General features: G+C 49.3%; 1 protein-coding gene and 2 long non-coding RNA genes across 6 annotated transcripts; all 3 read left to right on the forward strand.

Moving 5' to 3' along the window:
• The first annotated feature begins 2,483 nt into the window (after positions 1-2,483).
• LOC139595691 (uncharacterized) lies at positions 2,484-7,668 on the forward strand. Its single transcript, XR_011681092.1, has 3 exons — positions 2,484-3,051; positions 3,130-3,270; positions 7,357-7,668. It is a non-coding gene; the product is annotated as an uncharacterized lncRNA (long non-coding RNA).
• Positions 7,669-14,049: 6,381 nt separating this feature from the next.
• LOC139595973 (uncharacterized) lies at positions 14,050-27,319 on the forward strand. Of its 4 annotated transcripts, none has more exons than XR_011681193.1 (5): positions 14,050-14,378; positions 15,307-16,448; positions 18,800-21,380; positions 21,578-21,724; positions 25,598-27,319. It is a non-coding gene; the product is annotated as an uncharacterized lncRNA (long non-coding RNA). The 4 variants fall into 4 exon arrangements; XR_011681192.1 differs by having other exon boundaries at positions 18,800-20,607; positions 21,258-21,380; positions 21,578-27,319; XR_011681194.1 differs by having other exon boundaries at positions 18,800-18,893; positions 19,371-21,380; positions 21,578-27,319.
• A 516-nt stretch (positions 27,320-27,835) lies between these two features.
• DUSP7 (dual specificity phosphatase 7) lies at positions 27,836-36,119 on the forward strand. Its single transcript, XM_071439853.1, has 3 exons — positions 27,836-28,527; positions 30,804-31,232; positions 33,726-36,119. Exons 1-3 carry the CDS (start codon positions 28,116-28,118, stop codon positions 34,031-34,033), a joined length of 1,149 nt encoding a protein of 382 aa, XP_071295954.1. The 5' UTR covers positions 27,836-28,115; the 3' UTR covers positions 34,034-36,119.
• The last annotated feature ends 33,538 nt before the right edge of the window (positions 36,120-69,657 follow it).

The following is a 69,657-nucleotide window of genomic DNA, read 5'->3' on the forward strand; positions in this document are numbered from 1 at the left end:
GGCTGTTTGTGCAATGCTGGAAATGCTAATGAAGATTGAGTGAAGTTTCTGGGATTTTTTTTTTTTTGCTCTGCCAAGCAGATTTCATGCACACATGTAGTAGGAGCTATATTTAAGGGGTGATTGTCCAGAAAGGGCTACAGAACAGGTCTCTGAAGCCTGCTTGTCCCACAGGGTAATAACATGGGCTGTGTATTTTCTCAGAAGTGGCTTTAATGCTGTGGGATTCAGTCTCAGCTTGGAGCCTGCTGCTGTTTGTCACGGGCTGAATGCCAACAGCCAGGCTGTGGGGAGAGCTCACACACAGCCCTTGAATTTAATCTGTGAAGAGCAGGAGCTGGGCAGGACTCTCTGCTTGGCCAGTGATGAAGGTGGTCTCCTCTGGAGATGTGGTGTAGTCCAAGGGGGTCCATTTGGTACTTCTGGAAGTCTCTTCCACATGAGGCCATGACAGGACTGTTGGTAGGTCACTGGTGCTGGTGGATGATGTTGGGGCTGTTGGTTGGTTGCTCTCCAGCACTGTCAGCACTGTGGCTGAGTTTGCAGGGATCTGAAATGATGAGTCCTTTGACCCCAGCACTGCAGTTGCAGCACTTTGGTTAAAAAAGCAGGAACCCTTTTAATGTGGTCAAACCTGCCTTTCCCTGTCCAGTTCAACTACAACTAGTAAAGTGAAATTCCTGGGTGGGCTTAGGAGTGTCATTTCTGCTTCAGTATGGAGCCATACACAGGACCAACAGGATTTGGGCACCACGTGGGTTTTGGAGCACCAGGCATCTGAGCTGTGCTCAGATGGGGATCCTCATCTGCACTGGGGATGCTGGTGTGGGAAGGACACCAAGGAACCTTGCTGCATTCTCAGAGTGCCAGATGTATCTTGGTGAGGTTTCTGTGGTGGCTCCTCGCTCAGTCTCATGGGGTAACATCAAAGGAGTCTGCCAGGGGAAACAGAGACCAAGGTAATGCCTCATCATGGGAGAGCTTTGAAAGCCCTGGCCAAGGGAAACCTGCCTGATTGGCTCCAGTGGGGCTGGCAAAACTGGCTCTTCCCAGCTCAGTGTGTGGGGCTGTGTGACAACTGTGCATGGATGGGACTGTTGGACACTGCCCTGGTGGCTGCTTACAACAGAAAATAGGGTAGTGCTGGGGCAGGTATTGCAGCCTGAGGAAGCTCCCAGAAGGTTCTAGGGAGGGGTTTGGTTGTGGTTAAAAAAGGTCAGGCCCCAGGTGCTGTCACAGAGGTTCAGTACCACAAACATCCTGTGGTTTTGTGTTTCCCCTTCCCATCCCAGCCACGGCCTCTGCTGTGGCCCCCAAGATGTGGCTGTGAGCTGACAGTGTGTTCTGGAGGTGGCACCCGGGTGGCACCCACTGACTCAGCCAGTGGGTGTGAAAACCAGGGGCTGGCTTTAGCACCAGCCCTGCCAGAGGGATCTCAGCAGTTTCAAAGCATCCTCGCTGCTCAGCCCGGCTTGGCTCCCTTTCAGCAGCCTCTTGCTTGAGCACCAAATTCCTCCTCGGGAAGTGCAATATTCATGAAGGAGACACGTTAATTAGCAAGCTGTCTGCTCCCTGCTTTGGCATGTGAGTAGGTGGTGTTACCTCTGGAATTAGGTTGAAATCCGTTTGGTATTTAGGTGCATTTGATTTGCAAGAGCTTGTAGGCCCCTTAAAGAGCACCTCTAAAGCACGTTGAGCTACACACAACTTTCATGTGATATGTTTTCTTTCTCTCACTCTGGGACATGCAAGGACACCTCATTGCCAAGCTGGTGTCCCCTGGCCATCTGAACAAACTGTGGGCAGCTGACTGCCAGCATTCAGGACAGATCCACTCGTCCCTGAGTGCCTCCCCTCTTGCTGGCAGAGCAGCCAGCAGGTCACGAGATCTGTGATTATCTCAGACTTGGTCATGGAAGTTGCTCAGAGGAAGCTGATTCTCAAATTGCACTGTGTTTGGAAGTCAAATGAGCAAACCCCAGCTATGCAGCTTCACAGCAGCTGTGTGTGGCTTTGCTGTCCCCAGCCTGGAGAAATGTTACTGTCTCTGGCTGACAGCTTTGAGCCCCAAAGGGGTTGTGTTGCAGCCTCTCATTGAACCCCAATGGCATGGAAGGGAACACAAAGTGGTAAAAACACCATCAAACCCAATTAATTTCAAATCAATTCCTGGCTACTGCCACCACCATCACTGCTCCAGTGCTAGTATGTTGTCTTCAAGTATCAGTAAATTTTGGCAACTTCTCCTGGGCATGAGAAGCCAGAATCTGTGGAATTGAGCTTTTTTTTCCTGAATCTTTTTAAGATATCTCCCTCTTCTGCTGAATTCCAGGAGTAAGAAGGTAGAAAGTGAAGATGCTAAAAAAGACTGAAAATCTTGCTTGTGTTGTAGTTGAGAAATGATATGTTCTTTCCTTTTGTAAATGATTTTCTGTGGTTTCAATATTCTCTTTTGCTTTCTGTCATAGCAAAAAAATGGAGGAAGTCATGAAAAGACCAAATGTTTTTAATTTTCTGGTCAATCTCTTAAGAACTTTAAAGAAATGGCTCGTGCTAGTTTTTGGAAAAAGGCAGAGAAATTCCAGTTTCTGCCTGTCATTTTTTCCTCCCCACTTGAAATAATTCATCCAGCCCTAAATTAAACCATTTGATTTGGAAACTGGGGCAGAAGGTGAGTGTTTGTGGGTGTGTTGGCAGGGGCATCCTGAGCAGAGAAAAGCTTTTGGAAGGGCAGGATGCAGCCCCAGCACTGCAGGGTGAGCTATACTGGGACTGTCTTTGGGTAAAACCACGGCGGGTGCTGCTGGGGTGGACGAGGAGGTGAAGACGCCAGCCCAGAAAATCTTTAAATACTTCCAGCACAGGAGCTCAGCCCCCACTCCTGTTAATTTGGGAGCTACTCCCAGCTGCTCTCTCTGGCTCTGAGGGATGCCCTGCTCCCAGGGTCAGCAGCCTGGCACCCAGCACCCCCCAGGACAGCTCCCTGCCCTCTCTGCCTGGCTGTTGTGCTGAACACAGAGAATGGAGGAGAAACCCTTGCTGCAGTGAGGGGTGAGTGCCTCCTTTCCTATTGGAGCCCCTCTGGAAGATAATCATCACTAATGCCTTGCTTCTCTGATTTAAATGAAGGTTTCTGCATCCACTTGCATTCCTGCTCTGCACCACACGGGTCTCTGCTCCACACTCTTGTTCTTGGGGTAGGCAGAGGCTTTGCTGAGCCCATGGACTCCTGGTTATCCACAGCATCAGGCTCAAGACAGACTGAGCTGGGTGAGTTGTTTCCTTCCTGCTTTCCCTGAGCCCTTTCCCAGCAGTGTCACCCAGCTGACTGAACAGGAGTCCTGGGGGCTGCTGCTCCATGCCCTCGTTTGGGTGCACCCTGCTGCACTCTGTGAGCAGCCAGGATTCCTTGTGGGTGCCTCTGGAAGCACAGCCTGCAGCAGGACACTGCTGCTGTGCCCCCTGAGGATGGCAGGGAGGAGAAGGCTCTTGGGACAGAATGACTTCACAGAGGCACTCTGGGACTGGTCACCCCTCCCACAGCAAGGGCTGCTGGAAGGGAGCCCAGGAGAGCCCTGCCAAGGATGTCTTCATCCTCATACCCCAATGCAGGCAGTGTTTGCAAATGCTGAAGTGATGCTGCTCCACCAGGGGCCAGCCAGGGATGATAATGTAGCTTTGGGTGGCTCTGCTCAAAGGCCCAAGAGCCTCAAGGTGTGTTTTGGCTTGTGGGGCACAGTGGGGGTTTGGATGGCCCTGGAGGAGGTGACAGGAGGGCATTGACTATTTGGCTATGAACCCAGGGTGGCTGAGCCCCACAGTCCTGAGAGGTGAGGATTTCCCCATTTACAGTCACAGTGATGTTCTCCAGCTGTATCTGAAGTACAAGGGGGGGACCTCCCAATGCAGCACAACTTTTATGGGCTGAATTGATTGCTGGTGAAAAACCCAAGCCTCAGTATGCTGTGAGATATCCCTGCATCCCACCATCACCTCAGAAGAGCACTGCAGAAACACCCCAGTCCTGGTGCAAGGGCTGCATGTGGCCAGAGCCCATCCACTGTGTATTGTCAAGGAAGGACTCTTTTTGCTTTGGCAAGAGTGAGAAGCAGGTTCATTGAAAAGATCTCCACTGGAATACCAAAAATGCTTTAAAATGGTCTGTTTTGCATTGAGAAGGTGTAGAAATGCAGAATGGATGGTTCTTGTAAGCTGCCCCACCTGAAACACCAAAGGATGGAAGTAATTAGTGAATTAATTTCACTGTCCCCATTGGAAAGGTGCTGGCCACAGCCCTGGGAAGCAGTTGATGGGGATGTGGAAGGCAGCTGCCTCCCTTGCTTTGATCCAAACCAGTGTGAGCACCTGTCCAGAAATGTGGGGTCATGCTGGCATCTTGCAGTGCCAGAGCCTGAGATGAGACATGGCTTCTCTTTGAAGTCAGGAACAACAATCTCTGAAAATAATATTAATTAAACAAAAGCAAAACAAAAAGCAGGACCTACTCCTCTCCACTCCCTTACTGGGAAGATATGACAAAGCCTTTCCTGTGTTAGGGTTGGTGCTCTAAAAAGAGGAGGGAAGATTTCTAGCAGCCTATCTCCTTGGTACTGGGCCCATTTCAATGCTGTGGTTAATTACATTAAATAATTATGGTATTTAGCTCACTTACCCTGTGCCTTTTCACACCCTGGGTGACTGTGGGATGGCAAGTACCAGACAGAGCAGTGAGGGGAGGTGGAGTCCATGCCCAGCCTCAGCTCTCTGTGCCAGCCCCTCTCCCAGTGCTGGTGAGTTCAGAGGTGCCCAGGCTCACGTGGGGAGCACCTGGAGCAGGGGGTGAGGCAGGGGGAGCACCCAGAGCACTCTGGAAGCTCTGGTGCACAGGGCCAGGAGCTGTTCCTTCTTGCTGTGTAATGAGACACTGCCACACCTGTGCAAATTTCCCCATAGCCTGGGGCTTGGGTGGAAACCTGTGGGATCATTAAATCAAGCTGCTTAGGAGCTACTTGAAGATGGAAGGTATGAAATCCCCATATGAAATGGTGGTCATGTCTAGGCCATCCCCTGAGCTCCTGACCAGTGCCTCTGGCTGCTCTTGGCCCATGCCCCTGAGGGACAGGCAGAGCTGGCTGATGCAGAAAGCCCAGCTGAGCTTCTGCTCCATGGTGCAGAATATTTGGGGCTTGCCTGGCAAGGCCAGGATGTCCCCTGGCATGAGGAGCCAGCAGCAAGCTCAGGTGGTGCCTGTAAGGACAGGACCTAAGGGAGATGGAGGAAGGGGTGTGTGGGTCTGGGATGCAGAGCTGGTCCTGATTTGTTTGGGGCGTGGTTCATGCCACTTTCACAAAGGTTCTGCTGAACTCCTCTGCATTTGTGCTTCCTCCTTCCCCTGGACTGGGATCCCAAGGAATTGGGAAGGAAGCTGGGAGGAAGAAAAAGGCTTTTGGTTTGCAAGGCCTTGTGTGTTTGGGAGCTTCCTTAGTGCTTTGCTGCAGGCACCTCAGAAGGGAGGTCCAAGCAGCTCCCTGCTTATGTGGGTCCCCAGGAATTCTGTCTTGCTCCCCCACCTTCCCTTCCCAGGGCATTAATTCCTGGGAGCTGGGGCTGTGCTCTGGAGTCTAATAATGTAATATCTGTTCCTTTGGTAGTCAAGACTGCAGGGTAGCAAGCTGATCCCACAGCACATCTTCATTCTACAGCTCAGTGATGCATCTCACCTCTGGACAAGGGAGTGGATCAGAACATGGAAGCCACATTTTTCCCTTGGAGGCTTGTGCAGAGCTGGAGCAGCTCCAAGCACAGCTCCCAGGCTTGCTGCCTGCTCCATGCCAGGCTGCAGTGCTACAGGGGCTGACAGGGATCCAGCTTTAACTGGAGGAGCAGCAGTTCTGGTGTGAGCAAAGAAGATGCAGGCAAGTTGTTTTCCTCCTGTTCCACTGCATGTTGCCTTCCACACATGTGCAGTGTGAGGGGTGTTTTCCCCTGCCCTTTGCATGGCACCAGGTTGGTCTGTAAATCCCTGTGAGTCCTCTGCATGGGGACAAATGCAAATGCTCCATCAGCCATGGCCTCCCCAGGTGACATTCAGCACGTGCTTCCCTGTGCTCTGACTGCCTCCCTGCAGCCTCAGCTCAGAAGCACCACTCAGGCTTTAGCATCTGCTCTCTTGAGCTTTGCAGCCCTGAAATGCAAATTATCTTCATCACATGTTATGTGCTGCTGACTGTGGGATGTGCCCAAATATTGAGTAACTTCCCAAGCTGAGCCTAACTGCAGCCAATGGGATCTAGGGCTGTTTCTTTCCATTTGGGTCATGAAGAGAATTTGGATAGGTAATTAAAAGAGGTGCTGCCCTCCCCAAACAGCTGGTGGGAGAGGCAACTGCCAGGAGAGAGCTGGGTTGGAGGTTTGCTTGAAGAAAGATAAAGTGAAATTCTACTGGAGATGTCACATTGGGTCTGCAGATACCTTAATTATTTTGGAGAGGACCAAGACTGATGCTAGACAGTAATAAATTGCTATCAGAGGAGACACTTAGGAACCAAAACTCCAACTCTAGAGCCTGATTTTGGGTTCCTCTTTCTTGCACGTGGGACCTGCCTCTCCCAGCAGTATGAATAATACACCTGCTGTATCCCCCTTCCCAAAGCAGCCTTGGGCAGCTCCCATGAGATCCCTTTAAACCCAGCCCTGCTTGACCTTTGTGTCCAGTTGAACAGCATGACCCAATCCTTGCCCATGGGGAAGCCTTGTTTGATTGTGGAGGTAATAAGCTGATTGGAACACAAGAGCTGATAGTTTCAAGTAACTGAAACTTAACCTCGCTGCATAAAGCGTCATTGTCCTGCCACAGAAATCCTCTGTCCGGGAGAGCACAGCTGCAGGGGAAATAAATGCTCTTCTTTTTTTCCTTTTTCTTTCTCTTTTTGCTGTTTGTTTGTTTAAACCCAGAGCCCTTGGGTCAGTTTGCTCTGGTTGGCTGCAGCACAGTGCTGGTGGGATGTGGGTGCTGAGCTCTGCCCAGGGGGCTGGGGCTCCCTGAGTGACTGTGGGGCAAATTCCCTTTAATCCAGGGAATTAAACCCCAAGCAAAGCCATTGATGGTCATGGGTTTAGTTGAGATCCAGGCCAAATCCTGTTTCCATTGAAGCTAAATGGGAGCTTTAGCTGCTGGTTTCAGAGGGATCAGGGCTAGGACCTGCTGCCAGGTGTTGAGCACATCTGCCCTACTGACCTCAGCAGGATGGGCTGCCCTGTCCAGGGATGGGTTCTGGCTTCCTGTGTGCTGCAATGATCTCAGAGTACTTAGGGTGGCAGTGGATGCTCAAGCTGTGCTTTGCCTCCCCTGTACAGGTCCTGACACCAAAACAACCTTGACAGGTTGACAGGGTCCTGACAACCTTGCTCTATTTGAGCCATCACCAGGCACCAGCTGCTGATTCATCATTTGCCTTCTCCAAACCATCTCCTGATATGGAAACAGTTCATCACTGCCTGTAACCAGCAGGAACACCAGATCCTGCAGCATCTGTTTTGGACATCAAGGCAAGTGGGCCTGGGACAGCTTTATCTGGGGTAGAACATTTCTACTGGTGTTGTACTAGAGCTGCTGCTTGCCTGCTGCTGCCAGGAGAAGCACTCCCAGACAGGCTCACCTTCCAAGGTGTGTTATAAATGGAGAGAAAATCTAGGTATTTTTGAATACATGTATATGAGTGGTTATTTTGGACAGAAACTGCTGGTTCTGGGTGCTGGGAGCTGCAGGAGCCACCACCTCCATCAGTGCTGCATCTCCAGCCCTGAGCTGGAGAGAGCTGGCTCATGGCTGTGTTGCCCAACACACAGAACCATGTTGTTCTTCCAGCAGTTCAGACTGTGTGAAGGTGAGAGGCAGAGGGGTTATTTTGTTTACTTAGTTTTATTTTTTAAAAGCTTCCTATATTTTTTAAATTCCTCGCCCACACAAATCCATGGGGTGAACAAACAAGGTCATAGTCCAGCTGGTTTTGGGTGCACTTAGAAATCCCCACGGGGATTTTTATCTGGCAGGGCTGGGATCCTCTCTTCCCGGTCACAGCTAGCATAAAAACATTTCTACTGATTAGTTGCACTTATTTATTTGTCCAAACACACAGCAGCCCAAGCCTGTGTTTGTGTGTGTACTCAAATGTCTTCCAAAAGCCACTCCTACCACCCCTGCAAAATAGTTGGAGGGTGACACAAGAGTGATAAACATCTGGCCATGGGAATGCTCTGGAGTGAATGGAGTTGTGAATGGGGACCAGTGGCACTGAAATGGTGGTGATTTCACTCCACATGGGACCAGAATAACCCAGGCTTAGATGCCCCTGTGTCCCGAGGGACAGACCGTGACTCTGAGCCTCCAGCTCAGGAAAGTCCCTCGCTCAAGGAAGAAGCTTCAGTAGATGCTTCTTCCAAACTTTTCTGCTGGCATGGATCAAGGCTGGATTTGTGATTTCAGTGTTCACACTGAAATCTTTGCTTAGTGTTGACTCACAGAGGGAAGCAGAGGTTTGTGATCTGTGGCAGGAATCAGCTGTCTTGTTCGTCAAAGCTTCCAGCTTGATGACGGGGTATTTGTTGGAAGATGTAAGAAATTCTACTGCTTGGGATTGAAATAACGTCACTTAATTGCTAAGACACTGGGAAAGCCTCAGAGATTGAATCCATACCAACTGCTGGTTCACAGGCTGGTGAAATCCTGCTGTTGTAAGTACATTCTTAGACAAATGTGATTTTTGTGCTCTGTAAAAGCAAAGTTTTATTAGTTTTTATTATTTTTCAAACATTGCCTCTACAAGCTACTCACACTTCTCTAAGAAAATATCTTTGCCATTACTACTAAGTAGGTGCTTTTTAGAAACTTTGGAAAAATGAGCTCTGAAATGAAATCCAGAAACAATTAAATCACACAGTTCTGAAACCTTTTTAACCATAAGTTATTTTCTCTGGTTTATGGGTGTCTTCCCCATTCTCTTCTGGAATGCTTGGTTTTGCTTAAAAACATTGCAGTAGTGGGAAATGGTTTTGACAGAAGATCCAGCCCTTTTTTTTTCCATGTCCTCAGCACAGAGGCAGCAACTATTAGAAGAAAACCCCAAATATTTTCTGCCTGACGTGTTTCTCATCTGCCACTCTTGTGGGCACTGGGAAATGCAGGAACGCTCTGCCCAGCTGCTGGCAGTGCCCTGAACCTGCCACTTGCTCTTCTTTCCCAGGGCAGCACAAACTGACCCTCCAAGCTCAACAGAAGTTTCATGATCCAGCTTTTTAGGCCCACACATGCCACAACCAACACTGCAAAGAGCCCAGCTTGGCTCTGAGCCCTTGGAGGGGCTGACGGGGGGGCTCCATGCACCACCTGGTCCTCTACCTTGTGTCTCTCCTAGCCCTCATCCACGGGACATGTGCAGATCTCTTAGGAATTGCTGGAGTCCCAGCACCCCACCACTTTTTGACCTGAGTCTCTAGCCCTTCTGTGCTTCCCTTCTTCTCTCTGCTGCCCATAATTAGGGCAGATCTGGGATAACAGGAGCAAGTAGGGGGGAAATGTTGATGTGGCTGAGGCTGGCTAAGGAGGAGCTCAGTGATGAAGAACCTGGACAGCAAGGACTGGGGTGGCTGTGATCTCCCTGAAGACTTCCCCTTCTGCGCCTGGGGTTGTACCAGGCTCAGATCCCAAGAAGTTCTAAACCATGTGTGGCTTGGCCTGCTCATCTCAGGCTGGAGGTTCCTGATGAGGCTCCTGTTACCTTCCACCATGGCCCAGAGCAGGGACCTGGCTCTGCTTGCATCTCCTTGGGCAGAGGTATTTCCACCTGCCAGCATAACTTCACTGTTCTCCTCCAGCACAGATGCACGAGCAGGGAAGCTCTGTCAAATCATAGGGGCTTTGGTCCTTGAGAAATCTATTTCTCTTCCTTTTTTTGGTGACCTGAGAGCCTTATCCCAGCTGGTAAAGAGCTGGTTTATGATTCATGGCTGGAAAGAGAGGCTGGATCAGAGAGTTTTGGCAGCAGCCAGGCTGAAGGTGGGGTTTGAGGATGGCACTGGCTGCAGGAGCTGTGAAGGATCAAGCAGCCCCCCAGGAGGGTCCCCAGCTGTTCCCAAGCCACCTGCACCTCTCCTAGAGACAACCCCTTGCTGGCATTGAGATTTCTCTGCACGGTGCCTTGGTCCTAGGAGGGCTTTTTTTCTCACAGGGAGGTTTGCATGGAAATAACCTGATGTGGGAATCTTCTCTTTGCACTGAGGGGTTAAAGTCTGCTCCCTCCTTCCAGGCTGACCGTGGAAAATGCTGCTCATGCCAGGGACTGTGCAGGACAGAAAGGAGGGCTCCTAGGATACAGTGATACAAATAACACAACTTGTTCCACGAGCTGCGGAAGCCAGCAAAGCCTGGTTTCCGATGGGTTTGTGTTGGGGAGTAAAGGATGTGCAGGAGCTCTCACTGGCCAGTAAAAGCCAAACACACACCATCACCTCCTCATCAGCCACCCACCTTCACAAAATGCACATTCCCACAATAACTGGGAGTCCCTTGTGGCTGAAAGTGTCCGAAAAGCAGGAGAGTAGGAGAGGAGGGGTGCAGGGGTGCTGTGGCTGTGGGAACCTTGTTTCTGTAGAAAATCAGGTTGTAAAAATGAGGATTCAGGCAGACAAACTCTGGGCTAGTTTAATGATGTTTCCATCATTTTCTACCTCAAACTGTGCATCTGCTTTGTGATGATGATCATTTTGCCAGGGCCAAAGGCACTCAAAGGCAGAGGTTTTCCATGACAATGTAACATGGTGTGACATGGGGTACTTTAAACCCACTGGGAGAAGTGTCATTCTGTTTGGCAGTCCGGCTTTTGGCCTTCAAACTGGACAAACTTGTGTCCCATTTCAGCCCAGACCTGGCATTTTTGCTTTGATTGCCCCTGCATCTCAGACCTTGGGATATCTGGTGGTCAATGTGTGCTAAAAGCAGAGCCCTGCCCCTGTCCTCTGCACCAGGTGTGAGTGACCCCTGAGCTGTATCTGACATTGGGAAGATGCAGCTGTCACATATCCAGCTGCTGGTGACCACTAAAAGAAACCAGCAGTTAGTTTTCTTCTTTTTTCCTGCTGGGATCACATCACATTTGATTTCTAGGAGACAATACACCTGTGATGGAGATGTTCAGCAGATGCATGCTGGAGCCTCACAGGAGCCAGACCTGGCCCTGTTTGTCACAAGCCTCTTCTTAGGAGCAGCACCAGCTCATGTCACCGTTTGAGGGATAGAGGAGCAGTGGAGATGAGGAAGAGGTTTCTAACTAAACCTGACAAAGCTGTGTTTGATGATTTCTGTCAGGATATGGTGAAGGCTCCTGGGTGACGCACTAGTGGGGAGGAGGGGGAGTTACTGTGTCATTTTCATGAGGGTGGCAGTGGGGCCACTGGTGTCCCTTGAGTCTGAGCCACCCACCCCGGGGAGAGGCCCCAGCAGAACTTGGTGTCCTGTGAGTGAGGGGGGCTGGGAGAGCCCTGCTCCTGTTCCCACTCACCTGGGTAGGAAGCAGCGTGGTCCATACCCTGCCCCACCCTCCTGAGCCAGCCATGGGAGTCATGACTGTGGTGTGCTCCTTGACAATTCGTCCCTGGGTTTGAGGGATGAGCATAAAAGCTGTGCCCAGCCAGGTGGGGTGGCAGGAGGCTGGGAGCACAGCCCGGGGCGGTGGCGTTGGCAGGAGGTGACACAGCTGAGGTGACTCGTTACTGCCAGCACACAAGGCACTGCTGGGTGCTCATTAACAGGGGGAGGAGAGGGTCTCGAGGTAAACAGAGCAAGGCTGGCAGATGACTGTGCCATCTCTGCACAACCTCGTCTAAGCCTATTTATATAAATCATGTGAAACCCAAATTAGAATTTTATCCATCTGCTGTGCTGCAAGTTGCTCTTCCACCAGCACAGCAAGCCAAGAAAATGCTCTTAACTCCCTAAGATCTGCCTCGAGTGTGAGCAAGTTTTGAACACAAGGCCCATGGCTGGTGTGGGGGTGCTGTGCTGCACACCCTGCGAGGCTGCAGGCCAGGCTGGCACCAGGCCCTCCAGCAGACTGCAGTGTCTTGACATCAAAGGTGAGCCAGACAGAGGTGTGGATGTTCAGAGAGAAGTCTCCAAGGCTCCTGACTGTGTGTGGGAGGACAAGGGCTCACCTCTGCCTCATGTGTGACACAACCATGGCTGAAAGCGTGGAGCAAGACCACCTCTGCCTGGCTCCTGTGCCAGTGCTGAGGCCAAACACTGGGGTGAACTTGCCATGGTTTGGCACAATGAGGAAGGTCAGGAGATGCTCTCTGCTCTTTCCCATGTGTCCTACTTGTAACAAAGCTGTACTTTCAGCCTTTCCCTCAGGGAGGCTGTTACCCCTTTTCTTTGCAGATGCCCAGTGCTCTGCACGGGGCAGCTCCTTGGAGGAGTCACACCCAGGTAACCCCAGTGTGGCCACAGCTCTGTGCCTGCCTTCATGTGTGGTCACTGAACCTGCCACTCCTGTGGGAGCATCCCAGGGCCACTCCTGTGGGAGCACACACTTGTGGGAGCACCCCAGGGCCACTCCTGTGGGAGCACACACTTGTGGGAGCACCCCAGGGCCACTCATTTCTAGGAAGCACCTCTGCCTCCTCACACTGGAGGTCCCTGATGGAGATGATGACTCACCAAGGGATCTTTTGACCTCTTTACCCACTACAGTTACGATCTGCCTTTCTGGGCATTTAGTGCTTTTCCTGTCATTAAAAAGAAAACTTTTTTAAAAATTATTATCATTATTATTTTCCCCTCACTGAATTGAAGATTTCAGTGAACAGTTTGGGGGTAAACAAGCAGAGATGACACTGTGGAGGAACAGTTGGTCAAGTTTGTGAGAGATGGAGCCAGATCTAAATATGGCACAGCCTCGCTGGTATGGAGCAGAAGGAAGGAGGCATATGTGTCTGAGCAGTTGGATTGCTGCACGCTCTGTTAGATTTCCTTAACATCAAGTGCGTATCTTCCTCTTTTCTTTCCTTTTTAGTATAAAAAAAGGAGTAGAAGCTCACCAGAAATGTCTTTGTGTGGACATAGGGAAGGGCTAAGAGGAGGTAATGGGCCCTCTCCATCCCCACTGGCTCAGTTCATGGCTGCAGGCAGATGTGTCTGCATGAGATGCTCCTCCACAAGAACCAAACCAGGAAGTCAACCCCAAAATTTGGCCTGGCCAAGGCCTTCTCCCAGGTGACCTCCATGCTGCTTGGCATTGATGGAATACCTCTGTGGGATACTTTGGGCCATGTATCCCACAGAATCCAAGACCTGCAGGAGGGAGAAGGTCACCAGAAGGTTCACCTGGAGATGCTGCCCTCTCTCAGCCTCTCAGCTGGGCCTCTGCCCACCAGGGGCAAGATGGACCAGGGCTGTGCCCTCAACCTGGGTGTCTCCTACAAAGTCCCAGGCCACTGTGTTGACAACTGAAAACCCAATTCCCTCTAGCAGTTAGCTCCTCCTGGGAAGTACATATTCACACCCACTGGCTGCATCAGCTCTTGAGCCCCTTTGTCTGCTGACAAAAAGCCTGCAGAGAAATCAATGACTTAGAGTGTCTCCACTGCTGGAAAGAGCTGCACAAGGATTTCACTCTGCCTCTGTGGCTGACTGTGGAGACAACCAGAGGCCAGGTTATGCCAGAGAGACAGCGTGCTGCTGACTGCACACTGCCACTCCTCATGTGGCTCCTGCTGTCCTGGTGGGTGGGTGGGTGGGTGTCCTCACAACCCCTGGGCTGGGGGACTGAGGCTTTCTTGTCTGTGGGATGCTCTTGCTGCATTTTCCCACAGCCAGGGAAAGGCAGGGAGCTGGAGAGGAGAAGCCAAAGGTGAGACTGTTGCAAGCAGCTTTAGTCAGGGCTGTGCAGAACATGACCTGCACTAAAAAGTTACTTGCCAGCAAATTACGTATGTTTTTATTTTTGTTTAATTGCCTCTGTTTCCCTAATTGCATTTTAGATGGGAGACCCCAAAATCCTCAGCACAGGAGAAAGAGCTACAGAGAGAGAATGGAGCAAGGCAGGCCCCAGAGCACTGGTTGTGCTGCCTGGTGTGTCCCAGAGGTGTCAGCTGCCTTGGAGCAGCACCTCAGCTACTTCTCCTGCCCTCTGAAGACTTGTGTGAAAATGACCAAGATACAAAGGGCCAGGGCTGCTCCTGGAAGAGGAAAAGCTTGTTGGTGTTGCTTGAATGAAGGGGCTGAGGACAGTGCCTGAGCATCTGCATTCACATGCTTGGAAAGCAATTGGAGATTGATCCTGGTTTGGTCACCCACTGATGAGCTAATTTTTAACACCAACCATGTGAGTATAAAAAGGATTAACCCTAAGTTTTAGAGCTTTGATGACATAAAAAAACGTGGTCAAAGCATTTGTGTAAGGAGATGTTTCAAATGCCCTTTTGTGAATGCAGAGGTTCATCTTATTTGAAGAGGTAGAAACAGGAATACAGAAACAATCTTCTGCAATGTAACAGTGCTGCTTGTTTCACAATTTTGTTTAATTCATTTTTATGAACAGGCTCTTAATTCGAGTCTCTTTTTTTCCCCTGCTCCCCCTGCGCAATGCAATCCCATTTGTGTCTAGGTTACTGGCAACCAGTATATCAAGCTCTAGCCAAGCATGTATTAAAATAAAGCTGCAATCTGCTGAAAAACAGGTTTTAAGATGGAAACAAATAATTAGGAACACACCAATTAGTGTCTGTCTGACAACAGGTTGAGCTCTGCACGGATTTAAACAAAGCTGTAATGGCAGGATGTGAGCGATGTAAACTGGAGGCAGTGGCTGAGTGTTGATTTTAATGGGTCAGCTGGAAAAGATGTGGGGAAGGAGCAAACCTGGTTGGTTTTGGCTGGGGCTGAGCACCCAGAACTGTGAGATAAAAGAGAAACACATGGGGGCCTTGTAAGGACTAAGGCCTGAGGTGGAGCAGGAGCTTTGGCCGATGTCAGAGTGCAGCTGCTGGGTCCTGCCCCTCTGCAGGTGCCTGCATGGTGTGTGTTTGCTGGGCACTGCTGACACGCCAGCCAAAGGTGTGGAAGCATTTTCTATGGTTTTGTACCTTTGCTGTGGGTGTTTTTGTGCCTGCAGACTCTGGCAATGCCCTGGGGCAGGGCAGAGAGCCCTGCCTGTGCCCCCTGGCCAGGCAATGGACAGCAGTGCCTGTGGGGAGCTTTCCAGCAGCCGCGGAGGGCAATTCAGTCAAATACTCCTTTTCTCTCATTGACAGGAACATCTCCCCACTGGAATTGCGGTGTGCCCGGTCCTCAGCAAGCGTGTGAGAGAGCAAATCGCTCCAGCAGCGTGGATCGTTCTTCTGCACCCATTGTTATGGAAATCGCCTTAGAGACTGTTGCTCCAGCAAGCTTTTTTAGAAGCACGAGTGAGTTGCGCAACAGGAAAAGTGCTCGGAGGTGAGGAAAACCCCGCTGGAGGCTCTCAGCACTGCCCCTTCCCCCAGCGGCTCTCCGGGTGGGGATGGGATTTAGGGTGGGGATGGGATTTAGGGTGTTCCTTTGCCTGGTAAGGCAGGGAGAAAGTGCTGCTTGTGGAGGAGAAGCCCCTCGTGCGTCAGTCTCCAAGGAAACCCTTGGTGCTGCGTGGCTCAGCCTTCCTTGCACGCCTGGGCACTGGCTCACACATCCCAGGCTTGTGCCTGAATCACACATCCACACTTTGATCTGCCAGTGCCGTTTTATGGGTGCAAATTTTAGGTGAATTGTGGAGTTTTCCTACCCCTAGATGCCACTTTATCTCCGAGAGCCTCATGGTTGGCTTTGGTGTGCAGCACAAGTGAAACCAGCCCTATCTCTGTTTCGAGTGCACATTCCTCACTGTTGAGTCTGGAAGGAGAAGCCTTCTAATGCTCCCACACCTCCCAGCTTCTCCAGAGCAAGCCTGGTGGTTACAGGGAGGCTTGGCCAGCAGGTGCTTCCACGTGTGCTGCCACCAGCCTGGGTGCAGTGCCTGAGCCAGGGCAAGTCACCCGTCTGCCCCCTGCCTGGTGACAAGCAGGAGGGGTAGAGGAGAGCAAGTCACTGCCCCAGAAGCTTCCAAACCCCCACAGGTTAGGGCTGCCCACCCACAGGGCAGTTTCACTGCTCACCCCCCATTTGTGCTCAAATGCCCAGCCCTGAATTTTAATAAAAAAAAAATCATCTCTTCTTGTCTCAATTAACTACAAACAATTGTTTCTCTTGAGTTTGCTTCTCATGCTCCTCATCGCTGCCTGCTCTGGAGCAGGACCAGCTCTCCAGCCTGTGCCCAGGAGCTTCCTGCAGCCTCAGTTGATGGAAGGGGAAAGCACAGATCCAGTGACCTTTGTTTGCCTCACTGCTGCTCACAGTCCCTGCCTGACATTTGAGGAGTGCTGTGAGTGCTGGAGGGGCCATGGGGATGGGGTATTGGGCAAAGCACGTGAACCTCATCCTTGCTGGAAGAATACAGGCTGAGCCGTGACCCTTCTTTTCCCTCTCTGGAAGTCACAGTTGCCTTTCATGGTGGTGTCTCACCAGGAACCAGGAACAGGACACTTCCTCCAGCTCCCTGCTGGCCAGGCAGAGGGACTGACCACAGTTTGTCTGTTCCCAGACTGTTTTACTGCCCACAGCAGTGGAGCTGGAGCAGGGTGGGATGTCTGGCTCTGTGGGATGTTGTGTTGCTCACTGCCAGTGCCATGGGATAGGACAAGAGGGGGCTGATAGGCTGGATCTAGGAGGGGACCTTGTCCTCCCAGGGGAGATGCTGGGGATCATGAGGTGGTGGCAAGGTGCCACTGAACAGCCTGGCTGTTAAACACTGACCTGTCAGGTCCCCAGCTTCAGCCTGGCTGCTCCCTGGCATCCCCCAGCACTGCCTGGGGTGGGGAAGGACAGCTCCATCCCATCCTATGCCTGCCTCCTTTGGCTTTTCCAAGCTGGCTGGTCTGAATCTCTCCAGGCCCTTCCTGCAGGACCACAGTGCTGGGTGCTGCAGATGTGCTTGAAGGCACTGAACACCCTGACCCTTGTGCTGGTAAATTGTCCAGCTTTGCAGCCAGTGCAGCTGAAAGGGTATTTTTCTCCCTGAACCTGGCAAACTCTTTATCCCAAGGATCGTTGGTGGTGTTAACCCCCAAACCTCAATCTCAACAGCCAGAAGCATGAGATTAGCATAAAGCCCCCAGCTTTCTTTCGATAAAGAAAATTTGGGGGGAGGGTGAGAAAGGATAATTCTTTGGATTTTGCATTCTGAGCCACTTGTGCTTATTTTACCTCCCTTGGTACTTTATCTGCTGCACTTGTGCAGGCTGGAAGCTCCCTTTTATTTTGTTTTGTTTGCTTTTAATGTGAAAACTGAGCTTTTTAGGGCAAGTAGCTGAAGCTTGGCCACAGGAACTGAGCCATGGGCCATGCCTGACTATGAAAGTCAGATGCCTTTGCTGGACATCTGGCTGCCTTAGTGCCAGATAGCAGGGAAGAGCACTTTAATATTTATCCTGAGCTAAAAAAACAAGTAGAATGGAGAAAAATATACAAAGTAGGCCATGAAAACAGGGTTTGTGAACATCTGAGATCCGCTCCTAATTAATAGCAGTTCCCATCCCAGAAATCATACCATTCAGCAAAAGTTAATCATCTTTGCTCATACATACAATACCCTTCAAGAGAGAATGAGTCACCCTCATTGAAATGTCTGATGTTATGAAATCCAGTGTGACTGATGTAACAGACCCAGCTAAGCTCTCCAAATTGGCCGGCAGCACCGCGGCGAAGCTGCTGTGTGTGAGCTGACTTCATTGAGCTCTGCTTGCTTGCACCCAGGATGGATTTTCCCTTTAGTTCCTGGAACAGACTCACAGCAAAGGGCCCAGGAAGGCTGTGGGAGGGCAGGTGAGTGTGGCAGGAGGGGTTGGCATGACCAAGCCCCCTGGTCCTCACTTCCCAGCATGAAATTGCTTGTCCCCACCTCTAGGAGCCCACAAAACTACGGCAGCCCTGATCCTGAAAATATTTGGGCACCCATATAATTCACAGCTCTTTGGGGTGTCTGGGACCAGCACTTCAATCACACCACTCTACATCTTTAACCATTTTCTGGCCTGGGTCTTTATTCTTCCCTGCTTGGTTGAGAGAGAAATGTAGGTTGAATTCAGCATTAAGATTCTGCCTTGATATCAGCTGTTCCCTTTTAAATTAAATATTATTACCTGCAAACATTTCCTTTTAGCACTGGGAGCCGTTTGCTTGGTGTACTTTGTTTAAATGTCACCATATGAATTACTGAAAGTAATTTAAATATTTAAAGACATATACTGCAAGTCTAATTTTATTTTGAAATCCTGAGCCAGGCTCGCAGCTGATGCAGCAGATAACAGCTCAGCCTGGCACCCCTGGTTCCTGGCCCAGTTCTTTAAATTAATGATTTGCATTTCCAACACCTTTCACCCAACAAGTCTGGGCTCTGAGATTTTTTTTCCAGCCAGATTTTCTTCTCTCTTTGAGGCACTGCAGCCCCTCTAGGATGGGTGTGAGTCCCTTGGCAGCTTCTCTCCCATCCACCCGTCCACCTTGGCTGCCCTTCTGGGGCATCTGCTCCATAGGGCAAACCCTTGGAGCAGTAAGATCAGAAATGCCAGGGCCCCAGCAGAAGAGACAGCAGTGCTCTTGTATTTCGTGCTTTCCAACTAGAGAAGATCCCCCTCCTGACACAACCTTTTCATCTCTTGTTATCTTTATGAACAGCTTAAAAAAAAGTACCATTTCTGGCACACTGGCCCTGCTGCTGAAGAGCTGTTCTTCTTCCACCTCCTTCACCTGCTGGGATTAAAAGCTACAGGTAATGCTGGGGAGTAAATGAAAGGCTCTCCACAAGGAAATAAGCTAAAACAGTAAACAAAAGGCTGATTCTTAGAAGCAAAACAACTGAAGGTGTCACCAGGAAAACATGGTGATGAATCTCTCTTGTCCTCGGAAGTTGCCTTACATGTGTTGGAAATTACCTTCTGACTCAACCAGCTCAGTGTGTCTGGTGCCACTGTGCTAAAAGCTTTTAGCTGACCTGAAGGTTTTCAAGGAAATAATATTTCCCAAGAGAAATGTCACCACCAGAGCCAAGCCTTTCCTGAGAAAAGCCTGGCTTAGGTGGGTGATTTCTCCTGCTCTGGGAGCAGCCTCCCTGAGGAGCTGAGCTCCCACTGCTGTGTCCCCATGGGCAGCAGCTGCTCTGTGGGCTCACCCAGAGCTCTGCTCTCACTCCTCTGGCAGGGGGGTCTCCGATGCAAGGTCCAAGTAAAAGCCTTTAATCATCCTGCAGCCATCTCCTGGGAGTGTTCCTCTTTCCTGCTGCCCTTCTCCCTCCAGAGCCTGGCTTCTTTCGCAGAGCCAGTGACTCATTCCCTGCGATGTCTTTACTGAATTTGCCCGGTCACCTCCTTCCCTGAGTGCTGCTTCCTCGCTTGTCAGATGGTGAGTGAAGGAGCACAGGCACAGTGTGTGCTGGGATGGCACCAGCTGCTGGCAGGATCCCCCTTTCCTCGTGCCCTGGGTGTCCCTAGGCTGGTGCCCCCCTCTGTTGTGGGCAGAAGGGAAGGGATGTGTGTCTCCAACTCCATCCTTTTCTCCAAGATCCACCACCTGAGCTATGGAATGCTGTGAGCTCTCCCTGCTCCCCTGGCTTTGCACTTTCCAGGGTGCCATTCACAAGGACCTCAATGTGCAAAGAGGAGCTTTGTGAAGTCCAGCAAAGGGAGTAGGAGCTCCTGCCCCCAAGGAGGAATGACCCCACTCACCAGTACAATGACCCAGTACAAACTGGGGACCAGCTGGCTGGAAAACAGCTTTGCAGGTAAAGACCTGGGAGGTCCTGGTGGATAACGAGCTGACCATGAGCCAGTGGTGCTTTCTCACAATCAGCTTGATCAAGCACTGCTGCCAGAAACTGGATTGGCACCTTTTGAGCGTTTCAGATACTTCTTGCCAACTCTGAGGTCCAGCAGAGTCCTGCATGAAGGATCTTAAACCCCAGTTCAAGGCTTGGAAAACAGGACACAGTCAGAGGGAAGGGACCTGCCCAGCATCACACAATAGAGCCAGTGGTGGGTTGGGAAGGGACTGGACTCTTCCCTGAGACCTGTTTCAGTTCCCTCTATGCTGGGTCCTGTTCTTGTAGGTCGTATATGTGTATTCAAAAGTTGTGAATGTACCCAAGAGTCTCAGGCTGGCCAAAGAGATGCTTTGTGTTCAAAATAAAGTCCTGTTTCCTGGAAACTAAACTTTTTTGGGGGAAAAAAGAGCAGGGCTCAGCTGAACATTGCTAATGCTGTGAGGAAAATAGAAGTTGTTTTTTGATGCTCTGAAAGAGGAACCAGCCCCTTGCTCCTGAAATGCTTCATGGAAATGGATTCTTGGTTGTTGTTTAGTTTTATTTTAACTGCAGTGAGAGGTTGCAAAACCAGAGAATTTGATGCAAGGAAAAAACCTCTGGAGCCAGAGCATCTTCACAGATGTCCAGCAGAACTTCTTCATGGGAGAGCAGTGCTGCCACAGCACAGGTGAGAGCTCAGTGCAGGGCACGAGTCTGGGCTGCCTCTCCATCCATAGCCACAAAACACACTCAAACCAGAACAACTGCCTGAATGAAAAGCAGCATTGAAGGGAACATGCACTGTCTGGGAGACCTGCACAGCTCATTGGAGTAAAAGGATATAAGCAATAATTGACTTTAACACCACCCATGGTGAGAAGCAGCAGCACAGTGCAACTTGCTGCCCCAGGGTCTGTGTTGGCTGAGGGTTTAACTGGTACATTTTGGGGTTTCACTGATAGCCAGGGCTGTGGGGCACTGCCATGGTGCTGGGACTGCCTCTGGGCTCTGGTGTAAATGCCAGGCAGTGCTGCCACAGCCACTGGGACTGCCCTGGCTCCACCACAGCAGAGCTGAGCTGGGCTGCCCCTCTCTTGCAGCAGTGGGAGAAGCCCTGGCAGGGTTTGCATTTCAGAGGAGCACCCAGGTGCCTCCCAGAACCAGGCTGAGGAGCAGTGGCACCCAGCTCTGTGTGGGGAGAAGCCTGTCCTGGTAGCTGGTGGCCATGCTTGAAATCAGACCAGCAGAATAGTGAGGAGGGAAAATGCAAAGGCTGGAGAGCCAAAGTAAGGTGAAGTCTTTATGTCTCCTCTCAGTTTCTCCCACATCTTCTCCCAGCAGAGGGACAGGCCATGCAGAATCTTCCCTGGAAGGCTCTGCACTGCCTGCACCCCATCCAGATCTTCACCATCTGTCCACTTCCCCTGCCACAAGTCAGCATCCCAGCAGCAGCTTGGGGAGGTGAGTGAGGGTCACAAACTCAGCCCCTGGGCATGCACTGGGAAGCTGGGCTGGGCACACAGAGTGGGGTGCAGCCTGCTCAGTGACAGCCCTTCCTGGTGGGTGGTGAAGCTGTTCTCACAATGGTTTCCCATGAAAAGCCTGCACCAGGAAGTCCCCACTTAGGCTCCTTGGAAAAAAAAAATCTTCCTCTGCAGGAAATTGCTTCTTGAAAACAGCCTGGCTGTCTGGAGGAGCTGCCGAGGAACTGACGTGTGCGGGGCGGGCGCCGTGCTGGATCTGCAGAGCCAGGGAGGGATGGAGCCCAGCAGAGCCAAGGGCCGGGGCTCAGACAGCACCAACAGGTCCTGCATTCCATGTCTTGGACCATTTCTCTCTTGCTTCACTCTTTTCTAGGGAGGAAGGGTTTTTCTGGCATGCAAAAGGAGGAATAAATGGGATATGGAGGTCTGTATTCAACTCCAGGCTGTGCAGGCTGTGTCCAACACATGCCCGAGCCAGGGGAGATGTTATTGGCTTCTTAAGTCCCATAAGTGTCCTGTCCTATTCCATCATTGCAGTGACAGACTCTGGAGGGTCTCATGCCAAAGGAGCACTGGAGCTTTCCCCTCCTCTGGTCCTCTGCAGGGGAGAATTTTCTAAGGAGCAGCTTCCAGACCTCCTCATTTAAAACTCACTGCTAAAAGGATAAATAATCTTAAATATTCTCCAGTTCTTCCTCTGGAAGGAGCCTGGAGCTCAGGAAGTGAAGCAGGGAAGAAGGGGAATGGTGATGCTTAAGGATGTTTTCTCAGTTTAATTAGATTGGAGCTGCCCTCCCTTGCTGGGGGAGCCTCTGGGCTCTTGGCTCCAGCTTAAACATAAGCCCCCTTTCTCTCCTGGGTTTCATAGAAAACACACCCATTTCCTGAAAAATTCAGGGCTTTCCTCAAACCCTAAACATGGAGCCAGACTTTTCCTGGGTGGCCAGTGAGGGCAACAGGAACAAATTGAAGCATGGGACATGTCAGTTCCCTTTTTCACTGTGAGGATGGTGAAATACTGCACCACCTTCCTTGCCCAGAGAAGGTGTGGAGCCTCCATCCTTGGAGATATTGGCATACCCAATAGTAGGGGCAATACTTGCCCTAAGAGAAGCTGCAGTGAGACAGGAGCTGGACTGGACACTCCTCAGAGGGACCTCCAGCCTCAGCCCCTCTGGGCTGCTGTGAGATGGTAATGGCCCCACTGCACAGGAGGGGATGGTTTGCTGCTTCTGCAGGAACCTGCCAGAGAGCAATTTTGTTGTCTTTGGAGCAGAGTTCATTGACACATTGACATGAAAGTCTCCAGCTGTGCAGGAAAAGGGCATCTCAGAGAGCCAAATGTTATGTCCATTTAATAGAAGGAAAATGGCATTATCCCAGGGCCTGGCAATGCCAGTTCCACATGCTTGTGGCTGCCTTGTGTTTCAGGAGATGCTCCAACAAAGGTTTCTCCTTGTGGTGCTTCTTCCCCAGCCTCCATCCATCTGCCTTGCCATGTGGAAGATGCTTCCAGGGCTCAGCATCCCCACGGGATGGAGCCCAACATCGGAGACTTTGCCCCGAGGCAGGGCTGTGTTAGGAAGCGTGAATCTGTTCCCATGGCTGAGTTGGATGCCTGCAGTGCCAGAGCTGATGCTCCACGGGGATTGTTTGCTGCAGACAGGAGACTTGGACCCTCCTGCTGAGTGTTTGTGGGTGAAAGGCTTCGCCAGGCCAAAGTCATCTGACATTTTTCTCGGGGGCGGGTGAAGTTAATGAGTCCAGATTAGGCAGTGCGGAGGCTGGGGAGCTGGATTTCTGCTGAATATATATGAAGACAAATGTAAATTCTAAACTTTCTAGGGAGTATTTTTACCCTGGCTCAGTGCTAACATTGATAAAAATAGTCACAAATTAGTGCAAGAGTAGAAAGTAAAATTGGGGATTTTTTTTTCCCCTGTTAAAACCATGCATCTGCTACCATAACTACCAGGAGTTAACCTCTTCCGTGCATTAATGAAACATGGGGTAAACCATCAACAAGTGCCCTCTCCTGACAAAATAACTCCTACTACATTAAGTAATTAGGAAGGGAAGCTGAAGTTAAATAAAAAGTCTTTTTTAAAAATTTATTTTTAAAGATAGAAAAAAGTGATTCAGTCCTAGAAATTCAGCACTGCAAGAGGATGTTAACATCACACCAGCCCACCTGCCTGGTTCCTTAGCACCCAAACTCTTGCAAAGGTGATGGGAGGTATCAGCCCCATTCTACACATGGGAAGTACACAAAACTGTGGATTCACTCAACGTCACAGAGCAAACCAGAAGCCGGCCTGAGGGCCCAGGTTACCTGAGCAAATTCCCAGCTGAAATCTTGCTCACAAAACACAGCTTTGAGCTGCCAGTCCAGCATTAAGCTGCCAGGAAGGTGCTTCCTGTCTTGGTACTGATGGATATTCGATCACAGGCACCTGAGCCAGGTGAAACTCCTTCTAGAAGAGTTCAGTAGCTTTATGGGCTGGTATCTGGGCCACCAATCATACCTGATACCTCTTCTTAGATGTAGCAAACAGCTGATGAGTGGTGAGAACGTAAGTCCTATGAAGGTTCAGCTGCTACAGCCCAGGTTTGTTGCGGGAGAGGCTGGAAGGAAAATCCTTTGGTGGTGAAGTGTTGTGGAGAAAGTGCAGGTTACAAAAAAAAAAGCTTTTCAGAGGTTCATTTTTAAGAAGAAAATATATATTAACTTCTGACCAGCTTCTAATTTACTTTACTCTGTAAATCCTGAGGAGCCCCTTCCTCACCTAAGCTGTAGGTAGTACCATGCATCCTCTAGGGGTGTGACACCTTCTGCCCTTTACTCACATCTTGCCTCCCTCCTTGGCTCAAAGTAGGGTCTGTCACATCCTTGGGAGTGATGCCTCTGCAGGGGCTGCCAGGGCCTGGAGTGGGTTTTGGGCAGGCATCTGCTAATGATGCACTTACCTTGTGTTCTGCCATGACTCATGGTCTTTGTTTCTAAAACATCAAAAAGGCCAGTGGGCTCTGCAGTCAGAGAATCTGGGAAAAGAGAGGTGGTGGTGATGGAAATGAGGAACCTGAGCCTGGCATCTGCACCAGCATCATGGGAGGTGGGGACAGGTGAAGACAAAAGCACTCTGAAGCCAAGCCAGCAAGATGGGGCTGTGGGCAAGGGGGAGTTGCCTGGTCACTGCACTGGGCATCAAGCAGAAGGACTGTTGGAGGAGGGAGCCTGTCCACAGCAGAAAAACAGCCAGAAAGATGCACACAACCTGTATTAGAAACTTGGGTCAGGTCTGGTATTGTGGTATGGGGATGATGGCAAACCCTGGGTTCCCCAGGCCAGTGGTCACCAAACCTGCTGGAGTTCAAGAAGGGTTGGACAATGCTCTCAGGCAGGTGGTGGCACTCTTGGGATGGTCTTGGGCAGAACTAGAAGCTGGCCTCAATGATCCCTGTGGGTCCCTTCCAACTCAGGATATTCTACAATTTCATGAATCCACATGTAGAGTGGTTATCACTTTGTGCAGTCCTTGTCATGAGCACTTGGGGCTTTTGGGACCTGAGCTGAGAAGGGCCAAAGCAAAATAATGTCACTTAACAGAAGGTGACATCCTCTACCTGCCCAGCCAGGACCTGAGGGACATTGGAAAAGCTTCCCCTGGCTCCTGGCTGCTCCGGGCTGGCAGGGCAGGGGCCATTTCTGGACAAGTGTTGTTCTTCTGCCTGTCAGCAAAGCCTTGAGCATGGGGAGACAAACACCACCAACACCCCTGAGCCCTGCCAGCCGCGCTGGGCTGAAGGAGGTGCTGGCACACCATGTCCTGGCCCCAGCCTGCAAGCCATGTCTCAGGAAACGTGGGGATTCCGGGGGATGGCCGCAGCTCTCTGCAGGCAGGGATTCCTCTCTGACGGGAGAAGCCCCGCGGGTGTCAGTCCCGGATGGCGGCGGGCCGGTGCCTCGGCTGCCTGGGCGCACTGTGAGCGGCTGACTCCAGAGGGCAGCACGGCCACGGGCTGGCACCGGCACCCAGCGCCGCGACCCTGCCCGGCCAGCCCGGAGCAGCCAGGGGAAGCTCTTCCAGTGGCCCTCAGGTCCCGGCTGGGCAGGCAGAGGGTGTCGCCCTTCTGTTAAGTGACATTATTTTGCTTTGGCCCTTCTCAGAGTGAAATCTGCACTTGTCTCCGCAGGTGACGCGTCTGGAGCCTGTCCCGAAACTGATGTGGTTGCTGATGCGACCGCAGAATGGAGGTGAAACATTTCTCTTCTGGTTTCACAGGACCACACGCTGGCGGCTACACCTGCCTCCCTCGCACCACCGAAAAGGATCCCTGTAAGATTTCTGGGCTGTTTTCAGCACAACAGGGACTTTAGACCCAGATTTTAGCTCTCTGCACAAGCTGCTGCTGCTCCCCTTGTGAATTGGAGGTGCCTTGATAAACATTCTGAAAGGTCAGCTATTTTCACTGTGCCTGTGGCTTGCATAAGAACCTCAACATCCTCTGCTGCAAAGAGCAGTGTTAGGAACTTCCTACTGCCACACTGAATCACAATAGCTTCCCACAGCAACCAGTGGTAAAAATAAACCGGGCAAGGGGAAGTGGACAGCTTCTGCTGTTCCGCTTTCTTGGGCACACTTGAGTCACAAAAAAAGCGATGTACAACAAGACATTTATTTTGCTGATGCCAATGAAATCCATGAATGGTTCAGAGCCCGGTCCTGCTGAAATCACAGAGTGTTTTGCAATGAGACACTCGCTGTGCTCAAAGTTAAGCATGTGCTCAAATGCTGTCTTAAGTCAGTATTTTCATTAGGATCCAGCCTTAGGAATTAGACTGAAAGGAGGCAGGGACCCCTGCACATCCAAGTGCTGCTTTTGTACTAAAGGCTCAGGAATATAGCCCTCTTGGCATATTTCATGTGTTAAGGGTCTATAAATGACTGTGAGAGAGACAGTGGCTCTGAAATGGTTTCAGTATTGGATCTCAGCTTTGAGAAAAGCAGATTTTGACCAGAAGAAAAGTGTCTTCAGATACAAATCAATTTGAAGTTCTGCCTAGAGACAATGCCATTTGAACAGCACAGTTCTCAACAACATTACAACTGAGACTCTGTGTGTGCACGTGTTTGTTTGCGTGTGGGGGAGTGTTTTAAGAGCAATATTTTTCCTGTTACACAAGGTACAGCCCAGTTCTGGCTGAAATTCAGCCAGCTGGGGAAAAAAACTTGAGGAGACCTAATCAGGTTGCTGAGCCTGGGAATCTTCTGGTGAAATAGACCTGCCTCTTCCCTTCAATGTGTGCTGACAAAGTTTATATTAAGAGGCTAAAGAGATGAAAAGTTAGGGAGAAAAAAATGAAATGGCTTATCTGTCCCAGACTGGGGAGAAGGAATGATTCCCACTCATGCTTACAAGAATTTGGAGAGCCGGGGTTTGTAGGATAACCCAGGAGAGAAGAGACCACAGCTGAGCTCCAGTCAAATCTCTGGCTGAAAGCTGGGTCAGCCCTGGGGGCAGGCCAGGTTACCTGGGGATGGTTGAGTTGGATCTTGAAATCAATCGAGGATGGAAGATTGCACAACCTCTCTGAGCAATCCACCAATGTTTGACTGCCTGCATGGTGAAAATAGATTACAGTAGAAGTGGCTCATACAGAACCACATTTTTAATGTCATCCTGCTCATTAAAAAGAGAAAGATCAAATCTATTTTGTAACAGGAACAGTTTGTGTGAGGCACGGAAAACTTCTGGTACCAGAGGACTGATTCACATGAGAAGGAATGTAAAAGATGGAAGGAAACCAAAGGGTGCCTCCAGTTACATTCCTGTCTTGAAATGTTAGTGTTGCAGCACAAAAGGTTTGTATTTATAGTAGTGGATACCAACAGGGAAGATACTCTAAAAATAAACAAGGATGCACGGATAAAAACATCTATGTTGTAGCTCATTCTGAGAACAAGAGGCAATGCGGAGGCTTAATGAGTCTCAGTCGATTTTATTTTGGAACTGTGAGTTCCTGTCAAAGACCAAACAGGGCTGGGCACGACCCAGTCAGAACCCACGCGGGCCTGCGCACCCTCCGGCCCGCGGGCTGGGTCACTTCACCGCCTGAGCCTTTTATTAAGCCCACGCTCGGGTGAAGGGCGGGGGGTCAGCCCCGGTGGGCCATGCCGTGCCCGGTTCGGTGCGGTGCGGTGCGGTGCCGTGCCGTGCCGTGCCGTGCCCGGTGCCCGGTGCCGTGCCGTGCCGTGCCCGGTGCCCTGCGGCTCCCGCGGCCCTTCCCGCGCTCTGCCCCCGGTGTGGCCCCGCCCCTGCCCATATTGGGCCGCCCCGCTCCCCCCGCTGCGTCTCATTGGCTGTGGGGGCGCGGGGGGCGGGGCCGGACGGGGGCGGGGCCGGCGTGTGCGCGGCGCGGCGCCGGGCGGGGCTGAGGCGCGGGCCCCGCCGCCGCCCCGCCTCCCGAGGCATGACTCGCCGAGCCGCCGGCCGAGCGCCGCTTTAATTGAGGCCGCCGGCATGGGGCGCAGCGCCTAGGGCAGGACGGGGGCCGCCGCGCTCCGGGCCGCACACACCGCGCACCCGCGGCCGTGCTGAGCGGAGCCGCGTCCGGCGCAGCGCAAGACCGACCCAGCGGAGCGGGGCCGCGTCCGGACGCCGCGTGGGTGGCCGGCGGGCCGGGCGCTGGCGGCCGCCGCTGCCGAGCCCCATGAAAACGCAGGTCTGGGGGAGCTCCCCGCGGGCGCCCATGGCTGCGGCGATGCCGTGCAAGAGCGCGGAGTGGCTGCAGGAGGAGCTGGAGTCGGGCGGCGGCCGCTCGCTGCTGCTGCTCGACTGCCGCCCCCACGAGCTGTTCGAGAGCTCGCACATCGAGACGGCCATCAACCTGGCCATCCCCGGGCTCATGCTGCGCCGCCTTAAGAAGGGCAACTTGCCCATCCGCTCCATCATCCCTAACCACGAGGATAAGGAGCGCTTCGTTAAGCGCTGCAAGGCCGACACGGTGCTGCTCTACGACGAGGCCACCGCCGACTGGCAGGACAGCGGTGCCGCCACCTCCGTGCTGGGGCTCCTGCTCCAGAAGCTGCGCGATGACGGCTGCAAAGCCTATTACCTGAAAGGTGAGGTGCCCCTCGCCCTCCCTCCAGCCCCGTCCCGCTCCCGCAGCCCTTGTCCGTGTCCCCCTGCGCAGCCCCTGGCCGGCCGCTGCATCCCTAGGGTGCTCATCCCCTGGTCGGACGGACGTGGCTGACTCCTTTTGCTTCCTTCCCTTATCCGTTCTGCCTGATTTATTTCCATTTTTCTCTGTTTTTTTTCCCCTCCTCTGCATCCCGCTTTAATCCCCCGCACAAAATGGTCGCAGGCTGGAAGCGGCCGGGAGCGCCCCGCTTCTTCCTGCGTCGCCTCCCCGGTAGCGGCGGGAGGAGCCCCCCAGGCTCGCCGCCGGCGCGGCCCCTGCAGCGCTGCCCCGTCTCAAGCGGATCCCGGCTGGGCAGCGCCGGGTGCCCCTCGCCTCCTCTGCCCGGAGGGAGCTTCCCCGCGCCGGCACCAGGCTCCTCTCCAGCCCTCCGGGAGGAATGGCCGGATTTTGGGGGGCAAGAGAGCCCTTCTCTACTTGTATTTTATCTCCCCACATAACGCAAAAGCCCTCACTAAGGTTTTCCTCCCCCTTTGCCAGGCAGTGCTGGTCTCGGGGAGGGCAGCCCGGCTGCTCCCCCGGGACAGGGCGATGGGGAGCGGGGACCTGCCCTGCAGGGGAGCCGAACCCCGCACTCGTCCCTCCGCCAGGGCTGGGAGCGCTTTGGGAGCTTTGGTTTTTTTGGGTGTTTTTTGGCCATTTTGAAAGATCGCAGCGGGCTGAGCAGAGCCCGTAGCTGGGCTGCTGGGACCCTTCCCATCCTCCCAGTGCTCCCAGTCCGGTCGCTGGGTGGCGGCTTTGAGGCAGGAATAACAGGAGAGCGGGGGAGCGTGCGTGGGGGAGAGTGGTCAAGAAAGTTGCCACTTGCGGCTCTTTAAAAAACACGGCTGTCCCTTGATATAGACCTTTTTTGGGGAGCCAAGGAAGCCCCAGGTGGCGGGGTGGGGCGGCAGGGGGACAGTCAGGTATTTGGGGACCAGCCCTCGGGGCTGCGCAGCCCGCACACGCCTCCTTCAAAACATGGTGAGGGGCCAGCACAGGGGTTGATCCCATTCCCCCTCGACCCTCCGATCCCTGCCCATGGGCGAGTCTCCCATCCCATCATCCCATCCCGGTTTGGGGTTTCCCCCATGGGCTCCGTTGCTCCCTCCTCGCTTTGCGTTCCCGTTTCTCTCCCCATCGTCCTTATCCCCGGCAGGAAGGAGCGGTTTTAAAGTTACTCCTCAGCTCTCCCCGATGCGCAGGGGAAGAGCTGAGCCCCTTTCTCTGCCTTTTTCCGGGAGCCTCGGTGGGAAATGTTTCTAATTAAAATTCCAAAATGGCTCCTCGGCGCTGTCTGGCGGCGCGGGGGGAGGAGGAGGGCGAGGACGAGCCTTTTTCATGAATGGATGTGGCAGGAGCTGTCTGTCCTGCTCAGTGACCCCGCCACAACCGCCGAACCCACTAACGAAGTTTCCAGGAGCCCTTTCTAATTAAACCATTTGTCAGTGTCAGATCCCGGTGGCTGAGCTCTGCTTTAATACCGCCTGGAAAGGAGGTAGATCCGTGGGGTTTTTGCTTCCCTGCCTCTGCCTTCCTTCCCAAGCAGCTGAGCTGAAGAGCTGGAGAAAAAAGTATTAGGGGCAGACGTGAAGGGTCCCATCCCTCTGTGCCCCTGCTGTGGTTTGGGTGAAGACCTGTGACACTGCTCTGTTGCAAAACCTATTTTATAGTGATAAAATAATTTCGAGTATCAGTCTGTGGCAAAACTTAGGGTCTTTTTTCCTGCTTGGAGGTGAATAATTTCGTTAGTTTTAGTGCCTGGAGTGAGTGTGTGGTGGTTGTCCCTGATCTGTCTTTTCAGACACGGATACTTTTCTCTCTAAGTAGCAGTAATAGCTCTTGCCTAAACTGCTCCAGACCCTTATTTTTGAGAAGCTGGCACGGTGAGATTGTGTCTTGGCTTTGATTTTATTTGTGGATGTTTCTTTCTTTTGTGGTTGAGATTTGGCCCTATTTTTCACCGGCAATATTGAACTTTGCAAGGACCACTCCTTGCTCTCCTGGGACCTGTTTGCTCAGTATCAGTTTGCCCAGGGAAGATAAGGGAGCAGGAAAATGCTTTTCTTGCTGTGAAGTTGAAGGGATACCAACTTCTTGCTGGTAAAGACTTTCTGAGTAACATGTTCACAGGTAGAAGGATTTCCCATCCTGAAGATTAAAACATCTTTTTCTTTGTCTCTGCCTCTCCCCTTCCCTCTCTCCTTTCCCCCTTCCCAGGTGGCTTTAACAAGTTTCAGACTGAATATTCTGAGCACTGCGAGACAAACCTTGACAGCTCCTCACCCAGCAACTCTCCCCCAGCATCGGTCCTTGGCCTGGGAGGGCTGCGGATAAGTTCCGACTGCTCGGATGGCGAATCCGACAGGGAGCCCAGCAGTGCCACGGAGTCGGACGGGAGCCCCATCCCGAGCAATCAGCCTGCCTTTCCAGTCCAGATCCTACCTTACCTGTACCTGGGCTGTGCCAAAGATTCCACCAACCTGGACGTCCTGGGCAAATACGGCATTAAGTACATCCTGAATGTGACTCCTAACCTGCCAAACATGTTTGAGCATGACGGAGAGTTCAAGTACAAGCAGATCCCCATCTCAGATCACTGGAGCCAGAACCTCTCGCAGTTCTTTCCCGAGGCCATTGCTTTCATTGGTAGGTAGTTGGCAGAACATCTCTTTTCATACTCACCGCTTGGGAATGTGGTGTGCCGCTTCCCAGGGCTGCTGCTGTCTGCAGCCTCACCTCTCCGGGGCACAGCATCAGCTTAGCAGCAGAGTGTCACGCTCTGAGGGGGCACATCTGGTGCATCTCACCCTGGCTGTGTTCAGAGAGGCCTCCCCTTCCAAAATTCAGCCCTCTTGCAGCACCTCAGCCGAGCTACCTGCAAGTGGTTGGACTGGCCCCGCTGCCTCTTGCCCTTGTGTGGGGATTTGCACTGCTGTGAAATGGCTGAACCCAGGCAGCGGGGAGCTCCTTTGCCTGCTCTGCTTGGGGATGGGAGCTGCTTTAGTGTGACTGCTGCCAGCAATTCCTTAGCCCCAAATGTGGTTAAAATCAGGGAGTGCGTGTGTGTGTGTGTTTTCTTTTCCTGAGGGGATTTGCTAGTCTAGTTGGGATCCTGCTGTAAGTCACCCCAGCATAACTAACTCCTTGTATGGATACTTCTCCTAAGGTAAGTGTCAACACAATGAGTTAGTGATTATAATTAAACTGCAGAGTTTGGATCGAAAAACTGCTCTGTAGGCAGCCCCTGTAACAGTTTTGGCTGGTGGTGGTGGGGTTCAGGAAGGAAGATCTCTTATCTTAGGCCAGCCTTGACTTTGAGAATTACTTCTTATTCTGTGGGAAGTGTATGTTGGGCTGAACAGGGCTGTACACTTCCAGGCTGACCTGTGCTGTTTGCTCACGATAGTCATTAGCCTAATCAGCTGTTTTATGGAGGTGAATGGCACAGGCAGTAATAGCACTGTTAAGTATTGAAAGCCCCATGGCTTCATGTCTGATTACAAACACTTGTACGGGTAAAGGAGAGGGGGACCTTTGCCTGCAGACTGAAGCCTATGCAGCCCATTTCAAACCCCATAGCTTGCACTGGCTGTGCTGTAAGGCCTGAAATGGGGCAGAGCAGTGGTGGATCCTTGGCTGCTCTTCAGCTGTCAGAAATCCTGATTCTCACACATTCTCCTTTGCCCCCAGCTTCTGCCCTCCAGTAACATGACTGTGGTCAGAAGCTGCTGCTTCAGTGTGGCAACGGGGACCTGTCTGATGTCCCATCTGCACTTCCTGCATGAGCAGGGTTTTAAACGTCAGGGTGAGGTACAGTGTCCCTCCCTGCTGACATGTGGCATTTGGGATCTGTCTGCTTCAGTCAGCCCATGTCTCTGTGAACACCGAGCTTGTGCTTTCCAGTTAATGACAGGAAATGGAGGATTACCTCACTCTAAAACCAAACACCAAGAAATGCTGTGCAGGTCAGATGAAAGGCAAAAATGTCTGGAAAAATGTTGAACAGGAGAGCCTGGGGGGAGGGCTGGGTACACTGGGCGGTGATTGCCCACCCTACTGGAAATTCTTGCCTGGGTTTGGAGGCTGGGCAGAAAACCTGTTGTGGCTTGGGTCTGGATTTTTGTTTTGCCTGCTTCTTCTTTGCCCTTCCCTGCACTTACGGTGCCAGAGTGTCTCTTACCTCTGGCTTTGCCCGAGGATCCTCTTTCTCCTGCCACTTTTTCGCTCCCCACCAAGCTCTCAGTCAAATGACTGACTTCAAATAGGGCTGCCCAGAAGTAGAGGCAGCGCTGGGTACTTGCGTGCATTCAGTGCTCTCAGTGGCGTGTCCCTCTTTCAGCACTGAGATGTCAATTCATAAAGGGATCACGCTGTTCCGGCTGTGCGAGAGACAATGAGTGTGTGTGTGCTTTTCAGTTGGTGGCAAGGGAGGGGAAATTTCGCTGCTGTTCTCTCGCCATTTTTTGGTCCAGCCTGCATTCCTGCTTCCCGCTACCATTCATCCTGAGAGCCTCCTCCAACACAAGCGTTTGTTTGTGGTGAAGTGCATTTCTGTCGATCCTAAAGAACAATTTCACAATAAGGGAAGTTCCTGCACTTCAGACTCCACTTAAATTGGCATTGGCTGCATTCATGTAACTTTCTAGTGGTAGGAGGACAGGAACAGCAGAATAGTTCATATAGTGCTGGGCTGCAGCCTTGCCCTGAGTGCACAGCCTTCCCTGGTTTAGTTGGAGTTGAGGTGGGTGTGCTGTGCCCAGCCACCAGCATCTCCCTGGAGCTGTTGTCTCCAGCTTCATCTGCCTCCTGTGGGTTGCTCCAACTCTCTTGAGTAGAGGGTACCAATGTTCCCTAGGCAAGGGATGTGTTGCTAGACCTGATTGATAATTCTCAAGCACATGAGGTGCTTGGCCTTGCTGGGGATGTGCAGCTTTGCCGTGCAGCAGGAATATCTCAGGAGCCCTGTGGGGAGAGATGTGGGTGTCCCAGGGACATGGGATGGTGTCACTAGGGGCAGGGGATCCAGCTCTGGCAGTCATCGTGGTGCTGGGAGCTTGCAGCTGCCACCTGGCCCTGCTCCAAAGCCATGTGTTTTTGGTGCAGAATAATAGACTCCCCCTTCCCCTTGTCTTGTTTCAGATGAGGCCCGTTCCAAGAAGTGTGGGATCCTTGTTCACTGCCTCGCTGGCATCAGCCGGTCCGTAACGGTCACTGTCGCCTACTTGATGCAAAAACTGAACTTGTCCCTGAACGATGCCTATGACTTTGTGAAAAGGAAAAAATCCAACATTTCCCCAAACTTTAACTTCATGGGCCAACTCCTGGACTTTGAGAGGACTCTGGGACTCAACAGCCCCTGTGACAACCGCTCGCCCAGTGAACAGCTCTACTTCACCACCCCCACCAACCACAACCTGTTCCAGCTGAACACTCTGGAGTCCACATGAAGAGGACACTGCCTGGTCGGGACCTCGAGCATCGAATCGCTTCTCTTGAGTATTTCAACTCTTACGAAAATCTCTGTCTAGCCAGGCAGCTCTGAGATGAGTAGCTTCTCTGGGCAGAGGTGCCTGGTCGCTGCTTTAGGAAGGCTAATGCCGCTCACTAAGTATCCTGATCCAAGTGGTTTCAAGAGGTAGTGTTTTTACAGGGGGTTATTTAACAGGGGCGATGTTACAGCGTTTCGGACGCAGCTGTCACCGGCAATAACCGCTCTCCTGGGTCCATTGAGACTGTCAGAACACGCACACGTGTGAAGAGCTACCGGGGGTTAGCTTGCTGTGGAAAATGAGGAGATTTATGCACTTGGAAACCTTGAACAAAAGGTGTTGGGCCAAGACTGTTTTAAAACCCAAGTTTACTTTTTTCGATTTAAAAAGAAATAAGAAAAGGTAGATCTTACTCGAGCTTTGGGTTCAAACTCTTTTTACACATGTAAGTTCTTGACTGTTTGTACAGACCAGGTTGCAAAACCAGTATTTTATTCTGTTTCTTGTTTGATCATTTATTATTTTTTTTAATCAAATGTTTATATTGACCAAATGCATTTTGCACACTTTGTGAAGCCTTGGTATGTCCTGGCATATTACTGGGTACTCCAGAGAGAGATACATGCTGCTGCTGTTGTTGTTAGCATCTGGTAGGAAGCTTTGTTATGTGTGAAGGCCAGTTGGGCTTAACTGCAACCCCTTCACCACTCCTGCACTCACAATCACAAACTCTGCACTGATTCAGCCAAGGTGACTAAGCCGCAAGCTTTTTTTTAATGCCACCCCTGCCAAAAACACTGTTTGCTATTGCCAGAGGTAAAACTCTCGTAGCCTCCAGAGTTGGTAGAAGCATGTCTGAGCCCGGCTTCATTCTCTGCTGCCTGTTGACTGATTTAACGTCATCCAGCTGGCCCGAAACCATTCCAGCTTCCCGAGTCCAGAAGGTAGTTGCAGTGCTGGCGTTTCTTGTGCACACTGGAATCTTTCCCACGTGTGCGGGGTGGAGGGGGAATGCAGCGAGCGCCTGGAGCAGAGCGAGGATTGTGTGGCGGGACAGGACTCGATCGTCACGCATGGAGCGCATGAGGGGAGTGAAGAGGTGTGGAAATGATGAGGAGAGCATTGTAACAGAGAATTTTTATATATATATATATATATATGAATATATATATTAACTGGCAAATTCTGAGATGATTGGAGCTTTCAACAGAGGTTCTGATTTTTTTTTCTTCCTCTTTCGAATAACTTTATGCCGTGCCTTCTATTCTGAGAAGACTTGTATGTATTTCTGGCTAGTATTTGGCAAACTCCTTTTACCAAGCTGGGAGGGGAGGAAGTGGTAATAATTTCTGGGAGGAGGGCAGAACGGATTTAGAGATTTCTTTATTGGCTGCAATGTAGTCCCTCCTTTCTCCCCCCTCCCTGTCCACTTTAACTCTCATGTTAGTGAAAAAAAAAAAAAAAAAGCCACGGATTTTTTTCTAAATATCCAGTTTTTTGTACTTTTTTCAAGAAAAATAAAAAATATTTAAAAAAAAATCTCCATCTGGAGGAATGTTTGACGCTGTCACATCCTGAAACTGTTCTTTTCGTTAAAGATGTTATCAGAATGTTGGAATGAGCTTCTGTTTCTTGTTTTCTGGTTGTTTTTTGTTTGTTTGTTGGGTTTTGTTTGCCACAATGTTGGGATTGTGGGTCATTGGAAGGGAGAATGGGCGTATAGTTGTGAGTGAGAAAATTGAGAATATCCTAATTGCATCTTACCTCATAGAGGAATTTATTTTTTCAGGGATTTTTTGACAGTGCATCTCTATTGCATTACAGCTAAGCTGGTTTGTAAAGGCTTCCTGTGCTGTTAGTGGTCTTTATTCTTTAAAGGAAAAAAATAAGATGCATCTTCTGATTAGTACAAATGAGAGCTTGTTAGTGAGGAATGGTTCTGCTTTCTGAGTTATGAAGGAAAATTAGTGACCCTATATATACTGATCCAATATTGGGACTTTGTTTATATTGCAAATAAATATTATTTTTTCTTTAAAAATGATGTTTGTGTCAGATCCTTGTCTAGCCTCTGCCCATATAAGGGCATGCTGCTCTTATCCATTTTTTATGGTTGATTAGGATCCTTCTGTGACCATGGAGAGCATTTGCTGGGCTGTGTTCAAGTGTGGTATTTGGTTTCATGCACAGCTTAATTTTTAAGACCTGTGGTAAAATGGAGAGGGGGAGGTGGGCGGGCGAGGAGAGGGACAGGGGGTATTGGATAAACTGGAGAACAAAGAACAGCTTGAGAATGGGACTGGCTTTGACCCCAGCCATTCCTCTGTGCCAAAAATAAATAGATAAACTAAAGACACTTTTGTTCACTGTTTGAGCCTGGCCTGCAAAGGCATCGCAAGGCCTTGCCCACAACTGTTGTGTTAGCAGACTTTATTTTGGTAGGAGAGCAAGAAGTCAGGGGCTTGTGGGCAACCACCTGATGGGTTATCCTGGGGCTCTTGGAGAGCTGGAGCCCCCTCCTGCATCCCTGGGGAAGGGGATGCTGTGTGTCTTACACTTGGGCTGTGCTGTGTCCCACTGTACTCCCTGCGTGGTTTGTGGGAATTCTGGAGGGGCTGATGATGATGCTTTAGGGTGAAACGTGGCTCTAAACATCTGAGTGCAGCCTATGTAAGGGAGCTGTGGCTCCCTGTGACTCTGCCTGTAGCTGGGCATGTGTGGGTTCCCCCCAGCGTTCCTTGTTTTAACCTGAATGGCAAGAAATTAAATTACTTCAGTTGTGAAGTCCCTCAGAGTAAGTTTATGTGTCATCTTGTTCTTATCCTAGGGTCTGAGCACAAAAGGTAGTTTTATTCCAGAAGCAGCTCAGGCTGGTGGGTGCAGAGGGGAGATAGAGGTTGAAGCAGGAGCCAAGCGTGTGCATGAGTTTGTTTACTCCTGGACTCCATGATGGAAATCTATATATTGATTTGGAGACCTGTTTGTGGCTAAACAAACAAAAAACTACCTGGTTTGCAGGGGAAAGAAGACCTTTAGGTTTTCCCTTGTAATTACATGGTAGAGTAGCTCTTGAGGAAGATAGGAAACTGTGCTGGAGGCTGGCTGTGCACTGAAGGAGTGCAGAACAGCTTGTCAGGTGTGTGGCTGTATTTGCTTCCATCTAATTTCCTCTCAGGTTTTTCTGCTAAGGCGTGGAGCAGGATATTTGCAGTTTGCATTGTAAGCACATTTGTGTGGTAGCTGAGTTGTGGCTGTCTGTCTGCAGCAGCACAGCTGCTGTTTGCTGTGGCCTTGGAGGAAGAGCTGGTGTGCAGGGAGCCACCAGGCAGCTCCTGGGGACCTGATCCTGGGTCATGCTGTGAGTGCCCTGGCACTGTGGCACTCAGAAGCCCTGTTGCCAAACAAAGGAGATCACTTGTCTGAAAATCATCCCGCCACTTGCAAACAGGACACACAGGAGCTTTTTCCAAGCTGCCTGGCCTCAGCAGCAAGGAGCAGCCAGCCTGGCTGGTCTTCAGCCCATCAGTATTTTACAAATCTCGGAGGGGTTTCCTTGGAGACCTGATGTCCTGAAACTCAGTGAGGAGAAGAGAACTGACATCAGGCAAGGGGCAGTGCTGGAGAAATAGTTACAGAGGAAAAAGAGAGCGTGGGGTCTGTCTACACTCCCTTGCAGAGGCAGGCACGAGCACTAGCTGAGCGTAGGAGCACAGGCTGAGTGAGAAAGCTGGTTATGTTCAGAGCAGTGGAATTTGGCAAGGAGATAGAGCTTCCCACACGCAGCAGGGAGAAGCTCCTCGGTTAACCCATTGATTCCAGATGAGCTGTCTGTAAGATGCTCTGTGGTGTTCTACTCTCCAAAACCCAGTAATCTCCTGCCTGGGCAGAGAGATCTTCTGTCCCTGGGTTTTCACATGTGATGCCACAAGCCCTCAGGTGATATGAGTGGGAATTTATCTTTTTTTTTTCCCCCCATGGATGACTTTATCTTAACTCATTTGAACAGTTAGAGTGACCACAGGTCCCAGGTGCTTTCAAAAAGTTTCTCCCTCTATTTCAAGTTATGGCAAAAGCACAAAGCTAAGTTTCTGCAATTCCCTGCTGGAAGCCCAGCATCAGAAGCCCTGTGAGCAGGACACAAGCTCAGGGAAGGGTCTTCGTGGTTACTTGTAGCTTTTTAGCTCTTGCTTGAGTCTACCCTTCCCTTGGTGTGGCATCAAACACATCCTGAGCATGATGCAAGTCAACCTTTGCAGCTCTGCACTTGCCTGCTGTTGCGACACCCAGAGACGCACGTGGAAAAGCAGACGCTTCCTGCTACCATCTGAGTTTGGGTGCTCACATTTCCAAGGTAACCAGGTTATTTGTGGGCTGTTACATTCTTGTATTATCCTTTATGTGAGGAAATCAGGCTATTTGCGGTGTTGTAAAGGCATGCAAATAGTTCAGCTAATAAACACATCCCTGTATTTACTGGCACAGGCTGTGGTAGTTATGCTCTGAGCTGCTCAGAATGTGTGTGAAAACGGGCTTGCTTCTGGATTTTGTGCCAATTGCTCCCATGCTTCCTCAAATCTGTCCCTTCATTGTGGAGTGCTGGGCTGGTGAGAGGGTGTGTGGGGGATTGTTCACCAGGAGCAGCAGCTCCTGGGAGTCCCATCCAGCCTCCACGTCCTGTTCCGGTGAGTTCCTTCACTCAAACTACACAGTTCCTCTCTCCAGTGGCGTTGGCCCCTTGCTGTATCACCAACAGGCCAGGCTCCCGGCTGCACACCTGACAGGGGTATCAGCACCAAACGTGGCGTGGCTGTTCTCTGGGGGCCATGCTCAGGTCTGACAGCCGCTTCTGTGGCCTCTGGGTGGGAACTGCCACAAACTGGCAGAAAACCATGAGGGGGGAAACCATGAGGCGGGAAACCGTGAGGGGGAAACTGTGAGGGGGGGAAACCGTGAGGGGGAAAACCATGAGGCGGGAAACTGTGAGGGGGAAATCGTGAGGTGGGAACCATGAGGGGGAAACCGTGAGGGGGAAACCATGACACAGCAAACTGTGAGGTGGGAAACCATGAGGCAGGAAACCGTGAGGGGGAAATCGTTGGGGGGGGAAACCATGAGGTGGGAAACCGTGAGGGGGAAAACCATGAGGCGGGAAACCGTGAGGCGGAAACCGTGAGGCGGGAACCATGAGGGGGAAACCGTGAGGGTGAAACTGTGAGGCGGGAACCATGACACAGCAAACTGTGAGGTGGGAAACCGTGAGGGGGAAACCATGAGGGAGCAAACCATGAGGGGGAAACCGTGAGGGGGAAACCATGAGGTGGGAAACCGTGAGGGGGAAACCATGAGGTCGGAAACTGTGAGGGGGAAACTGTGAGGGGGCAAACTGTGAGGGGGAAACCGTGAGGGGGAAACCGTAAGGTGGGAAACCATGAGACGGCAAACTGTGAGGTGGGAAACCATGAGGCGGGAAACCGTGAGGGGCAAACCATGAGGTGGGAAACTGTGAGGGGGAAACCATGAGGGAGCAAACCATGAGGGGGAAACCGTGAGGGGGAAACCATGAGGGGGCAAACTATGAGGTGGGAAACCGTGAGGGGGAAACCATGAGGTGGGAAACTGTGAGGGGGAAACTGTGAGGGGGAAACCATGAGGTGGGAAACTGTGAGGGGAAAACCATGAGGCAGGCAGTGATCGGTGTCCAGCCTCAGGACAGCTGTCCCCATCATGGGCAATGGCAGACACTTGGGGTTCTGCGTCCCCACTAGATGCTGTGACATATCAGGTGCCACCTGAAGGGACCCTGACTGTTGGCCTTGGAAGGGCTGAAAAGTTTATGGCCATCACAGTGGCTGGGTCCTGTGGAGGATGAAGAGCCCAGGGAGGAAGGCTCTGAACCAGCCAAATCCCTCAGCCTGCGATGGAGGTGGCACCACTGTGAGAGACTGGGAGCTGCTCATGAAGGAACTGCAAGTTTCTGGAGTCTCTGGGCTCCTCCCTGACATGTCCCTGGTGCCCTGCTGTGCTGTGCCACCATCCTGGGCTTGGGGTGGGAGCTGGGTCAGGCAGGAAGCTGTGGTTCAGCTTTGGTGGCTCTGTCAAGGGTTGGGGTTTAATTATGGGTTGGGAATGACTCCTGCAGCAGGAGCAGCTGCCCGGGCTGGCTGGCTGGCCCTGGACTGCTGGGACCTGGCCTCCATGGGCTGTGAGGACCCCTTGGTGCTGGGGCAGTGCAGATCCCCCTTGTCTGCCTGGTGCAAGGTGAAACCACCAATACTTTGTTGGCCTTTCTCTCTCCCCCACTGATTGTCCTCATCACTGAAATTGCTCTTGTTCTGCATTATCCTTATGTCCTTTCCCTGGTTTCTCCACTGCCTTCTGTTTCTTCAAATGGTTGAGAGTTGAGGTGATCTCACATGGCAGTGGCTCCTACAAAGCTGTGGTCCTTCTGTAGGAGAAGGGAAGCCTGGATTCTTCTCAAAGACAGTGGGACATGTTGGATATGAAGACCTGCTGTGCTATGGTGAGGTTTGGAGAGGATATGTGTACCACTTCTGTGCTGCTCAGTGGTACAAGGGATCCAAGAGATGTAGGGTTCCAAGAAATTCCTGGTGAGGGACCCAAGACTGGGAAAAAGGGGAATCCAGACAGATTTATTTTCTGACTTTCTTTCCTTAGAGAAACATCTGGCTTATGTAAAGCCATTTGCTGAGTTTTTCACTGTTTTATTTTGAAAGTCTCTGCAATCAGGCATTCTGCTCTTCTCATCTCCCATCATTGCCTCAGGGGCAGATTTTTTCATGATTTGGGGTTTTGCTTTCATGAAGTTTACTCTTTGTTTCTGGTCTGTGTTGTCTTTTTCTTCTATTTTCTTTCATTTTCTTGTAAAGAACTGCTCCAGTTTGACTTGTGGTTTTGCCTTGCTTTCTTCCCGGAGGTGAATTGTTGTGATAAGTCCTGCAAAAAAATGGGAGGGAGGGTGCAGACTGGTGCGTTGGTGAGACCCTGGTCACTGATCTGGCATTAGTGAAAGCCCTGTGCCAGGGGAAACTGAGCTCTGAGCTTTGATTGCATCCTAAAAGCACAGCATTTTTCTGTATGGGAGATTCGGAATTGAATTATGTATGAGGGGGTGCAGTTAGAGGAATTAGCACTCTCCTTCCTTTTGCCAATGTGGCTCTGAATTGAGCCCATCATTTCCCCCGTGCATTTATCCTGGCAGTGAAGTGCTCAGTACCTGGTGAAAGATTTACAGCCCTGCTCCAGTGATGCAATTTGTTTGGGTCTTACTCTAAATTTGCCATTTCCTCTCCCTGGGTGGCTGATTCCCTGCTGCTTGGAGCAGGCAGCGGTCCAGGCAGGATCCTCTCAGAGCTCTGCAATGCAAGGTGCTGGAGGAGAGTTTGATGGGACTGAGGGTGCTGAGCCTGCAGAAAGATGCCCTCCCCTCTGACAGAACAAAGATCAGCTCTGCTGTCAGCTCCATCTCTGTGTCCTCTCTGCCATTCTTCGCCTTCCCTCTGCCCCCATTCCAGCTGTTGTCTTTGAGTGATCCTGTGCTAGAGATTCAGTTCAGGCAGGCTCCTGCATGTCTTGGCCTTGCATCCTCTTGGCAGAAAGCTGAGAGCGAGAAATGTTTGGAAAGTCTTGTGGGTTTTTTTTTTTTGGAGTTTTTGTTGTGTTTTTTTGTTCTTTTTTTTTTTTTTTTTTTTTTTTTTTTTTTTTTTTTTTTTTTTAACAAGAAGCTTCACTATTCATTCATTCCCCAAATAGCTTTCCCTCTTATTGGACATCTTCCTGCTAGGACAGTCCAAGCCTGTTCTGACAGGCAGCTTATCTGCCTGGCAGCTCTGACTGCTTCCTCTGTCTCTCCCTTGTGTGGGAGGTGTTTTGTCTTTCCAAACTTCTGCTGACTTCAGTGGGCATTAGCTTGTGCCCAAACATGCACTGATAGTGCAGTTCAGTGCTGAAGTTCACTGCTGATTTTTATTTATGTCCCTGTGGCGTGTTTTTCTTCGCAAGGGGAAGGATTTAAGTGGTTTGGGGAGGGGAGCTGTTATTGGAAGTTAGTGAGGCTGAGGCTCTCAGCTCACCCTGGTTGCCTCCATCCTCTGAATCCTGCAGCAGGACATGCTGAAGGCACTGGTGTTGAGGAGTGCCACGCTGGTGGGGGTTCAGATAAGGGGGATCTGCAACACCCCTGTATCTGAAAAAGCCCACAGCAGCCAACTTGTTGCTTTACTGTGTTGCCAGCTGCTCAGGCAACTTAGAGAAATTTCCAGTCTAGTTTTAAATCTAGTAAAAGTGGAGAGAGGTACATGAACTGTGTGTGCATGAAGCAAGGCTTAAAAATATGGGTATTTTTAATAAAACAAATTCAGTCATGCTTGAACCTGCAGTTTGCAAGTATGCACTCCTGACACAGAATCAATGCTTTCAGTTTCCAGTCAACAAATCTCTGGATTTGACTGGATGGTTCTTGAATCTCCAGAATTTCTGTAAGCCTGTTACTTGTGGGGAAGCATTTGGGTTTGTTTATCAAATGCTAAACTTTCCTCCTCAACCTGTGGGATCCTCCCTACTGTCCATGCGATGCCACCACATGCCCAGTGCTGCTGCTTGTGCAGTGGCAGCCCAGGGATGTTTGTAGGTCAGGGATGACAGATACTCGGCAGGGCTCATCAGTGCTATTAATTAATTGCATTCCAACAGCAGCGAAAGCAGCAGCAAGAGTAATAAACAAATTATAATCTACATTATGAAGCTGACAGGTGCCACCCACTCATTACCTGTCTTTAACCACTCTCATTACTGCCCAGTCTTTGTGGGAACTAATCGTGCTGCTCAGTGTCCGACGTGCTCACTTAATGCCATTATCTGAAGCAATCGGCCTCTCCCTGTGAAAGAAGAGGAAGGTGCTTTTCCTGAGGCTTGTTCTCTGGGTGCTGGAACACAGGGAGCTCTGGGGTGGAGGAGGCTGAAGACACCTTTTGCCAAAGCATGGTGTGGCTGGGAATTGAAGACTAAAATCCACGGGGACATTCTGGGGAGGAGCTGGGGATGGGTGGCAGGATGGGAGGTTGTTACTAGGAGGAAAAAGTCATCTCCATGGGTTATGGAATAATATCCATTGAAAGGGATAATAGGAAGAACCCTGTGAAAGGGATAATAGGAAGAACCACATTTTTTTCTCTCTCTAGATGTTTTCCAGGCTTTGGGAACAAGCTGGGTTGCTGACTAATGAACCTTCTCTTTGTGGCTGCCCCTGGGCATTGCAGGAGGAAGTCCTGGTAGTGTTTCTGTGGGGACCAGTCCAAGCTCACCCCAGGAAAAAGAAATTGAACTCCAGAAATTTCTTGCACTGGTCTGGCTTAGGCTGGGCTCAGCAGAGGAGAGGATGCTCAGCCAGAGGAGCTCAGCCTCCTTGCCTGTCTGCTCCATTGCCTTGTATGGGTCCTGGTGTTAAGGACTGTGCTGTGTCTGGGCTGCAGCTCTTCTTCTTTCCTCCCTGACACAACTGGGAGCCTTCCTGGGGAACATTATTGCAGGCTGGAAAATGAGGAGTTGGACTGAGAGACCAGATGAAAAAATAGTTTTTTTTCAAGATACTCCATGGATGGCTGGACCACGGCCAGAGGTCCTGTTGTGCTCTCAGGGTTTTGGGACATCTCATTAGGGGGTCCCTATTGAGCAAATAATAAGCCAAAAGATGAGAAATAAAGACAGAGAGGTGAGGGACCAGCTTTCCCAGTAGAGGAATGGCATCAGTCAGATACAACAAGGGTCTTTAAGAGCCAAAACTGTTGAATGTGTCTGCTAATGAAAAATAGGAATAAGTGGCAGATGAAGTTGTCTGTTGACTATTCAGAGTAGCAAAATCCAAAAGCTGCACTGCATAGCTGTAGGAAGTCCTTGCAATATGGAGTGGTGGAGTTGTAGCATAGGATGCTGAGCAAAGCAAAGCAATCCATCTCAGAATGGGATAATGTCACAAGGGAGGGATGTCTCAGAAGTGCAACGAACTGTGCTGTGGGAGCAAGGCTTTGAGTATGGTCAAAACCCCCCAAACAGTCAGCCTCTTGGAAAAGAGCTAAGAGTAAACTGGATAAATGCATTGTATGGATATGTGGTGAACATATTGGGGGTTTGGAGGGCGTTAGAATAACTAATGCAAGGGAAATCCACTGGGTGCTTTTAAATATCAATACACAGTACCTTCAATATTGTGCATTGATATTTACAATACAACACATCTTTAACCATCAATCAGAGTATTCCCACATCTGCAAAGAGCTGCAGCCTGGGCAAGCATTAGTAATGTAACGTAGTTACATGCTACACAGCTGCATGGCCTCTTCTTACCCTTGGTTCTGCTGTGAAGTACCATAGAAAACAGGACTACAGGGCAGGATGAAGATTGATCCAACAATAGTTAGTGGCTGTGATTCTTCTGCTTTTCAAAAAAGTTGCTGTCCTAGAATAAGCTGTGTGGCACTCTGTGAGTGTGTGTGTGTGAAGGGCTTTTGTGGAACTTGCAGATACTGTGCTCTCTCAGTAAAGAGCTGCTGGAGAAGACTCCTGAGGCTGTTGTACATCTGATATCAAATGGACATTGCAGACAGACAGCCCAAGCAATGAGAAGGTCTTTGTACCAACAGAAGCATCTTGTTCTTCACCAGCACCAGTCACTGTGAAATGGACAGAATCATTAGGTGATGGAAAGCCATTGCCTGGGTCAACAGATCTGCCTCTTGTATCCTCTGAGAAACATTTGGGCAGAAAACCAGCTCCAAAAGGATTTGCTTTCTTCAACCCATCCTCTCCCATCACTCCTAAAGTACTGTGCTTCTGGCAAAGGAGAACTGGATGATGTGGAAGGAGCTGGATGGGTCAGGCCGACTCATCCTGCCCTCAAAGCCCTCGTGTGCTACTTTAATGCACACCACAGTGGGGCGAGACACTGTGTGGGAGTGTGAGACAGTTCCTAATGTTCCTGTTGATCAAATGGCCCACTGAGTCTCCTGATCTGCTGTGGTGATAAGTCCTAACAAGGACTCTCTCTTAATCCTCATTATCCTCTGTTGGCGCTTCCTGCCCACATACACTAGATATTTCCTATCAACAGGGAGGAACCTCTGTGGAAGATAGGATCAGATTCCCAGGAGCTAGGCTGTAGTAAGAGTGAAGAAAGAATGAGGAAACTGTCCTAATTTGAGGTTAATCTTATAAATACAGGGTTGGATACAGACAATAGGAAGAGAAATGCCAGGAGAGCTTTAGCATTTAGTTAGGAAAGGAACATCATTTTCCAGGAGTAGCCTGAATTGTAACTTATGATGTGGTGAAGTTGCTGTTTGATGTCAGCTTCAGCAGAGGGGAAGAGACAGATTCTGCTTTGTGTTACCAGAAGAGGAATAACCTGAGGGAAAAAAAAAAAAAACAGGGAAAGGCGTTTTTAAAAGCAGTTTTTTGTCATTTGTATACTGATTCAAGCTGCAGTGCATGGATGCAGTGTTTAATTTCCAGATTTTATTTGAATAAGACACTAAATAAGGAGAAGAAAAGGGCTGTGTGATTTTCTTCCTGAAGCAGACTTGCTAATGTACCCATTGGGTATTTAAAGTCGCATGGCATTGCTGAAAATGCAGAAGCCCACAGATCTTTTCTTCTAGTGTAAGTGGGTTATTGGGGTCGGGTGTTTCTTTCCCCTACCTAGACCCATAGCTGGAGCCTGGACCAGTCAGAGGCTTGGCCTGTCCCTCATGCTCACCTTTCTTGTGGGCTGGGTGGAGTGTGCTGAAGCTGTTTGTGGTGGGGAGTTCTCTACAAACAGTTGCTTTTATGAACCTTTTTAGACAGCCTGTTGAACTGAAGAGCTGCCTCCTGCCCGTCCTGTCCACATCCCAGTGCCATGCACAGAGCCTGTGATGCTCTGTGTGTTTTGTTGGCAAGCAGGGTGAGAGTTGGTGCCTGTTTCTGAGAAGTGAATTGCCTTTGTGGGGGTGTGAGGGTCCCTAGCTGCACATTCATGTGCAGCAGGTGTTCCAGCATGATCCCATGTGAATGACTACACTGCAACAAGGTGTGGACACTATTGCTCATCCCCGCCCTGAAGGTGGTGTTGCAAGTTCCTGAAAAATGCCGTCATGCCCTCGCGGGTTTGGACTTGTTTGGCTTTTCACTCTCTGTGTCCAGCTCACAGGGTGTGTGGTGATGGTGTTTTATTTGTTGCCCAGCTCTGGGCTGATCACGGCTTCTTCCCTCAGAAGCTTTATAGGCCTTACCTTGGATCAGGTTTGTGAAGCTACAATGATGTACAAACCCCTGCTGCTTCCTAGAAACTTCCTAGTCCTTTTTGGGTAGTCCAGCTTGTATAGAAGATCTTGCAAAGCTTGACCTAAGACAAGTGATACAGTAGTTCCCTGTCCCATGCTTCCTCTATGAGTAAGGAAAAGGCTTTTTTAGCTATTTATATGCCACCTGTATCTTAATTTCCCACTTCCTGTTGTTTCTGGCCCTCCCAGGAGAATTGATTTTTGCCTGAAAGTCAGTAGAACAACCATGTTCTGCCCTGTGAACTCCCAGTTGTTCCTCAGGTGGCTGGCTCTGTTGTTTTCTCTCCACCATGGCAGGTTATGCCATCCAAGCGCTCTACTTCATTACACACAGTGAACAGTTTGACTCTGATGGCTGGTTTGGTTTTCTTTTTTGGGCTACGTTTAAGATAAACTCTGTCAGGGAGCAGGGCTGGCTCAGAGGACATCCACAGTGATATGGGCACAGCAGATCATCTTTGTGCTAAGTTTCCTTTCATAAAGGGTTGCTAAGTAGTGCCTACAGGTGATTGATACAGCTGAATAGTGAGCAGAGTATAATTGCTTCTGCTATCTTCTGGGATGTGCTTCCAGCAAGTCACGACACCTGGTAACGCGCTTGTAACATCTATTAACCTTCTAATTATATAAGTGGTGCTTTAATACTGCCTGGTCACCAGTCAAGTCTGGAAACATTGACTGTGGCTCTCCATGGTCACTGCTGAAATGCTGAGCCTGGTCACTGAGTTCACTGCTTCTTGCTGTCAGTCCTTGCCAGGTGCTCTGCTCCTTCTCACAGCTCAAAGCCTGCCTTTGTTGTTGATTTTCTCCCTCAGTTCTCCCGCAGTGTGGTTGTTGGAATGTCGATGCTTTGCTGAGCAGGTGCTGCTGTGCGGCATTTTTCCCCTTACAGGTGACAGCCTGCAGAGCTGTGAGGCTGAAGGGATCAACATTTCTGCAGAGCCCTGAGTCACCTGATATGGCACTGATTTCAGGAAGGTGGAAGAACTGGAGTGAGAGTTGAGGCTTGCTGGAGGAAGAAGATTCAAGGATTCTTGTTTTGTGTGTGCTGTTGGGATCTGGTAGGCTGTAGGAAGGGGAGACCCTGTGCTACTGGCTGTGGAAGGAGCATACCAGCTTACAGGGTGCTCAGCCAGGCAGGGGACAGATGGAAAGGGATGCCCTGCACTGGCTGTGAACAGACTGGACTAAGCCACCAGCAGAAACTCTGAGGTTTTAACAAACTATGACCTCATGGTTCAGCCTTCTTCTCCAAGGCCTCCTCTGAGCATAGGAGTAAGGTGTCAGGCCAGAGTTCCAAACTGCTGGAATCTTAATCCTCACCTGGGAAGGTGTTCCCTGGAATAATGCAGACAGCAGCATCCTGCCTGGTGGGAAGCCCTGGAGAAGAGAAGGCTTGGCTGGGGGACGTGGGGAGCACACAGGAGGATCTTGAGGTGGGGTTTGAGGACAGGCTGACTTCCAGGTCCAGCTCTGGGGCAGCCCTGGTGAATGCTCTTCACTGCACTGGGAGGGACAGGTGTTCAGTGAGCAGGGCGGGGTGCATGTTCTGTGCCAAACTCTCACTTGTCTCCTTTCTCCTCAGGGCATTTTTCATTCACTAAACTTGCCACTAAGGCAGCTTTGGTGGAAGTAATCACTTTCCTGAAAGTGGAGGCCTTTCCTGGCTGAGCACTCAGTGTTGGGGCTTGGGTGAACTTCTATTTGGAAGAGCAGAGTGGGAAAAGTGGAAAGTTTTGCTGTGTGCTCCATTACCAGAGACTGAGGACAAGAATGCACATTAACAAACACCATCAAAAAGCAGAGAACCACTTTCAATTGCTTCCATTCAGATGCTCCTGGTGAGCAGAGCAAAGCTTTGAATGGAAAGCACAGCCTGCCTCCAGTCTGTCTTCCTCCTTCCTGGCTCTAAACAAGACTTCAGGTGTGTAGCTCCAGAATAAGCAGTGAGAGCCAGTTTAGGGTGGGCACCATCTTTGCCCTTCACTATCTCTAGTGCCCCAGTCTGCAGGCACATGAGCCTGGGTAGCACCCTTGTGGCATGGCTGTCAGAAAAAATAACAAGCTGGCAAGTCCTGACTCCTTATTTGTATTTTGGTGAAGGTTTTTATCATATTTCCTGCAGACACCGACGGAGAGGAACGGGTGGTTCTGCTGTTGGTGTGCCTTTCTGATAAAAGCCAATGGTTTTTCACACACTCTTGAGTTGCTGTTGGGTCTCAGTATATCCCCTTCTGCTTTTTTATGTCACTGCTTCTCCTGTGCCTGCTGGAAGACAGGTGTCTTCTGTGCAAAGGATTTTTAAGAAGCTACTTAGCCTGTTTACTTTTCATCTTTATAACCCTTATTCTGTTTTTTAAAATTCTTCCTCAGCCCCATAAACCTCCTGTTTACTTTCCCCAAGTAGAGAAAATTTACAGGAATCTGTTATATGTTAATTGAAATTGCTTCTTGCTGTGCATGGAAACAAAAAAGGCAAACTACAACTGCAACATAATGTAAGCATAAACAGGAAAACATACCAAAAAAAGCTTCATTTTGGAGACACAGTCCCTTAAGAATGCAAAACCTTCTTGGCCTGGAAGGTCTGTGAGTCAAATATCAATTGATGTGATGTACTGGAAAAGGAAATGTTTAACTTTTTTATTTATGTCCAGTAAATCTCAATGAAGCCTTTAGGGAAAAAAAACAACTCAGGAGGATTCAAAGGAAAACAGCTCGAAGGGCTTCCGGCTGTGTATGCACCGCTTTAAATTTAAGAGTTTCATGGGAATGTTGATAGTTTATTCTCAGCAATGTCACTGGAATGAGTCTGTAATTTGGAAACCTTTGCACAGCTTTCAATTTTAAAATAAAAGAGAATTCTGGCCTAGATTTTAAAAAGTGACCATGGAAGGGTCCCTCAAACCAGTAGTTATGTAGCCCATAAACAATGTCTAGAAAAGCAAGTCCCTTTAGGCTGTCTCCTCTTGGAATCCAAATTTAATATGTGCTCTTATGTTGGGAAGTCACCATGTGATTTGGGCAACCAAAAATTGGTGAATTATCCATTATCTGAAATATATTTAAACTGAGTAATTGAACACAATGAGTAGACTCATCAAAACTGAAGTGTGTTTGTGGTTCCTTTGTTAACTGACAAAGGAGCTCAATCATTTGATGAGCATTTGGCTCCAAGTGTACACCTAGCTCTGGAGTTCAACTGCAAAGGGGCAAAATGTTCAGTTAAGCTCAGTATTGGTGGTTTATGAAGATAGATCTATTTTTATTGCTTTACTGGGAAAAGACTTGAGAATTCCTTGGAGTGTCTTTTTTATTTTTATTTTTTTTAACCCCTTCCAGCAAGATGTCAGTAGAACAGAGCCAGGCAGTTGGTCAGTTCCCTGCAGTTGGTCAGACAATGATCTGTGGAGGGATAGAATGGAAGAAAATAAAGATAGTGCAGAAGGTAGTCTCACACCTGAGGAGTTGCAGCTGTACAAATCACCAAAGATTAGGAACAGGCTTGCCCTTAATAGGCCACAGCTGTGTCCAATAAGAAGAAGAGTGCTACAAAAGAGCTGGAGTTAGCTGGTTGAGGAGAGAGATGGAGTTTTTTTGCTGTGCAGAAGAAGGAGTCAGTGCTGTGAGGAGCTGCCTGTGAGAAATCACCAAGAAGGTATGGGAGTTTTGCAATAAGATGACAGTGATCAAGGAATTTCTTTGGTCTGGAAGTTGGAAGGGGTCCTTGTCTCTGCTGCACTGGGACCCAGCCAGGCAGGACAGTGCTTTTCCTCTCTGCAACTTTAATTAGGGCAAAGGAAGTACAAACTGTCACTATGAGCTGTCCCAACCAACTCCCTTCTTCTATCAACTGCCAACCATGATTTTATGTTTAATTATTTGCATTACATCATTTCTTCTGTGCTAGGTGTTGTACATGGCTAATGATGCAAAGCCTACCCCAGGTTTGGACACTGTAGGGGCTTCCCTGTAGGGTGGATGTGCAAAAGTGTTTGAGGTGCTCAAGGAGGGGAAGCTGGCAAAGCCTCCCCTACCTTGTCCCCTTGGAATAATGAGATATTTAACATGCTAATTTAGCTTACTGATTAAAATGGAATAGTCATCTGCAGAAGTAAAGCCTGCACAGGTTAGAAACTCCTTCATGCCTTCTGTGCTGTGTCTGAGCAGGACATTTCTGAGGGAGACCCTATTCCCACTGGCACAAGCCCAGGCTGGGCACTGGGGCAATTGTTCAGAAACCTTAGGCAAAGCAGAATCCATCAAACTCTTGGCTCTGCAGAGCATATAAGTCAAACTATCTCTTCTGAGGGTGCCTGGTTAACAAGAAGATCTCCCCCTGCCCTCCCAGAGCCTGTGGTCAGGGCTGGCCACTTGTCGTTGTCCCAGTGTTATTTCCACATCCTCACAGCTTGCCTGTGCACACGTATTTCCACTTGCTTTTTTATCATGTTCTCCTTTCTGAGCTTCCCTTTAGACTGTTGATAAACTGTATTGCTTAATATGGGCGAGGGTGTTGGTTTTGGAGGGTCTGGCAGGGTTCCCTGCAGAGGAGCTATCACAGTGTGGTCTCATGGTCTATCAGCTGAGCAGTGCAGCTTGCTGGGTCCCTCCCAGCAGAAGTGTGCCTGCCAGCTGCTGTGCTGGGGGTGAAGTAAATCTCTGAGCAAAGTGAGCTAGGAAAGGGATGGGCAGTGCTGGTGGCAGAGTTGGGTCAGCCTGACTTGCAGACTGTGCTACACTCACCAAGTCTGGTCTAAAAGAGTGGTGAGGGAAATAATTTCTTCTCTGGCTTGTGTTGGTGCCTCTGCCCCCCTGCTCTCATGCAGGGCTGTGTGTGTAGTGTCTGGCAGAGCAGGGCAAGGCAGTGGGTGCTCAAATGCTTTGTTCTTTCTCAGTCCTGTGGCCAGAGTTGAGGCCAGTTGTCTGTCATCTGAATCAAACCTGCCTTAACCTGGTGGAAGTGAGGTCAGGGACTGGAGCTGGAATGCATCCTGATATTCTATGGCTAGCTGTACACTGGAAAACCCAGGAGCTGATGGTGCTGGCAGGAGATGCCCTTTTCCCCTCTCTGGAATGGTTGAGTCTGTGTGCACTGAAAAATCTTCTGCCTCCAGAAGAGGAAATGCAGGCCCTGCTTCTCTGAGATGCTGCAGGGTGGCCAAACATCCTCAGCAGATAGAGATCATGTAATTCAGGTGGACCACTAAACTTTTAGGCAGCAATTAGCACTTATACAGTAACTCTGAGTCAGCTAATACACCTGGGTGTTGCCTTGGCATACTTCCGATGGCAAATCCTTCCTGTGTAGGTTGATGTTCTTGCATTCTCTGATGGCCTCTCAAATGCTCCACTTGGAAACTTGATCAAAAACCTGTGGAGGTGCCAAAGGGAGATGTCCCATTAAATTCCTCAGTCTTCCTTTGGTCCTCTAAACCTGCAGATGATCCCAGGCAATTTCTTTGATGCCTTCTTCCCCAGTGGATGAAGTAATTACGACTTCTGTGTAGCAGGCTAATAGCTCTGAAGGCTTTAGTCAGGCTGATTAACAACCACTGTGTTTTAATAAAAAATGTTCTGGTAAATCTTTCTGAATTGCAGCCCTAATTACTCTGCAGCTTGATGTGCAGCAATTGCAAAGCTAATAGGATCACCTGAATCCAGTTAATGAATCCTCTGTTCTGGCTTGCTGTGACTCATAAGATGTGCAGTGTTTCTTCTGGTCTCCCCTGCCCAGTTCCATTTCCTGGTGAATATTTATGCTCTGTATGGCTGAAGGTAAGGGGGTGTGCACCTAGACTCTGAATGAATTAACTTAAATATATGTGCATCCTTCTTCTCATTATTTCAAGGGACTTGTAAGGATCAAGAGCCTGGGCTTTTTGCTTTGGTCTCAAGGAGAGTTCACTCCAGAAGTCACCAATAGCTGCTCTTGGCTGATAGTTCTTTTCAGGCTTATGGGTTTTGATGAGAAATCTCTTCAACCCTGTTCTCTGCTTCCCCAGCAGTACTCTGCATCTATGTTAGACAGCAGAGTTAGGAGAAACACTCCTCCTCCTTATTGCTAGCATTCAAAGGTGGTTTGTCCTGCATCAGAAAAGGAAAAAAAAACAACCCCAAAACATTCAACTGAAAGTAATTTGTTTTGTTGGACTTGTTTCTTTAGGATTCAAGCCCTTGTATACAAACACATTTATGCTCCCTGGCTGCCTCTACTCGCCCTTCAAAAGGAGCGTTACATATTAACCCCAAATCCAAGATTTTTTCATCTTTTACAAGGTTGTAACTGGTGATTTATTTTTGGAAAGCTTTGGAGTGGGACTCTTGGCAAGAAACACAGGCCTACCAGTGCTTTTGGTTTTAAGGTGCCTTTTGCTTCTACAGGTGATTTAGGGCTTGTTGGCAGACTTGTGTTAAAGGTTTGGCCTCAGTCAGGGATAAACAAGGATTGTTTGAAAGTGGCCTTTCAAGACTTCCCTCCTTGCTCACTTCTTGTTCTAAATGTAATGTGCTTCTTACATAGATTTATAGGTTTAACTCCTTGTTTAGGCACACTATAAAATGTGCCTCTAACCATGTACCTTGTAACTACCATAATAGCAAGGAAGCCTGTCTGACGAATTCAGTGGCAGGAAGCAAAGTCAACATCTAAAGGATGTAATAAAGAGATTCAGGTGGGTAGGACACAGCAACATACCAGAGGAAAGACTTGACACCAGTTAGATTTCTGGTCCCATAGCTCCAGAGCTGTCCTTTACTGGGCAAAATCCAATGAACCATTTGTCTGAACTCTCATGGTGCTGGGGCTTTTATAAGAGCCCTGGTGGGAGGCCTGGGACTGGCTGTCCCCCAGCTGTGGGGGTATTCCTGTAGAGGGGAGGATGCATGGAGCAAATCTTTCTCTTTTCTGCTGCTCTCATCACAGATGATTTCAGACGTGGGTCAAGCTGAAAAACTCCAGCTCAATATGGGGGGTGTTAACAGAGGATATTGGACTGGGGATTTTCAGAGGCTTCATTAAATTTCTGTCTTGGGTAAGAGGGGGAAACTGCTAAATGATTCAAGTTTTGCAGTAGAGAGAGATGAATGAAGTTACAATGGAACTGTACAAATATTTATTGCATGCTGGCAACAGATTTCAGGTCAGCCCTTTACAGCTGGAAGCAGAGAATGACAATATATTTTTCTTTTAAGCAGAGTTTAGAGCAAAGAAAAATAAAAAGCCAGGATGATGTTTAGAAGGAGGAACAAATCTGAGCCTGGCAAATCTGCTTGTACACGATAAGACAAGGAGGGCAAGAGAGCAGAGGTGGTGCTGAAGGGTTTGTGTTGCTTTCCTGAGCATGAGAAGTGCAGTATCAGCTCTGTAACTGCTCCTGCCTGGCTGGGACTTGCAAAAAATCTGCTGTAAATGATGGGCTCAATGTGGGAGGAAAGGAGTGCAGTTTATCTTAGATTTTTAAATATTATAGTGTTGGACTTCTGTGTGTCGGGCTCTCCCCTAAAAGTTTGGATCCTTTGAAGGCTCCTTTCATTTCTGGTGTTCACAAGCATTTATCCTCTCTGCTCTGTGCTTGGCTTGGGATGGGATTAGGAATGCAGGTGCTGTAGCATTGTTAGATACCAGTTTTGATTGCCTGTGGTGGTTTTCTTGTTGCTGTTTTCATTTGGTTTTCCTCTTTATGGAAGAAATGGGTAATGTGCTGTTGAAGTTAGCTTGATTCTGAGCTGCTGAATGCTTGGGCAGAGGGGGAATGCTCCACTCCTTGCCTCCCAGAGGTCAGAGAGGTTTTCTCATGGTGGGTGGGAGGAAGTCACTTCTCACTTCCTCCTCAGACAGAGCAGAGGTGTGCTGTCTCGTTACATTTCCCTTAGTCCTGCTGATAAATATTTGTAATTTTGATCTTTTGGAAGCAGAGTGCTGGAAGATCAAAACTCACACTTGCTGGCTTTTGTGGAGAGTGAGAACTGGCTGCTTCCCACGTGCTGTCTGTGGGATTGCTTCACTCAGCTGCTCTGTGCTTGGACAGTGCCTCGCCCTTCCTTGGGAGCTCTCCAGACAGGAGTTGGGCAGGAAGCAGCATGGCTGTGTGCTGGGCAGAAGCAGGACCTGGGCACAGGAGGGATGGAGTTCACTCCTGGCTTCAGGGTGATGAGCAGACATGACAGAACATGGAGAGCAGCGTGTGCTGGGTGCTACTGGTCAGCAGCAGACTCTGTCCTCTGTCACATTCCAATGGCTGACCAGACCCTGCCTAACCCACGCTGCCAGAGCTGAGCCTCTCCCACTTGATTCCAGCTCACAGCAAGGCTGGAGAGGAAGCTATCACAGTGGAGCTCCAAGCTCACTCTCTCTGAACTGAATGTGGGAGTTTTTGGCATGTCCTTGAGTGGGACAGAGATTTCAAATCCTTACCCTAACCTATGGGGAAACATTCAGGAGGCTTTCATCTCTGGAAAATGCACTGGGTTCTCTGGATGAAAGAGCTATTATTTACCTATCAACAACATAATCCCCCTCCCTCCTACAGATTGCAGGCAAGCTCCCGGGGCAAACGACAGTGTAATTAAGAACAAATATTTACTATGAAGGACTAGCTGAGGCCTGGCTGGGCAAGCAGCCATGAGCCTTGTCTGAACTTGCCTTCTGTTTGCTCCCCTTTGAAAGCAAGGAGTCAAAGTCTTTTGTCAGAAGAGTGTTTGTGAGGCATAAGATGGTGGGTTGGGCCTCTGAAGCAGCCAGGAGCTATCAGGCTGTTTGTTCCAAGCCTAGGAAATCCCCCACAACAGGAGTTCCTTGCATGCAGAGGCACTTCACTGTGCTGTTAAGGACGGCTCTTAGGTACATCTGCAAGTAAGGGTTGGTGTGTACACTGCACCTGGTGCCATGCCACAAGCAAGTCTGTGGAAATACTTGCCTACTCTAAAATCCCAAATTAATTCTGTGTTCGTTTGCATCTACTTTCCCTTCTGATTTCTATTGCAACTCAAGGTTTTGCTTCCCAGGACTCAAGCCCTGGTGTGTAGATACAAGGGAGCCTGACTGGTGGAGAAAGCATGAACTTGCAAAATTGCTGGGACTGTTTCACAGCTCAGACTCACAGCCTACTCACCTGCCTTCTGCCACTCTGATCAACAGCAAGGAGAGGTGACAGGGTTCTTGCTCATCTCCTGGCAAGGCTGGGCAAGCTGAAATTTAATAAATAAGTCAATTGTGAGTAATAGAAACAATTGCAAGGATGTGGTGTGTGGTTCAACCAGCTATCACTGCTGTGGTAATGCAACAAGGCATGTGATTAGACTGGGAAATTGCTGTAGCAATACCAAGATTTACAGCATGAGTCCCACAGAAGGAGTAGTCGTGAGAGACACACACAGACACTCAGAGCTTGCAAAAGGATGTAGCCAAGTGTCTGAACAAGGCCAGCATCCTCTTCCAGAGTGCTAAGGAAGCCATGGAAGTAACTGGAGAGATGCCCTGCACCATGCTGGGCATGTGCTTTAAAACAGTTACAACTTGTCAGAGTTTTTGAGGAATATGTCACCAGCTGGGCTGATTTAAAAGGTTGTTTTTGGTTTGTTCCCCTTTGTTGTAAGGATGGTCATGTATTATCAGCAGTGTAACAGCTGAAACCAGGGCTCACAGAGGCCTGTGCTCCTGGGCTGAGCTTAACATGCCTGGAGCTCTGATCTTTGAGAACTGCTTTATATGTTTGATATCTGGTTTGGGTTTTTAAATAAAATCCTTTGCTCCCAGAGAGAAAAGTTTATTTGAGGCTTTGCTCTGAATGACACATCTCCTTTTGTTTGGGAGTTTGGATGCAACACAAGGGAGAAGGCAGAGGTTATCCAGTACACAGGGTCTGGGAGGCCTGGGGAGAGGAAAGGCTCTCAGCCATGGGCTAGGAAACCATAGAAGAGCAAAGAAATGAGCTAGAGTGGCTCTTGCCCCTTAAGAGGGCAAGAACATCTTCAGCAGTGCCATTTACTGTGGCTTATCTGTGCCCACCTCCTTTGGCCCTCGGTGTGTAGGGGGAGGACATGGCTGTGCAGCCACTGCAGCTCAAGTGTGGTGGCCAGTGTGTTAATGCTGGCAAACCCCAACTGAACTCAGAGCCTGAGTGGAACAAAACTTGCTTTCAGTATTTCCCATTAAACCCATGCCATCCTGGCTTACAAGTATGTGTGTTTTTTGGCTTCACTGTTCAAAAGAAACGCCAAAAAAGCTGTTGGGTCTCTGGTTTGGCTTCTACAAAGGTGTTGTCCATTCTGGTGTGTCTCGTGCATATGGGCTGTAGGAGGAGAGCCCTGCTTTTGTCATTGCTGCCAGTGAGCCAGACATCTACAGTCCCTCTGCCAAGCTTGTTCTGCTGTTCAAGAATTCTGCTTGATTTTGAAAAGGAAATTGATTTTTAAAGCTGCCTGGATTATGTGCTGTGCTTTCTGAAAGAGAAGTAGGCAATAAAGATATGGTCAGAGAAAATATATGTTGGTTCTTTTGGGGAATGATTCCTGCCTTGTGTTGATTCTCACTGTTGCCATTCTTTCATGGTCACATTTGCTCATTGGCAGGTTGAGGGATGCATGTCTTTGGAGTACTGTGCCCTGAAAAGGTGAGTGCTTGAAAGAATGCCTTGGATGAGACTTTGTTCCCTTGGCTAGTAGAGGATCCTGAAGCCAGATAGGACAGAGTTTGTATCCAGAGATCTGCATCATCCTAGTGCAGCAAAGCAGTAGTCAGGACTAGGGAGACTATCTTTTAAAATTGTGTTTGGAGTTTTGTATCAAGGAAAAGTCTGTGCCTGGGACTATGCATACACTGGATAATGTCCTCATTTCCTTAAACTTAACATGTTACATAGGGGGTTGTTGAAATACTTTCTACTTCTGCTCTTCCTCAGTAGTTTAGAGACAAGTTTAATAATTATCATTTGAAAAGCACCTAAGGAAAGAACTCAAGATATTCTTTTCTGTCTGACATTACAAAGAGACTTTCACACCTTACCTCCAGGCACTGCCAACTGTGTTGTGTCTTTTGTGATCATTATCAAACAAATAGAGAAGGTATTTCCTAGCACTGCAGGTACCCACCAGACATTGAGGTGATGCACCCAAAGGAACCTGAGAAGACTCAGGATGGCCAGAGAGGCAAGTAGGAGCTGCAAGTTGCAGAGGCCTGCACATTCCTACACTGAGCTGATGAGGAAGAGTTAACTCACTTCTGTCTGAGCTGAGGCTGGAAGCAGAGGTTGATTGACTGAACGTCGGAAATCCTCTCTTCATGCCAGGTGTAACAAGGATCATCTGGTAAAAATGTGTGTCTGCCTGAGACAGATCTGCCTTAGACATGCATTAGCACAAATGGAGTTTGCTGTCTGCTGGAGGAGCCAGGTCCCCAGTTGAGCAAAGCCTAACGGAAATTGGATCTGGTCCAGAATGTCTGGATGGCATATGATATTTACTGAAATATGGCATTGCTTGTGTAAGCAGCACACCCTTCTCCCTCACTCTGGAAACCATCTGGGCTTCATGTGTGAGTGGTTGAGAACCGGAGCAGGAGAGCATCTGATGCTGTGTGGCTCCTGTGATGTGTTTCCCACTCTGGCCCCCCAGCCTGGGCGTCCTTGAATTTGCAAGCATGGGAGTCTCCATGAGTGTCCATGGGAGTCTCCAAGATGTGCCCCAATGTCCTCTTCACCTACTGAGGGTTTTTCCCTGTGCTCTGCAGTGGTTGTAAACCGAGTATGGTTGTATGAGGAGTTTGCGCAGGGCTTTCCTGACAGGGTAGGAGGCAAACTCTCTTGCCTTAGCCAGGGTACGATCATTTTGCTGGCCAAATCTTTCATTTCTAGCTGGGTCCACAGCCAGTAGCTTTATTGACTCAACTGATTTTTATACAAGCTGGACTAAAAGCTCCTGGGAACAAAAAAGGATTATTTGGCATGTCTGTGCTCTTGCATAGCAAGTGTTTCTTCCAAATGCAGCTGAGTACCCTTAGCAGAGACTTGGGACTGGGCAGAGCCTCCTGTCCTTGACATAGCCAGGCTAAGAAATTATTTGTCCAATTGCTGTGCTGAAAGGGCAGGAGGGGACGGGGGAGTACAAAAAATAATGCAGGTTTGGTTGTGCTTTTCTTTAGCTTTTGGGAGGGGGGTTAGTTAAAGGTAGGACTTCTGGGGTGGGGTTAGGGTTTCCTTTGCTGTTTTCAAGGCTCTCCTTGTAGCTTCCTCTTTGTGTATGTGCACTCTGTGGGTTTTGTTTCTTAGAGGGAGCATCATATGACAGCCCCAGCATCTCTGATCTTTCTGGCAGACTGATCCCTCTTCCTTCCTGAACTTGATAAACAGTCCAAGAAACTGTGCCTGTGTGTGAGTGCAAGTACGTCTTTCAGCGACCACAGCTTGTTTCTCCATTCTTGGTGTGGTTTTTCTGTCCTTCCGTCAGAGTTTCTGGTGCTTCTCTGCTTTGCTCTCCCATCTCCCCTCCTGCTGTGGTTTACCTGCTGCTGCCTGACTTGAAGATATGGGTGCTATGTGAACAATCTGTTCCTGAGAACTCTGCCTTGGGCTCCCTGACTTTTCACCCTGATGGCACAGGGTTTCTGAGGTGGTGGTCAGGGTTTCAGGCCCTCTTGACAAGACTTTGCAGGGTTTTCTGAACTCAGCCTGCTCGTGCAGTGCTGGCAGTGTCCTCCTGCCAAGTGGTTGCTGTGGTTTTCAGGTTATCCAGATGGCCAGTGTAGGCAGATGCTGTTGGAAGAGGAAAGCCTTCTCTGTGTGTCTGTGCAAAGCACTGTGGCACAGCAGAGCTCTGGTTTAGAGCAGGACTCTGATGTGGTAGCACAATGTGAATTGTTCCCAGATCCAGTTGTCTTTGGCCTAATGTGGCTGAAATACAGAGAGCCACTGAAGCAACTTCCCTTGCTTCCAGCCCCAGCAGCTTGTGCTTTTGTGGCTAAAGGAGCTGGCTCCAGCTGCATTACTGCTGCTGGAATGCCCTGTGTGCAAATACCCATCAAGGTCCAGGAAGGTCTGGAGGCCTGACCTTTGTACCTCTACTCAGAGAAGGTCTCGTGGGCTGGGTCTTACTGGATGGCCTTAGAGCTATGCAATTCCTTGGGCTGAGGGGTGCATTTTCCTCAGTTCCTGAAAGAGTGCCCATTTGAACCTCATTCTCCTCTCTAGGTCATTGCCAGTCTGAGTTGCCAGACCCAGGCTGGACTAACTTTGTACTGTCTTCTGCTCCTCCAGCTGAGTATGCCTCCTTCCTCGAGTGTAGCTGCTGCTTGAGAAATGTTGTGTGCTTGTCCCCATCCTCCAAGGTAGGAGAAAAGTTCCCACTTCTGTGTTCTCTTCCTGTCTCTTGGAGTCTTGGAGATATCCAGCAGCTTGGTGTTCAGCAGCAGCATTAAAACAGGTCACTTCACTATGGAGGTACCTTTTCTGCTCCCTCCCTTCCTTTTTCCTGCTCTGGCAGATTGCCTGGTCTGATTGACTACATTTTGATTCATCTCTGCTATTTAATCTCCTCCCTGGAGAAAGATGGGCAGGAGAGATGCTGTTGCTGCCCTGAGGTAGGAATCAAGAGCTGTGGAGTGTTATTTCATTCAGTCCCAAGAAGCCCTCTAAGAGCACAGAGGACACGTTGTGCTGCACTGAAAGGCGGCTTTGAGGGATCATGTAATCTGCCCTCGCCTGGCCTTGTGCTGCCTCTCGCCATAGGGCTGGAATCAAAATACCATCTCAGATACTGCAGCCCAATTGATTGGAGCTGTTTCAACCAATTCCATCTCTGTGTTCTGGAGGAAGACCTTTCTTTCCTCCTTGCCCATCCTGGTCAGATAACATCCAGGAAAATTGCTGTCCAGATGAAAGGTTCATCTTTTGCAGGGAGGTGACCCTGTGAAGGAGACAAACAGCTTTCTAGCGAGCAGGGATGGGTGGGCTAAGGATGTTGGAACAGGAGAGTGATAGGAGGGAGCAGATGAAATTATGTCCTCCATTTCTTTCAGCCAGAAGGGTTGTTGGGGTCCAAGGGTTGGAATACAGATGAGCAGCTGTGAGGCAGAGGCTGGAAAGAGCTTTTTTTGTTCGTGCTGAGTAACACTTGGTGCATTGGCTGCCTGTGTCTAGCTGTATGCTGTCCTACAGGGATGAGAGCTGGGCCCTGTTGTCTTTTCTCATCCTGTTTCCCTGGAACTTTCTACTGGGATGATGGCTCCTTAGGCTGAGCTGCCTCTGGGGTCCCTCTTGAGGGATACTGACTGATGACATGCACTGAGCTTTAGGGCAGTGGGGTTTGGCCTCTTCTCTTGCCTATAGAAAGGTGGTTTTCTTTCTGATTTGCCATGACAAAGAGGGATGAGGGTATCATAACTTGCTCAGGCCAGTCTTGAGTGAAACAATATGGCTCAGAGCTCTGGTGTGGGTTGAGTACTCCTCTATGTTGCCTGTGTCCCTTGGCAGGAAGGGAATGAGATGAGAGCTCCCAGTGAATGTGTTAATTTCTCCTGGGCTGTATCTCTCCAAGGTCACTATCTTGCAATTGCATGTGTATGGGTCCCTCTATCTAGCTGAGCTCTTGGAAGCTTACCAGGAGAAAGACCTCATGTGACTGTGAAATAGAGAGCCTTTATACAGCCATCTCCCATGCTATGCTTTACCAGAACACAGCCTCCTGGGGCAGGTCTCTGAAGGGAGCCAAGTCCTACATCCAGCTTAATTTCTTCTGACCACTGCTGTCCTAAACCAGCTCACATATCAAAGGCCTCTTGAGAGCAGGGTCCTGTGATCCTTTTTTGCTCTAAGTGTTTTTTTCTGCTGTTGGGAGTGCCTGGTCTCTTCAGGGAATGGTGGAAGGAGGTAATGCCCTCAGCCTTGGCTGTGGCTGTGCTCCCTCCTGATGCTCTGTACAATCTTCAGCTCCCCAGTGTTTGGAGGAAGCTGACTGCAACTTTATTTACATGCCATGGGTGGGGATATAATAAAAGGAAGTGAAGAAGCCCACACTAACAGCAATGGCTTTTGTTTGTCACCAGCAATCCTGTGAGTCTGGCCTCACTAAAAAGCAAATACTGAATGGCCAGCTGCCATCCCATCTTGGGCTCTGGCTGTACTATCCTGTCTGGAGAGAGGAGCAGAATCAGGCCCATTTGCTCACTGCAGGTCCTGCTGCACAAGGCAGTGGGAATGATATGAGGCTGCTCCCCAGGAATTAACCCTGGATGAGGCACGTGTTTAACCACAGAAGGTTGGGCTCTCCAAGAGTTCTCAGAGTAAGACCCCCTCCTCTTTCCAGATGCTGGAATGTCTCTGAAGAATTCTCACTCTGGGTAGACTTTTTTATTTAACTGCTTGGCCTCTGCCCAAGGGAGTCTGTGTGGCTTTATGGGAACGGAGTTTTAGTTGAGCACTGAGTGTTGTGCATGTTTGAACATGTGTACCCAGTGGATCATTCAGCTGGGGATGGAATTGCACTGTTGACCACAAATCTTTTTGCATATGGATTGATTGCCCTTATCTATAAAGTTATATTCTCTATTTGGTTAAAGCTTCTGGTATTATACATCTGCTTGTTATTCTCTGTGCTCTGTGATGCTCTGCTAAGCCATCTCCTGCCTGCTGCATGCTTGTCTTTATTCTCTTGTGCCTCCCACCCAGCTGGAAAGTGGCTGTGCCACTGGACCTTGCTACCAGCTGTGTTTTGGGAAAGTGATTTCCTTGGGGTGTCTGAGGCTGGTGGAGCAGCAGGACTGAGGACCCAGACTCTCTCCTTGGCATCCAGAAAGGATCATGATTGTTTTGTGGCTCCCTGAAAGGAGGTATATGCTTGTGTCTGCAGGGAGATAGACTACATCTGACTTCTAGGAGGACAATTTTGTTATTCCTATTTCTTCTAAATAGATGGGAGGAAGATAGGATGAGGAGAGAGGAAGAACTCTGAGAACTAAGTTGGTATGAGACTGGTAAAGGCCTGTTATAAATGCAGGGCAACACTTCAGGGTGTTTCAGTCACACAGGGAAGGGAGCATGTGAAAATAGTCTGGGTCCAGTTGATGGGTTGTGCATGGCCCCTGCTCTGAGAAAGGTGGTGTAAGTTCAATGTTTGATATTCTGGAAAAGCATCCTTGTGGTGTAGGATTTATCAAAGTTTCAGGTCATTTTCCAGTCCTACCCTGAACTGCTGTGTGACCTCCTGGAAGCTCTCTGTTACCTCCCCTTGTCTCTTCTTGGCTGGACCTGTTCTCTCCATGGCAGCAGCCTCTCTTGCTCTTAAGGCTTTCTGCCAGAGCACAGCTCTGGTTTTGAGGTGGTAAAAACTCACAGCCTTTGTGGTTAAAAGCTAAAGCTTCCAAAGGGTCTGAGCTAAATTTCATGTGTTCCAGGGAGGCAAGTCTGGGAGGGAAGGGGAAGATGTAAGGGAAAGTTTTGGCTGTAGAGTGTAGCAGCATGGGGATTTTTTATTCAGGGCTTTTGTGGGCCAAGCAAAGCCTTGAGTGCTGCTGGTGCTTCTCTCTGTCAGCTTCTTCCACTGGAAACTCCAGTTCCTTTCTCTTGTCTACCTTGGACAAATAACTGCTGTCCCAAGACCTGTGGAAATGCCAGATGGAAAGTGTTCTCTTCTTTTCAGAGAGCACACAGGACTCATTTACAGCTTGCTGGTGTGTGGTAGCTGTTCAGAGAGCTGACTGGACACTGCCTCCGTGCATAAGCAGAGGGAAGCCAGGCTCCAGAACATAAAAGAAGTAAAGGAGAAGGGATTTGTGTGACAGATGAAGGCAGCTGACATGCTGGCAGTGCAAAGGTGTTCAGTGGATCCTAAGCTGCAGAAAGACAGACTGCTCAGCCTCCTAACTATGCTGGTTTTGTCCAGGCCTCTTCACTTGTTGGGCACCCCTACTTCACAGCAGTCCTCAGAAACACATACTTCAGGGAGGAAAATTTAACCTGCCGCAAGTTTGAGGCTACAAAGTAAATTAGTGGTGTGGTTTGAGATATGACCAGAAGATGTAGTTTCTCCATCTGTGCTTGGGAACTGCTAGGTACCACTAATTTTCCAGGGACAGACATTAAAGTGAAAACCAACTCTGTTCTTGCATCCCATCCAGCTTCAGCCTTTTCTTCTTCATTCAACCTCTTACACACTTTTAGAAGGGATGGGGAATTGGTAGTGGTAGGAATGCCAACAGGAGGAAAGACAGGGTGTGAAAACACACTGGTAAACAGGAGGAGTAATATGGATGGGCAACAAGGTTCCCAGGAGGCCACCTGTGTGCTCAAACCTCTCACTTGGGCACCAGAAGCCTTTGATGGAACTTTGGTAGGACTAGAGAAACAAAGTGCAGAGTTGTCCTAACCTTACAACCCTTGTGAACGTGGCAGAAGGAGAACTTGTCTATAGCTGAGCTGTTTTCAAGTGACACAGCTTTTAGGTAAGTGTTTCTGGAAACATGACAGGTCTCCCTGTTGCTCTGTGGGATCCCCTCACTTGATGATAGAATTCAGGTACATGCTAAATGGCATCGTGGTCAGTGTCACAGTCAGCTGGGCTCCCTGCAGGGCCTGCAAAGGGAGAGAGAGGTGCCTTTGGACATGAAAGGGCTGACTTTGCAACTACACCTGAGTTTTGCTCAGCAGTACCCCCTCATCTGAGTCTGGGAGGTGTATGCATGTGCTCTGGTGGTGATTGAGGCCAGATGGGTGCTCAGACCTGGTTGTCCCCCACCTGCCCTGCCATCAGGTGTTGGGGTATTGGCTTGGGCAAGTCTCTGTGGATTGGTGAGTTTAACACAGGCTCAGACATGGGGGGAAAAGAGCTCACCCATTTGTGCCTCTTCCCAGGCCCCTGCTCTGACAGGCAGTGCCGTGCTGTCCAAGGTCTGGAGTGCTGGGGCTGCTCCAAGGCCGCCAGCCTTGCAGAGGAGAAGATGGTTTTGTTTAGCTTGCTTATATGAAGAAATAAGTCTGTCAAACTAGGGATCTGGAAAAGAGGGGGGAGCAGGAAGTCTTCCTGTTGGCATTTATTAGAAGGAAAATGAATAATTTATGTTCAGGGGGCCCTGCTAGATGTGCAGGGCTTGGGGACAGTGGTCTGGTGAAAGCCTCCTCACTTCTTGAGTCCGTGGTTAGAATGTGATCTGGAATGAGCAAGAAAGGGCTAAATATAGAAGCTGCTGGCTCCCATCCTGCAATGGTGGCTCTGCCCTCACTGTGGTCCTGGAGGCTGCAAGTTCTGCCTATTGTTCCGGTCACATTCTTCTGTCCCACGATGGGGCCTCTGTGATGGAATAAAATGAAGAGAAGCAGATGGGAAAACAATAACCCAAGGAACAGGCCCTGAGCTTTGCTGGAAGCTTCCAAAAACCCATAAATCCCCAAATGCATTTGTGCTGGATTAGGGAACTGAAGCAAAGCAAGAGCCAAGTGCTTTCCTTCCTGTATCCATGTGCTCTTATTGCCCAGAGAAAACTAAGGGGGGGCTCTACCTTGCAATAAATTATTGTAGTGGCAACTCTGTTTTCCCAGAATTTTAATTACGGCAACTTCCCTGTCTGCCCTTTCTTTGCACTCCCTGACCATTTTGTCTTGCAGGCTGAGGGATGAAGTGACCCCACCTTTTCATCCTGCTCCTGTACTACTGAGCTGCTGCAAATGAAACACAGTGGGAGCCTTGCCAGGTGATGGTGTGGTTTCCCCGAGGTGCTGGTAAGTGCTCTAAGAAAGGAACTGGTGACTGGGAGCCTCTTGGAAGGAGAGAAAAACTGGTAAGCACCGGGCAGGGAATATGACCTGCCTGAAACATCACGTTGGGTAATCATGAAGGTGTCAAAGTGATTGGAAGTCCTAAAACAAGTACAATTTCTTTGTTTGTATTTGAAATGCAGATTGTTATCTATAGTATCCCTTCCTTAAGCGCATGCCCATGCAAATCCCTCTGCAGCAGGCAGGCAGGATGATTCCAGAGGTGACTGAAAGAAGTTTGGTACTTTCTGTAGAACTCTGCTTTACCTTGCAAAAAAGCAAACAACTTGTTTACTCACCTACCTGTCTGTGAAATTGCTTTGCTCACACTCAGCCAAAAACTACAACTTCTTTCTCTGACAGCATACTTGCTGCTGTCTCTTTGAGATGGAGCAGGTCCCCAGAGAATTACACCAATTTGCAATTGGCCCAGGGGAAGAGGGAGGCTCTGCTTTGGGGGGCAGGGGACAGGATACAGAGTGATGTGAAATGAGGTCTTCGTTTGAACCAACCATCTTGTGAAACCTCATCTTTTGGATCTGAGGCAGGAAGAGCTGCACAGGCTGAATCTGTGCTGTTACAGCATGAGAGCTAAGTTATTTAAAGCCAGGAGGGATCTATATACCAGCAATCTTCATCCTTGTTAAAATTCCACTTCTCTGCTCCTAATCCTTTCCCCAAGCATATATTCTTTCAGTCACCTTCCTCCCTGAAATGTTTGCTCTTTCCAGCCACTGTCCATGTTAAACAGCTGTTGTTGCTTTGAATGGACAGATGCAAGGAAAGGAATGGTGAAACTTTTCATGAGCTGGAGTGGTCCAAAGCTACTGAAACCAACATCCAGGTTCACGTTCTGTTTAATGGCCTTTGAATTAGGCTTGGTGTTACTCAGGTGGTTTAATTTGCAGGACACAGGTTTTCTGTGTGGCTGGTCACTGTACTGGGGGTATTTTGAACTGAGAGATGTGTATTCTGGGATTGTAATTATATAGTTTGTTAACTTTATTGCTCCTTTCATTTGAGTGGGAGGTTTTTTTTCATTGAAATTATAGAGTGTTTATGCCCTTCTGTTCTTTGTGTACCTAAACCACATAGGAACCTCCAAGTTCCTGGTAAAAAGTGAACTTGCCATTGATACAAACCACTGTGTTGTGCACAGGAAATTGCATTGCTTCCTTTAACCAGGTGTTGTGTAGCCAAATTTGTTTCATGTCCCACGTGTCCTGCTGTGCTGCAGCACTGTGGTGCAGCTGATGTGCTCTTGTGTCTCTGCTTCTACAGCTGGGGATAAGGAGCACACCTGACAAAATTTTTTTCAAAGGTAGGGAGAGTCAAATGGAACTGGTTCCTGCTCCAGTTGATGTGTTTACTTGGAGGACTGTCCTTAGAAAGAATGCTGAGGACAGGGAACTGCTCCTGCCAGCCCAGTGGTGCTACAGGAAATGAATGTTTCTGTTTTGTTACCCACCTTGGTTTTAATTAGGGCAAGCCCTGCTTCCTGGTGACCGAGGGACCAATGGAGGTGGATTTCATGAGGGACATGAAATATGTCCTCCTTTGTTTGAGCTTAGAGCCACTGACAGCCTTTTCATGCCATCTGAATGGGATGTGGGAGGAAGCAAGGGAGAAGGAAAAAGACTCCAGGCTGATTTTCTCTTTTAGAGTCTGACTCCCATTCTTGTTGTCCCAGGGGAGAGTGGTTTAAACCACCAGTCAATGACCTTTTCTCAAATGCAAAGCAAATATTTTCTCAGCAGACAAGCCATTGTGAAAGTAACAGTAGAGGGCAGGGAGGTGGCAGGTTATCTGTGGATAGGTTGGGTGCCAGGGTGGATGACACCAGGAAAGCCAGCACAGAGACCTCCTGACCACTCAGAGAGGGAACTGTCTGGGCTGCACAGAGTGGGAAGAGTAGAGTGTGGCTCACACAGTGAGGAACAATGAAAGAAAGGCAGCCTCTTCAGGAGGTGTGAGGTCACCTAGCTCAGAGGTAAAGGAAGGAGAGAATTCTCCATGTTGCCTTGTCTCACTTCCAAGGCACCAGTTAAAGCCTTTTGTATGTGTGTAGGTAAGAGTCCTGTTGGTCAAATGCAGTTACTGTTAAGAGATAAAACCCCTAAAACCCCAGACCAGCACATAGTAGGGCATAAGTGGTTGAATCCTCAATTAGTCTGCACATGTGGAAGCAAAATGGTTGGGCTTGAATGGAGTATTGAATTCCATTTGGGTGGGATGGTGTTCAGTAATGCCTCACTGCAGTGTTTTGTTTTGGAAAAAAGCTAGAGTAATTGAATTATTTCTTAACATTGAAGCTATTCTGTAATTTGCAATTTGAAAGTGCAGCTTGGGGGAGCTGATTGCATTTCTCAGTGCCTGATCCTGAAAGTGAACTGATTGATTTCATGAGCCAAACTGAGTGTGAACAGAACTACCTTCACATTCAGAGCCCTACAGACCCCTTGGCCCTCAGGAATACAGCAGCTGGAGGGAGCTGGGAGGTCTCATTGCTATTAAGGACAGGGGCTCTTGGCTAAGAGTAACTGGGAGTGCTTGCTTTGTGTTGTATGGTCTGTACTGCAGGAAGAAGGAACATTTTCTTATGTGATTTTTTGAAAGCATTAAAACTTGCTCTAGCTCAGCCTCTGAATGCCCATCCCGTTTGTGATATCACACTGGCATCAAGTCCTCTTTCATGCAGTTTTGAAGTAGATTCTCAAAGCATGCTTTTGCCCTAGGTATGAGTAGTTTGGTTTGCTTTACAGCTCCACACTGTCTCAGAAGGAGTTGATCTTGAAGCAGGAAGGATTCTTGCTGCAGTCCCTCGAGGCTTCATTGTGCTTGTCCCTGTACAATCACAGCCTTTAGCTGGAGGCATTCACTTTTTGGAAAGAGTAGTCAAAGGAGTGACTTGCCCCAGGGTGCAGAGGTGCCTGGGGAGGCACCTGAGAGTAGACTGCAGCTCTGCAGTGACTGGAGCCAAAGGTTGCCATCAGCAGCCTCCTCCCTGCTTCCTCAGGGAGCCCAAGCCTCACCTAGCACTTGTGTTGTTGATGCCTCTGCAGTTTCTAGTTGCAGCCTGTGAATGACCAGGTTTGTGGGTCCTTTAGCAGTAGTTTGGCTCCTGCAATGGAGAACACAGAAAAGGATTGAGGTTTGGCTTGTTCTATTTATAACTCTAAGCACCTACACAGGTACAGCATCCCTTCAATTCTGAGAGACAGGTTCTCCACCTTCCTGTTATTGAACCACACTTGAATCAGGATAATCCTTTTTCTTTACTATTTTTGTTGGCAAGTGAGTAATGCCTAATGTTTCTATCAATATCATATTGATGCATATGTATTTTTCAAAAATAATGGCTACTGTCCTGTCTGTTCTGCCCCTTCCCATATGGCAAACTAACCTCTCATATGTTTGGCTGGAAAAGCAGCTGTGCATGAGACAGACACAGGACAATGGCAAATCCAGCCCGTGATGTATGTTAGCAGTAGGAATAGCTTACCCCTTTCTCCTGCTCCCTGTCTTTTCTGTCAAGAGTAATGGAAAGTTAAAAGAATTCGTTAACATATGATAGATATTTAAAGAAACACTTCTTCCTGTAAAACGTGTGCACGGTTATCGACGTCGTAAGGAGAGCATTTTGTCTGGCTCCTGAATGATGGGAACTCATAACGCAGTAAATTACACCAATATAGAAGTTAATGTACTTGGCTTTAACACGGATATTTTACTGTTATTATCATGATCAAAAGTGACATACATCACTGTGACATGTACCCAGAATGGAAAAAAAAAACCCACCCCAGTGTAGTTGTGTCTAATAACCCCAATTATAGAGCTTTTTCTAATGCCTTTTTTATAACAGTTTTGTGGCTCTGTATTATCTGCTATTAATGTGAATTCTCTCCTATCTATAAATTTCTCAGGATTGCCTCTTCCCCTTCACTTTCTGTAATCACCATTTATTATCCACATGCTTCCCATAAAACAAGACTATAGATGACAGAGAGAGATTGATGCTGACCTAGATACAGGCTAACCCCCAGCTTGAGCAAGTTTTTTTTCTTTCTTCCCCCTCAGCAATAATGTGCTCGTTACAGTGTTGAGGAGGCTTTGTTAAAAGGTTTAGCTTCTCCCAGCAGTGGGTGCTAAAAATAGGGTCATTAACTGAAACTTTTTGTGATTAGCAAAGGAGCTCCTGGGGAGGAGGTGCCGAGGTGGACTCGAGACGTAAATAAACAAGAGGAAACTCCATCCCACTGCCCTGTCAGCTCCAGGACTAACTTGGACTTGCAAGGAACACACCAGCAAAGCTTTCTGTCTCCATCTCTGAGCAAAAGGAGGCTTCTCCATCCCCACTGCCTGTGTACCTTATGATTTTGCTCACATAGCTTTGGAGGTTTCTTTTAATGTTCTCACACTGAGTCTTTTCCCTGGGCAGCTGAATGCTTTGGAGACCTTATGAGGCTGCAGCACTTGGAAGTGTTCCTGAGGGCTTGAGTACTGAAAA

Source organism: Agelaius tricolor, unplaced genomic scaffold (genome assembly GCF_023055355.1).
Source record: "Agelaius tricolor isolate 1412-34295 unplaced genomic scaffold, bAgeTri1.0.p SCAF_14, whole genome shotgun sequence".
Classification (NCBI taxonomy): Eukaryota; Metazoa; Chordata; class Aves; order Passeriformes; family Icteridae; genus Agelaius; species Agelaius tricolor.

What these genes read in the sequence shown, in the direction of transcription:
- DUSP7 (XM_071439853.1), top strand. Translation starts at nt 28,116, where the DNA reads ATGAAAACGCAGGTCTGGGGGAGCTCCCCGCGGGCGCCCATGGCTGCG. An exon ending in CAAAGCCTATTACCTGAAAG is followed by an intron (nt 28,528 to 30,803) that starts GTGAGGTGCCCC and finishes CCCCCTTCCCAG; the next exon opens with GTGGCTTTAACAAGTTTCAG. An exon ending in CGAGGCCATTGCTTTCATTG is followed by an intron (nt 31,233 to 33,725) that starts GTAGGTAGTTGG and finishes GTCTTGTTTCAG; the next exon opens with ATGAGGCCCGTTCCAAGAAG.